Source organism: Saccopteryx bilineata, chromosome 7, assembly GCF_036850765.1.
Source record: "Saccopteryx bilineata isolate mSacBil1 chromosome 7, mSacBil1_pri_phased_curated, whole genome shotgun sequence".
Classification (NCBI taxonomy): Eukaryota; Metazoa; Chordata; class Mammalia; order Chiroptera; family Emballonuridae; genus Saccopteryx; species Saccopteryx bilineata.
In genome coordinates this window covers 58048649-58119047 of record NC_089496.1, presented here as the reverse complement: position 1 = coordinate 58119047, position 70399 = coordinate 58048649, and the positions used below count along the sequence as shown (strand labels likewise).

At 47.2% G+C, this 70399-nt stretch overlaps 3 protein-coding genes across 8 annotated transcripts; 1 reads left to right on the top strand and 2 right to left on the bottom strand.

Moving 5' to 3' along the window:
* Positions 1-16315: 16315 nt before the first annotated feature.
* Positions 16316-22149, bottom strand: MRPS24 (mitochondrial ribosomal protein S24). Its single transcript, XM_066238576.1, has 4 exons — positions 21998-22149; positions 21843-21911; positions 21648-21759; positions 16316-17860 (listed from the first exon to the last, which is right to left on the bottom strand). Exons 1-4 carry the CDS (start codon positions 22034-22036, stop codon positions 17577-17579), a joined length of 504 nt encoding a protein of 167 aa, XP_066094673.1. The 5' UTR covers positions 22037-22149; the 3' UTR covers positions 16316-17576.
* Positions 22150-26439: 4290 nt separating this feature from the next.
* URGCP (upregulator of cell proliferation) lies at positions 26440-66036 on the bottom strand. 4 transcript variants are annotated; one of them, XM_066238561.1, is made up of 7 exons: positions 65933-66036; positions 62910-63002; positions 34827-34853; positions 34441-34511; positions 32058-32108; positions 31648-31686; positions 26440-29653 (listed from the first exon to the last, which is right to left on the bottom strand). In XM_066238561.1, the coding sequence occupies exons 2-7, from the start codon at positions 62942-62944 to the stop codon at positions 27060-27062; spliced, it is 2817 nt and encodes a 938-aa protein (XP_066094658.1). In that variant the 5' UTR covers positions 62945-63002; positions 65933-66036; the 3' UTR covers positions 26440-27059. The 4 variants fall into 4 exon arrangements, with proteins under 4 accessions (XP_066094658.1, XP_066094660.1, XP_066094659.1 ...); XM_066238563.1 differs by lacking the exons at positions 62910-63002; positions 65933-66036 and adding an exon at positions 51708-51765; XM_066238562.1 differs by lacking the exons at positions 62910-63002; positions 65933-66036 and adding an exon at positions 46117-46243.
* UBE2D4 (ubiquitin conjugating enzyme E2 D4 (putative)) lies at positions 50990-69709 on the top strand. 3 transcript variants are annotated; one of them, XM_066238579.1, is made up of 7 exons: positions 50993-51606; positions 52736-52799; positions 56989-57020; positions 57124-57201; positions 64512-64617; positions 65974-66067; positions 66231-68257. In XM_066238579.1, the coding sequence occupies exons 1-7, from the start codon at positions 51583-51585 to the stop codon at positions 66247-66249; spliced, it is 417 nt and encodes a 138-aa protein (XP_066094676.1). In that variant the 5' UTR covers positions 50993-51582; the 3' UTR covers positions 66250-68257. The 3 variants fall into 3 exon arrangements, with proteins under 3 accessions (XP_066094677.1, XP_066094676.1, XP_066094674.1); XM_066238577.1 differs by lacking the exon at positions 66231-68257 and adding an exon at positions 69434-69709 and having other exon boundaries at positions 51012-51606; XM_066238580.1 differs by lacking the exons at positions 56989-57020; positions 66231-68257 and adding an exon at positions 69434-69709 and having other exon boundaries at positions 50990-51606.
* The last annotated feature ends 690 nt before the right edge of the window (positions 69710-70399 follow it).

Below are 70399 nucleotides of genomic sequence, written 5' to 3'. Positions count from 1 at the left end.
TTTGAGCTGGTTTACGGTAGACCATTCCTAATCAATCACAGCTTACCTGTCAACCACCGTCCTCCTGCCACGTACCTCCCCTTTCTGTCTTTACTTCGCCATCTTCTCAGGGAACACACGGACTGGACCCTTCCTCCCATAGGGGGTCCAGATGAAACACAGCCAGCGGTCCTCCTCCAACCAGGAGACAGTGTTCTTCTAAGGGAGCTCCAGCCTGGCTCCCTACAGCCCAGATGAACGGGACCCCATACGGTAATACTGACTACTCCTACTGCAGCCAAGCTCCTAGGGCAAACACCTTGGTATCATGTCTCTCACCTCAAACTTGCTCCCATACAGGATTGCTGGGAGTCAGAACCACTGGGCCTTACTCGTCTGCGGCTCACCAAAAAATTGGGCCATGCAGATCCTCCTGTTGCTCCTGTCCTTCCCACCAGGAACCTGCCACCAGAGTGAGCTGAAGCAGGGAGCAATGCTGTTCAGTAAGACTGGTCTGATAAAAGAAGCTTCAATCTAAACTGTCTGCAAGAAAAATTAAGGAAAAATCTCTCCTCTTACAACCTGCTTAACTCCTAATAGCAGCCACCTATTCTTACCTGGGCTGCCCCTATCCTACCTAAATCTTCTTCTAATTATCAGCATATAACTCATATTTGCCTCTCTTTTTTAAAAAAATTCTTACAGAACCGCACCAGCGAAGTTTCTCAACTCATGGCCAAACGGATGTTCCTCCTGACACCCCTCAAAACCACTACCTTCCAATCTCCCCCTCCCTACAATGCCCCTATTCAGCAGGAAGTAGCCAGATGAATAAGCGGCACCCCTTATTAACACAAAAAGATCGGAATGTAAGGTCAGTGGATAGAGGGATGGTCACGTGGGGAACCCAGGCCTGAGAACTTTGGCTAGGACCGCCCACAGCCAAGCACGCCAAAAGAAACTGTAAAGCCAGAAGACACGGCCAGGGCCACCATCACAGCAGCCTTCTGGCCCATGCAGGTTCGCATTGGATTCGGACAGTCGGTAAAAAAACAATGGAGCCAAAAACTGATGGGCCATAGTCTTTAATTCTAGCTTGCACCCGGTGGGCAAGTAAAAATACACACTGGGCTCCAAAACCTAGTCACATTCAGTGCTCACAAAGCCACTGACTTATCCGAGTTTCCTAGAATCAAGGGTTTCTAGCTCACCAGACTTATTCACCTCTGTTCCCCATCTCCTTCCTTATCCCAGATACAAACTCTACACAAACTGGCATCTCACTCAGCACTCCACCATCTTGGCTGCTTCTCCTGGCCTCCTCCACATGGCCTTACTCTGCTCGCTTTACAATCGAAACCACAGGCATTTTCCATGATGGTCACTGTGCAAGGAGTAGGATACATTGCATAAACAGAAATAGTACCAACTACAGCAATAGGATTAACAGATCAAAAACTATGGACGAAATGAGAGAGCTGTCAGTGGCACCAAGAGAGGCAAATCCTTTCCCTCTGGCAGAATACAGGCCAGAGTTTTGTCTGCAGACAGCACCGTAGCTGGCACCAGAGGCCGCCCTGAACGGGCATACCAAACCTTATTGGCCAATACACCAGCATCTGCTAGTTCTATGTGTAGTAAAATAGGAGAACTCATTATTGGCCATAAAGAAATTACAAAGGTGCCCTTCAAAATGCTGTCCCCTTGAGCACTCAAGGGATAATACACTTCTACCTTAGGTGGCCAGGTGCTGGTTGCCCAAGGAGTTAACTGGAGGTCCACCTCTAACCCCTTTCCCCATGGTGTCAACAAGGCCACCCATCTCAGATGGGGGGCCTGTACAGTCCAGGGCCAAGTCCATTGAAGCCGTTGTCCTTTAAGAAGGGTTGTTGGAGCAGGCAAGAGCACGTTGCCCTGCTGTCCGAAACCTGGCTTGAGTAAAATGTCCTTGGTGCGTATCTGCAACTGAATAGGCAGCTGTCCGATGCAGGAGGGCCTCTACTGGAGCTGGGCTTCCATCTTCTGGAGACTGCGGATTGCAACTCCAGCCCAATTCTCCTCATCCTCCAATGAGGAACTGAAAACACCAGCTCCCGTTGCCGGGCTCGAGTCCCGGGCTGCCGCAGCCTTCTGCTCCGCAGACCTTGCAGCTCCGGACCTGGCCTCAGCCTCAGCCTCAGCCTCCTGCCGCTGCTGGCTCTCCGCAACATCCAGGGCAAGCTGCAACTCACGAACCTCTGAATCCTCCTCCAGCGTTTGCTCCATTTCCAGGCGAATCTCGAACACCTGGTTGGCCTCCTCCTCCAACATTTCCTCCAGCTCCAGGGTCAGCATTGGTTTCTCCTGCGTTTGCTCCAGCTCCTTCCACTGCTCGGTTTGCAGGTCCCAGGCAGCCTCTTCCACAGAGCTCTCAGTTTCCTCACGCATGGCTGTAAAAGTCAGCTAGCCATGGGGAACCCTAACACTAGCCAGTCCTCTACTCCACCACTCAAAGGCTCCTTGCCGATCTGTATCGAATCCTGCCACAGACTACGCCAAATGTAAAGCCAGGAGGCACGGCCAGGGCCACCACTATCAAAGCAGCCCGGCCCAGGCAGGTTTGCATTGGATTCGGACAGTCGGTAAAGAAATGGCGGAGTCAGAGAATGGGGGGCCATCCTATTTATTGGTGTCTCACCAAGACAGGCAAACCACAAAAGAAGACAAGGGAAAAGCAGAAAACCAGCTCTTCCCATGAAGGGCAAGGGATCAGGGAAGCCCCTGCAATTGTGATAGCAGGAACTGTGTGTCCAAGCTCCTGGTCTGTCCCACTTTATAGTGTAGAAAACCAAAATCCCTTAATCCAATATACAAACAAGGAAGTCTCCGATACAAAGTCACTTATCCAAGGCACAACTGGATTCCTCATGAGAGTGCACCACCCAGATCATACAATCAGTCAAGGGTGTGGGGAAAAGCCCAGTCCCAAAACCAAACCCCAGGCTACAACGACCTGGCCTGCTTATAGCCTGTCCCCCACATCCAATATAAGTCACAAGCGAGCAAACATATATATTATATCCACAAACCTATTTGACCAACAGAAACTTCCTAGGACTCCTTGGAAAAAAGCGACTGACTTGTCAGCTGGTGAGATTTCTCTACGTCATATTAGCCCGACTTCCCTAGAGGGACCCACGCGGTCTCTCCGTGTGTGATTTTTCCTGACCTCCATCTTACAGGCCAGTGAATCTCGTCCAAGGAATGCTCTGTACTGAATAAAGCCTTTACTATTTCACACTTTGCGGCTCCAAGCCCTCTTCCTTCCTTCTCGGTGGAGAAAAATACCTTACACCTAGAATCAAAGGTTTCTAGCTCACCAGACTTATTCACCTCTGTTCCTCATCTCCTTCCTTCTCCCTGCACAAACTCTGTACAAACTGTCTTCACTTAGCACTCCACCATCTTGGCTGCTTTTCCTGGCCTCCTCCACGTGGCCTCTCTCTGCTCTAATGTTAATCTCAGGAACTAAGAGAGCAAGCTCCCATTCTGCCTCCATTTTATAGTGTAGAAATCAAAACCTTTAATCTAATATACAAAATAGGGAAGTTTCTAATACAAAGTCACTTATCTGAGGCATGATGGGATTGTACCACCCCACATCAAAAAGGGTGGGAAAGGCTTAGTCCTAAAACTAAGCCCCAGGCTACAAGGATCCTGCCTGCCCACAGCCCACCCCCAACACACATTAATATCACCTGGGTGACAGGCTGCCTTGTAGGCAGCGCCAACTTTAACAAAGTGAGCATAATATATTTTATCTGCCCAACATCCCTCTCGAGGCGGAAGCTCCTGTTGAAGGCGAGGCTGGAGCTCCTTTCCACGAACTGATCCCACTACCGGGAGGTGTCCAGCCCTCACCTTCCTCACTGCGCCCTGTCAGCCACGCCCCGCAAGATTTGTCCCACCCCTCCCGGTCCCCACCCCGCCCCACACGTGGTCCCCAAAACATAAGCGTGTAAAGAGATTCAAAGTAAAAGATGGGAAAAGACACATTGGTGCAAAAGTAGATTGACAGTTTTTTGGTTACATGCACCCAGATTGTAGCAGAGGAAAAAACTTTCTGGTGACTCTTACCTAGCTGTTATTTTCAAGATGCACACGAGGTGGCAGCAGAGAAGAGCGTTCCCTGCCGGTGTGCACCCGAGTGTGCACAGGGTTCTGCTCAGACAGCGTACAGAGTCAGGTCACATCAGCTCTGCCCACTCTGAGTGTGGCCAGGGGTCTTCCCTGAGGGAGTATGGAGTCCTGACATATCAGATCTCACCCAGTGATTGTGCGTAGGGGACCTACCTGAGAGAGTACGGATCCTGACACATCAGCTCTGAGTCCTCCCTCATATAGACAAGTACCCTCATATTAGACTTCGAGATCTTTTCACGTCAGCTCTGGGTCCATTTACTGTGAAACGTGGACCCACCAGCGAGAGCATGGGGTCCCTGGATGTCATCTCTGGTCAATGCGACTGCATGGATGAGGCCAGGCTCAGAGGTTAGGGCTCTGATGTCAGCCCTGAGTCCTGTGAGAGTCTGGAGGGGGTCTTACTTGACACAGCAGGGGTCCTCTCACATCAAAACTGGATCAATATGTTATCACATCTTTGGTTCTTAGGATTGAGATTGTTTAGTAATCAAACACCTGTTTAAAACAATATCAAACAGATACACTTTAAGAACATTGTATCTTTGCTTTGCAGACAGGAAGTTTTTTGTAATATCTGGTGCTAGACAACACACAAAAAAAATTTGTCCTTTTGACCAAGTAATGTAGAACCAAACTCGCTTCTACATCTGCCTACTTTTCATATTTACATTCATTTACTTAATTTTTTCCAGCATTATTCATCTTGACTGTGTATAAAAACTTCCTCTCTTTAAATTTCTCTTCACAAACCTTTTACTACCTTCCTTTTAACATTCATCTTTTATCCTATTTTCACCCTCTATCTCATTCTGAAACTACAAGCCTCAATCTAGGACAAAATTAATTCCCTCTCTCAAAACAATTCTCATATCCCATACATTTTTATTCATTTACAACATACCTTGTTCTTCTTTTATGTACAGTTCTTTGTTATTTTTTTCAATAATATATATTAAAAGTCTTAGCTTTTTTAAAAAGATTTTTAAAAAATTTATTCATTATAAAGAGGGGAGAGAGAGTGAGAGGAGAGAGAGAGAGAAGGGGGAGGAGCAGGAAGCATCAACTCCCATATGTGCCATGACCAGGCAAGCCCAGGGTTTTAAACCAGCAACCTCAGCATTTCCAGGTTGATGCTTTATCCACTGCGCCACCACAGGTCAGGCTTAAAATTCTTAGCTTTTAAAACAACTTATTTTCTAATGAAAACTGTGACTAAGGAATTGTGAGTTGTTGGTTATGCCAGTCTTCTTTACATTTATGTTTATAAACAAATAGAGATATATTTATTGAATACTTCTATCACAATTTAAACTTTTTTAAAACTTTATTGATTTTTAGAGAGAGATGGAGACAGAAAGAGAGATAAATAGGGGAGAGAAGTAGAAAGCATCAACTTGTAGTTGCTTCCTCTAGGTGCCTGGACTCGGCACGCTGAGAATTTCCAACCTGCGACCTCAGCATTCCAGGCTGATGCTTTATCCACTGTGCCACCCCAACCTAGGTGCAATTTTTTTCCTCTTAATTGAGAAGTGGGGAGGCAGAGAGACAGACTCACATGTGCCCCCACCAGGATCTACCCTGCAAGCCCCTGGGGGGTGCTCTGCCCATCTGGGGCTGTTGCTTGTCAACCTAGCTATTTTAGCACCTGAGGCTAGGCCATGTAGCCATCCTCAGCACCTGGGGCCAACTTGTTCCAACCAAGCCATGACTGTGGGAGGGGAAGGGAGGGGAGGAGAGAGACAGAGAGATAGAGAGAAAGAACACACAGGGAAAAAAAGGGAGGGGTGAAGAAGCAGATGGAAAAAAAAAAAGAAGCAGATGGTCACTTCTCCTGTGTGCCCTGACCAGGAATTGAACCTAAAACTTCCACAGGCCAGGCCAACACGCTACCGCTGAGCCATCCAACCAGGACCCAGAATAAAGTCTCTATTATTTGCACAGTGTTGAGACTCTCTATCAGGCTCATTTTCTCTCCTGCCTCATTTCCCATCCTACCACCCTACTCAGTCACAGAAAACGTCTGTGTCAGCATCACCCTCTCAGGCTGGCAGAGAGGTGAAGGCTTTGACAGACAGAGGCGCCAGCACCAAGACTAAAACTTGAATGCGAGAAACTGAATAAAATATAGACTTTAGTTAACAATGATATATCAATATTTGTTTATTACTTGTAACAATTCTGTAAAAAAAAAATAGAAATAAGGAGAAATTAAGAGTTAAATGTAAAACGCCTGTTGCATCAAACTGGAAAACTAAAGGAGTGGGTGATTTCCTAGTAAAAATACACATTAATAAAATCGACTCTACAATATGGAAATCACAAACAGGCACTTCTTCACCTGATGTTTTTCCTCACTGTTCTGAGTGTCCCGGGGAAGGAATGAGACAGAGTTCATAGGCAGCTCTCCTGAGATCCAGCCCCACCCAGTGTCTTCATCTCCCCCAGCTGACCCCCACCCGGTGAGGACATTCTGAGGAGGGAGTCTCAGGGATTACTGATTCCAGTGTGTCACCTAAAGCCATTTAATTCCAAAAGAAAGGACATACCTACTGAAGTAAAATAAATTAATAATACATTAACAGAAGGATTAAAGGAACAGTTGCAAGAGGCAAGTTTAAGAGTGGATTTGGTTGTAAACAGATCAAAGGAGAAAAAGAATATAGCAAAAGAGAAATACAGTTTTAAAGAATAAAATGGCGATAAACAATTACATATCAATAATAACCTTAAAAGTAAATGGATTAAATGATCCGATCAAAAAACATAGGGTAGCTGCATGAATAAAAAAACAGGACCCGGCCTGACCTGTGGTGGCGCAGTGGATAAAGCGTCGACCTGGAAATGCTGAAGTTGCCAGTTCAAAACCCTGGGCTTGCCTGGGCAAGGCACATATGGGAGTTGATGCTTCCAGCTCCTCCCCCCTTCTCTCTGTTTCTCTCTCTCCTTCTCTCTCTCCTCTCTAAAGATGAATAAATAAATAAATAATTTAAAAAAAAAGAAAAGAAAACAGGACCCATAGATATGCTGTCTACAAGAGACACACCTTAAAACAAAAGATACACATAGACTGAAGATAAAAGGATGGAAAAAATATTTCACGCAAATGGAAATGAAAAAAAAAAAGCTGGGGTAGCAATACTTATATCAGACAAAATGGACTTTAAAACAAAGACTATAGCCTGACCTGTGGTGATGCAGTGGATAAAGTGTCAACCTGGAAACGCTGAGGTTGCCGGTTCAAAACCCTGGGCTTGCCTGGTCAAGGCACATATGGGAGTTGATGCTTTCTGCTCCTTCCCCAATAATGCATTGTGCAGACCCAATTACTTGGAAATCAGATAATCCTGTATGGGTAGACCAATGGCCCCTTTCTCAGGAGAAACTTAGGGCAGCTGCTCAATTGGTACAAGAGCAGCTACAGCTGGGGCACATTGAACCATATAATAGCCCATGGGATACACTTCCATATATATATTTTTCTGAAGCTAGAAACGGGAGAGACAGTCAGACAGACTCCTGCATGTGCCCAACTGGGATCCACCCGGCATGCCCACCAGGGGGTGCCGGGGTCCAGCCCCGGGGGGGATCCAGGGGTCCCACAGGAGGAGACGGCGTCAGCGAAAATGGAGTGAGAGAGCCGAATTCTTTTCTTTCTCTTTATTCTCTAGTTAGCATTTTCTGCCAGGCATCTCTACCAAATGCTGGTACAGCTCCTTTTTTATACACACACACCAAGTTACAATTACATGGTATTAATCATTGCTTTTGTTTCACTATGTTTACATGTTTCCAGATAACAGTTAATTTATATCTATAAACTACAAATCAGGTGGCAAATCATTCAAAGTACAATTAAAAAATAACTTGAATAGCGATAACATCGGTGAAAGCTTTTAAAGGATTAGTACTAACTAATAACTCAACTTTACTGTTGTTGTGAGTCAAGGGGCAGAGAGAGATTAACAGACAAAATCATTAGGGAGTAGCAAAGGACCACCGCTTGCTCAGGCAAATGGCCTTGAGTTTATGCAGTGTCCTGACTTTTCTCACAAGATAACAAAAGGCTTGCCCATTAAGAAATTGACATAACATTAAGAGTAACTTTTACTTAAAGATATATAGAATGCACTCGCAAGATAGCTTAGTAGCAACATAATTTCAGAAGACATTAATTGCTATTGCTTCTATGGAAGCAATAGCAATTAATTCAGTTTCTCATTAACTGAAGAAAGAATTTTTGGGAAAATATATAAATTTCATGAGAGTGTCTCACTGAGAAAGCCCAGCAACTGCCTTCAGTCATAAAACAATTCTCTTAGCAAAACATTCTTTTCTTACTGACTGCATTCCCATCCCAAGCCATGCAACAGGCCATTCCATTACTCCTTTCCTAAGATTCTATTGTCTAGTCAAATTTTATTTATTTACTATATTCACACACTAGTAAATTCTAACTATATTCTTCTTAGAGTGTATCACTATCTGCAGATCAAATAAGCAAGAAGAAAGGAAAGTTTCTCTACTCTATCACCTGAAAAGGCTAGGGAGGAAAAATGATGAATTAAGTGAAGGCCGAAAGGTGCTTTGTGCACAGCCACTGCCTTCTACCCATTCACAAGTCACAATCTTTTCTTTCTAACATGATTAAGAAGAAATTCTCCTACAAACTTAACCCTTTACGAGGGATATCATAGCCAGCCTCTTATGTCTATGAGCCCAATTCAAGGGGCTTACAGGCTTTTCTGTGGAACTCACACCCTCTGTCTCATTTCCAAAGAAATCACTACGAATCTACAGGGAAAGCATGGTACTATTATCCCTGTGCCACAAATAATAGCACACACCCAGAAAAAGGGGGGATATAAGGCCAGATTAATTCAAAAGATTAAAAGGGGAGGTATCGTTGTGCCTTTCCTTGCGGTGACTTTGTCAACCCGCAGCTGTTGGTCTTTACTGCGGTGACTCTATCTTCTTTTGCTGTGACTTTGTCAACCAGCAGTTGTGGATCTTCTTCTGCTGTGACCTAGTTAGCCAGCATTAGTGGATCGGCTCCCGACAAGGGGGCGATGCTCTGCCCCTCCGGGGGTTGCTCTGTTGCAACCAGAGCCACTCTAGCGCCTGGGGCAGTGGCCAAGGAGCCATCCCCAGTGCCCGGGCCATCTTTGCTCCAATGGAGCCTCGCTGTGGGAGGGGAAGAGAAAGACAGAGAGGAAGGAGAGGGGGAGGGGTGGAGAAGCTGACGGGCACTTCTCTTGTGTGCCCTCGCTGGGAATCGAACCCGGGACCTCTGCACGCCAGGCCTACACTCTACCACTGAGCAAACCGGCCAGGGCCACTTCCATATTTTAATCTTGTCGCCTCCTTGATTATCAAGGGGCATAGGCGACCCTTACAGCTTATAGGTTTTGAGCCTCAAAATTATTGATCATTTGTCAACAACAATGGCTCTGGGAAACTTCCACTAAATGGCAAATCGCTTTTGCAAATCAATGGACAACTTTATACTGAAACAGTCAACTTAAAATCAGCTCAAAGACTAGAATTATATGCCATTATCATGGCTTTTCAGCATTTGCCATATTCCTCCTTTAATCTATATACAGACAGCAAATATTTACTTATGGTTGTTTCCACTATAAAGACTGCTGTCTTAGGGACAACTGTTGATGAAGTATTTCAGCAGTTCCTCCTTCATGAAAGACTTGTATGTCAACATAGAGCTCCATGTTTTATAGGACATACTCGAGCTCACTCCATGCTCCCTGGAGCTTTAGCACAAGGGAATGCCCTTGTTGATCAAGCTACCCAAAAGAAAATTATTCGGAGCAACTATGACAGATCGAGCAATTCAGTCTCATACTATTCATCACCAGAACGCTGCAGCCCTGTGTAAACAGTTTCAACTTTCTCAGGGAGCAGCATGGCAGATTGGGAAATCCTGTCCAAGGGGTCCTATACTACAATATGTCCCTTCATTTGGAATTAACCCTCAAGGACTCCTACCAGGACAACTTTGGCAAATGGATGTTACTCATATACCTTCATTTGGCAAACAGTCCTATGTCCACGTTACAGTGGATACTTATTCTGGATTTATAGTAACCTCTGCCAGAACAGAAGAGGCTGCTAAGCATGTTATAGCTCATTGTCTGTATGCATTTTTCTATTATTGGATTTCCTAAACTGGTTAAACTGACAATGCTCCTGCATATGTAGCAAAAGCATTTACTGTATTTTGTCAAACCTTTCAATTTATGGGTATTTCTTACAATCTTTAAAGTCAAGGTATTATTAAAGTGTACCCAGCAAATGTTTTAAGGTCAATTTAAAAAAATTTTTAAAGGGGGGAGTCATATCCTGGAACTCCTATGGGTCTACCATATCATGCTTTTTACTTAAAAAAATATTTTTTTTCTGAAGCTGGAAACGGGGAGAGACAGTCAGACAGACTCCCACATGCGCCTGACCGGGATCCACCCGGCACGCCCACCAGGGGGCGATGCTCTGCCCACCAGGGGCGATGCTCTGCCCCTCCGGAGGGTTGCTCTGTTGCGACCAGAGCCACTCTAGCGCCTGGGGCAGAGGCCAAGGAGCCATCCCCAGTGCCCGGGCCATCTTTGCTCCAATGGAGCCTCGGCTGCGGGAGGGGAAGAGAGAGACAGAGAGGAAGGAGGGGGAGGGGTGGAGAGGCAGATGAGCGCCTCTCCTGTGTGCCCTGGCCGGGAATCGAACCCCGGACTTCCGCACGCCAGGCCGACGCTCTACCACTGCGCCAACCGGCCAGGGCCTTACTTAAAATTTTTAAATTTCTTTTGAATGCTGATGAACAGGAGACGCCAAATCTTTTTCTCCTGCAGATTTCTACCTTCTTTTATTTGATCCAGCTAATAACACTGTCTTGTGTTTTTCCAAATAGCTCTAGATATATGGAAAAGGTTTATATAGGCGGATGGGGATCCTCAAACCCCTCAGTGAGATCTTCTGAGCATGGCTTTTAAAGTACCAAGAGGCAGAAAAAGCCCAATAGAGATCAGGTGAACTACCAGCTTTTAGGATATGCCCTTAAAGGCTCCAGCGCCCCAAAGGGGTCTCATAGGATTTCATCTGGGTCCTGCTTCAATAGTGGAAAGAAAGATCATTGAGCTAAAGCCTGCCAGGCTTACATGCTTTGCTGTGAGGAAAAAGAGACACTGGAAGGTAGGCTTCCCCCTCAGTCCTCTAAGGGAGGGTTCAGTCTCTTCCAGCCCTGCTCCAGCTACCTATGACCTAAGCTTGCCCAGAATGCTGGGGTTTGCCACTGAAGGCTGAAGGTGCCCAGGGCCATTAGCCCCATCTACAACACTGTGGACGAGCCTAGGGTATTTCTTCCAAGAAGCAGGTAAACTGATCTCATTTGCACAAGGGCCACTTAACTATGTCTGGCCTAAATAGTCAGGTTTTTTATTCTTCCCTCGAAGATCTCTGTTGTGGGTGTTGATAGTCCTATTTTCTGCTGCTTTGTTTAATATATAGTGTTTTCTTTATTCCTCCTACCTCAATGCCCCACTCATATTTCAGGCTGGGACCTACTCCTAATTTAGAGCTCTCTTTCCCCCTTTTGCCAACTTCTATTATGAATTTACCTTTGCCACCCAGCTTAGTGTATCCCAAGGTTCTCTTTACCACACCACAGTTGCAGAGCTCCAGGGAAAAGCACCCGGGTCTCATCTCTCCAGGAAGAGAAGAACAGAAGCTCGATCTCCACACATGCTGCAGATTCCTTTTCCAGTCTACCTGAATCATTACCAGCTAGAAGCAGTGGTCATTGGGACTTGGACATGAGCTGCAAAGTATAGAATTGTGACAACAATTCCAGTGCCATGCGGACTTTTCCTGGATGTGGACTTTTCCTGGACTCCAGCTCCTTGTGACAGCTCCTAATGGACTGAACTTGGGTTGGGTTGCATTTGCAGGGATTTGGCATGGTGTTGGGGCCAACTTGGACTTGGTGAACATGTTAAGGACACTACTCTTTTATGGATTCTTGCTGTATTGGCCAAGAGTTTGCTTAAAGGCTTTAATCACTGTTAAAAAGAAATAGAACACTGGATAAAGAAGATGTGGCACATATATACTATGGTATACTACTCAGCCATAAGAAATTATGAAATCGGATCATTTATAACAAAATGGTGGGATCTTGATAACATTATATGGCGTAAAATAAGTAAATCAGAAAAAAACAAGAACTGCATGATTTCATACATTGGTGGGACATATAAACAAGACTAAGAGACATGGACAAGAGTGTGGTGGTTATGGGGGCGAGGTGGAGAGAAAGAGGGAGAGGGTTAGGGGGAGGGGCACAAAGAAAACTAGATAGAAGGTGACGGAGGACAATCTGACTTTGGGTGATGGGTATGCAACATAATTGAATGACAAGATAACCTGGACATGTTTTCTTTGAATATATGTACCCTGATTTATTGATGTCACCCCATTAAAATTAATAAAAATTTAATTATAAATAAAAAAGAGTGGGTTTGGACCTGGCAGGTCCAGGTTCTCACACTCTCACAGTATGACCTGGTCCCTCTGCAGCCTTTGCTGAGTGCTGAGACCCAGGGTGACAGGGCCTCCAGCTGCTCAGGCTGTCACCCGTTCACCAGCCATTCTAGCGAGGAGTGTTTCCACTTCTCTTCGGTTCCAAGAAAACTCAGTTTCAGCCTGACCTGTGGTGGCGCAGTGGATAAAGCATCGACCTGTAAATGCTGAGGTCGCTGGTTCAAAACCGTGGGCTTGCCTGGTCAAGGCACATATGGGAGTTGATGCTTCCAGCTCCTCCCCCCTTCTCTCTCTCTCTCTCTTTCTCTCTCCTCTCTCTCCCTTTCTGTCTCTCTCTCTCCCTGTCTCTGTCCTCTCTAAAAATGAATAAATAAAATAAAAATTAAAAAAAAAAAAAAAAAAGAAAACTCAGTTTCATACACCTTTGGCCTGGCTTGAATCGCACTCTAATTGTTGAATGCTTGAGAGCACCCAGAGGATGAAAGGTTTAATTGGCTAAACATGGGGTGAGTCCTCAGGAACGGTCTGGACTGGAAGCAGAGGATGTGAGTTCCCAGCGGGAAGCTGACGAGCTAAACTTGGGCATGAGAACAGACACTGGAGGAGGAACCAGCAGATCTGACATCACTAAATCCTAAACCTGAAACGTACAAGTCAATATATATCACCCTAAACCAAAACCTTAAAACCTAAGCCCTAATCCGTCTTTCATCCTAACCCTAAGCCTAAAGCCTAAACACAGACCATAAACCTAAGCCTAAACTTTAACCTAAATCATAAACCCTAAACATAAAATTTAAATTTAAACCTTACAACCATAAACCATGAACTATAACTATCATTACAAATTCTATCCATGACACTAAATAATAACCATAAGCCACAAACTATGAACTATAGCCATAAACCGTAAACTGTAATAAACTAAACCATAAAGACAAGCTGTAAACCATAATCTCTACATCATACCGAAAACATAAAAATAGCCATAAACCATCAACATAATCCGTAATTACCATACAATATAAACCATACACATCACCATAAGTAACCACAAACCATAAACTACCTATAACCTATAACCTTAACCCCTACTCCAGCCCCAGCCCTGTAAACAATGGACATGAAACCCTACCCAATCAAAACAGAAATACCACAAAAACAGAATACAGACATCTATGCGTTATATAGATGTAAAATCCTCCACATATGCATAGCCACACGAAGGAAAGCAATAGCACATTAAAATTATTATGCACCACAAGCAACTGTCTCTATACCAGAAATAGAGGTTGAGAGGTTTTTCAATGCACTGAAACCAAGCCATGAAAATATGCTTACATCATGGTGTTTACTAAAATTAGAAGAATGCAAAAATTGCAAATAGATATGTGTTGGTGTGATTACAACATGCAAGTCAAGTTGACATGCCCTGGCTGGAAAACTCCGTTTCTTAGAGCATCGTCCCAAAGTGCAGAGGTTGACAGTTTGATCCTAGGTCAGGGCACACACCAGAACAGATAGATGTTCCTCTCTCTCTCTCTCCCCTTTCCTCTTAGCTAAAATCAATTTAAAAACAAACAAGGTGACGTGGAACTTGGGGGGCAGTCAGGACTGGCCCAGGATTCTGATGAATCCTGTGACATCATATAGGGGCCAGGTTTCCATGGTAACTCCCCAAACCTAAACATACTTCTTGAGAGCAGGTGAACATAGTTATGTAGGAGAAAAATGATCTTACTCATGGGCTTAAAGTCCTACTTACAGGTCTAAGCATCTTATTAAATGGAGCTACCCAGGGCCAGGGCCAGGGCCGGGATCAAACACGGAGCCTGCTACACAGTAGGTGCTCAATGAACTGCTAAGCTAATGCAACTGCTCCCATGTGGAGGCTGTGAGAAGTCTGACGTGTGTCATTGCCCTTTATAAAGTAACCACTGCAAATGCCAACCCGCCAACAAGGCTTAAGTTGATTAATTATAGAATTTCTGATTTATTTTAAAAGGCAGAACAAAATAATGACATTTTATTTTATTCATTTCAGAAGGGAGGGGGGAATGAGAGAGAGAAGGGGGAAGGAGCAGGAAGCATTAACTCCCATATGTGTCTTGACCAGGCAAGCCAGGGATTTCAAACCGGCGACTTTAGGGTTCCATGTCGACACTTTATCCACTGCGCCACAGGTTGGACCAAAAAGAATGCCTTTGTACAGAACGTACAAAATGTGTCATATTCTTCATTTTACAGATTGACCTCTGTGCAATGCAGCCATTTAATGAACAGCTAGCATTTATGGTACCTCAACTCTTAGCAGGTAACAACTGGAAATACTATTCTAGACATACATATTTATTCATATACTAGATCATAGGTCATAGATCTAACCATATCCCTAGATGCAACCAAAGACACATATGAGTTTCCAATTTATTTCTACATTATGATCAGGTGGAGAGGTAGGAAAAGAAGAGAAAAACCTCAAACCACTGTCCTTTATTCTTAGACACTGTGGTCCTCAACCATAAGGGACATATTCAGCTGAAATAATGACATAAAGTACATGACAATGAAAGAGTAACTTGAACTGATTTAACCAGAAATACCCAATTAGGTTGTTTCCCCCGGGGAAAGCACGTAAGGCAGGTGTCTTCAGGTCAGGCGTGCATCTGGAACAGAGCAGGTATCCAAGAGCATCAATCAGGTGCAGGGTGGAGGGGAAAAAGGGGCTGGTCTCTCAGCAGCCTGAAGCGAACCCCCAAGACATCAGAGACCACAACCACTAGCCTGGAATAAACCCCTCAATCCCTAGATACAGCTCTCAAGACAGAGCTAGGCTGCCTGCACCCTCCAGGGCCAGGAGAAGCTCCGTGGTTGTGCTGATGCCTCCCTGCCCCTCCCCTCAGGCCCAGCATCTGATTCCCACAGCCTCAGCTTCCGTCTGGAGTTACTTCCCGCCCACAGAGCTCTGTCCATACAGCGATGCTGGGAGGTCTGGTGCTCACACCCGGGAGAAACCAACAGGAAGGTTCCATAGAGGCATCATGCAGCTCCCCACATTGAAAATGCTCACTTCAGAGAAAAGGGAACCTTTCATACACAGTAAGAATGTAAATTCGTGCAGCTTATGGCAAACAATACAAAGAGTCCTTAAAAAATTAAAAGTAGAACTACCATATCATCTAGCAATTCCTCTTCTGGGTATTTAGAAAAAAAAGAGAGAGAAAAAAAAGAAAGAAATCCAGACCTGAAGCACAAATAAACACTATCATGTCCGCTGCAACATTAGTCAGAGTAGCTAAGACCTGGAAACAATGAAGTGTCCACCAGTGGAAGGCTACATTAACATGTGGTACATACACACAACGGAGTATTACTCGGCTATGATAAAGGACATCCTGCCATTTGGGTCATGGATGAACCTGGAGAACACTATACTAAGTGAAATAAGCCAGACTCAGAATGACAAATACTGTATGATCCCATGAATCAACAGTTAAATTAGAGCAGGGTGGAATGGTGGTTACTAGGGACTGGGGGAAGGGGAAATGAGATGTTGTTCTAGGGTTAAAGTTTTAGTTATGCAAGATAAATAAGTACAAGAGATCTAGGGTACTATAGCTAACACTTTATTACCTACTTGCAATTTGCTAAGAGAGGACATCGTAAGTGGCAGCCTTCCTGGGACCCCTGAAAACCCACAAGGAAACTGTATCCAAGTTCTCTCATCCAAAGAATAAAAACAGACTAAGAAGCCAGACTACAGCAGCTCTGAAAGTGAACCTGGTGGACTCTGAAGGAATGTGTTTCCCCATTTCCACTCCCCCCTTTCCCACACCTTTCTGTCCTTTGTAGGCTATAGTGACACAAAAAAAGAGGAATTGCTGTAAGGTACTAGAAAGCTGAAAATTGATATTGATATTCTGGGAGGAAAGGTCAGGCTTTCCTATCAGCCTTTCCTGTCCCGTCCCTCCTTTAGAGAGGGGAGGAAGAAGAATGTAGATCAGTGGTGGTCAACCTGGTCCCTATCGCCCACTAGGGGGTGCTCCAGCTTTCATGGCAGGCAGTAGCGGAGCAACCAAAGTATAAATAAAAAGATAGATTTAACTATAGTAAGTTGTTTTATAAAGATTTATACTGCCAAACTTAGCGAAAATCCAACATAAAGTACTTGGTAAGTAGTTATTATTATATGCTTTAACTTGCTGTAACTCTGCTTTATAAATTTTATAAAGTTACTTTCCTACTTTATCAATCACCATTACTGTGGAACCGGTGGGCGGTTAGAAAATTTTACTACTAACAGAGATACATAAGTGGGCGGTAGATATAAAAAGATTGACTACCCCTAATGTAGAAGTTTCTAGCTTGCAAGAATAATGGGTCATTCAGTTTCAATTCTAAAATAAAGGTTAACCAAGAAACTTCTCTTTCAATAGGAGGCAGAATTTACATACCACCTGGCATTAATTGTAGTTCCTCCCCCTTCCTGAAATCTTGAGGGTAAAATACCTCTAGGCTGGTGAGGGAAGATAAACCCTGAAAGATTTGTAAACATCTTTGATTGTGTTACCTTGAAAGTCTTAATGTTTCTGTGTATCCCCTAAACAAATGTAGCTTGTACCATGATGTCATGCTCTCCCCAGCTCGTGTGTGATCAAGGGTATATAAGCAGCCCCTGAACTATTTTGGGGACTGCATGATTTGGGTCTGATGCCCCATGTCAGCCATATGCAGCGGGCATATTTAATAAATCTCCTCCTCTAATAAAACTCTTGAAAATTCATCTGGAGTGGGTGTTTCTATATGAACTCGATGAAATGAGGTACAGTGCCTTTCAGAATCTGGGGTGCGGTACTTTATAACAGAATGTCCTAGATATACTTATACACAACTTTTGAGGGCACAGTTTGGAGGTGCAGGCGCACAGGACACTTGTAGAAGTGGGACAGCAGGGTCTCGCTGTAGCCCACAAGGAAATAGAACTTGTGCGCAGGCAGCTGCCTCAGGACCAGAGCACAGATCTCCACTTGGTTAGCCCGGCGCTTCAGGACAAGCTGGTCAGCCAGGCAGCCGGGGAAGGTACCCAGCATAAACTTGCGAAGAAAAACATCTTCCACCATTCGCTCTGCAGCATGGTCCTCACCATCAAGGTTACCTGTAAAGAGAAGGGCACCACAGACTCAACCAAATCTCTTGAATTAACACACAATAGCACAGGGTACCCATTCCACCCCCAACTCTGCCACTTTTCTTCTGCAAGTGGAATAAGAACACTTTAAAGTTCAAAATCCATTATTTCAATAAACTCACAAACTAGGTACTATCACTATCCTCACTTTACAAAAGGAAACAGTGAGGTCTTCCTTAGCCAGGACACAAAACTCAGATGATCCCTCTGTCCACTCCCTTTTCCACAGTCTTTCTTTCTTTTTAAAATGATTTTATTTATTAATTTTTTAGACACAGGGGAGGGAGACAGAGAGAAGAGAGAGAGGGAGAAATAGAAAGAGAAAGGGGGAGAGAGGATAAAAATGTGGGGGAGGAGCAAGAAGCATCAACTGATGTGTCCCTTGACCAGGCAAGCAGCATTTTGAACAAATAACCTCAGAATTCCAGTTTGACGCTTTATCCGCTGTACCACCACAGGTCAGGCTGTCACTTTTTGCTAACTGTCTTAAAGCACTTTTCATCCCACAGGCCACAGAGGAGGCCATCATCTCCTTCTGAAGTTTGGGACAAGAGCTCTCACCAGCCAGGGCCATCACCTTCACCCAGTGAATTCTCAGTGTGGACCCTGCAAGCCCTCCCTTCTCACAATATCCACAGAGTTTCCACGTCCACCTCCAAGTCTCAGAACAAGACCCCAGAAAGGGTCGGGGAACAAGAATCTTTAAATAATTCTCTAGATAGATACATCTCAAACATCCAAACTGAAAACCTTCACACTGAACAAAATACAGTTGATTATCATTAATTTACTGTAGTTCTATTCTGTAAACTCACTGTAGACAATGAACTATCAAACACTCAACCATAGCTCCTGGAGAAATGCAAGGGTAGGCTCCGCAAGCCTTTAGCTACAATATACAATATTTTTGTCAATAGATCAATATATCACACAACCTTGTTTCATATCAGGTCTACCGGAAAGTTCTGTTTCTATCACAAGTTTTGACACATAAGCACGTTTATTTGGCGCATGTGTGCCTCTATTTTTATCACTTAATGTATACATACTGACATAGCAAATTAACTATTGAATAAAACAAAGTTGGCTCACATTAGTCTTATGTGTGAAGCGATAGTGTACCCATGGCTACTGATAAAGTTCATTTACGCCACTATAATTTTTACGAATTTCAACAAGGAAGAAATGCTACAGAAGCATGTAGAAATTTATTGAGGCCCTGGCCGGTTGGCTCAGTGGTAGTGTCAGCCTGGCGTGCAGGAGTCCCGGGTTCGATTCCCAGCCAGGGCACACAGGAGAAGCGCCCATCTGCTTCTCCACCCTTCCCCCTCTCCTTCTTCTCTGTCTCTCTCTTCCCCTCCTGCAGCCAAGGCTCCATTGGAGCAAAGTTGGCCCAGGCACTGAGGATGGCTCTATGGCCGCTGCCTCAGGAGCTAGAATGGCTCTGGATGCAACAGAGCAATGCCCAGGATGGGCAGAGTATCGCCCCCTGATGGGCATGCCGGGTGGATCCTGGTCGGGCACATGCGGGAGTCTGTCTGACTGCCTCCCCGTTTCCAACTTCAGAAAAATACAAAAAAAAAAAAAAAAAAGAAAAAAAAATTTATTGAAAGTGTTTGGTGAGGTACAGTTTCTGATAGGACATGCAGAAGATGGTTCGAAAAATTCGAAACAGGTGATTTCGACCTTTCTGATAAGCCACGTTCTGGGCGACCATCTTTGATCGATGATGATGTTGTTAGACCATGTTGAAGCAAGATCCTTTTCTGACAACATCGGAGATCGCAGAAAGGCTTAATTCAGCTCAGCAAACCATTTCGGACCATATTCGGAAGAAAGGATTGGTGTGGAAATATTCAAGATGGGTGCCACATGAATGAAGTCAGAATAATTTGGATGATCGAGTCGTCATATGCACATCTCTGCTTGCTCAGAACAAAATCGAGCCCTTCTTGAACCGGATGATAACTGGGGATGAAAAGTGGATTACCTACGAAAACAGTAAGGAAAAGGGCATATAGTGAACCCGGAAAACCTAGCCCTTCCACTTCTAAACCAAATTTGACTCTGAATAAGAGAATGTTGTGTACATGGTGGGACGTTCAAGGACCAACACATTATGAGCCTTTAAAACCAAACGAAAAGCTCAATTCGGAGAAGTATTGTCAGCAACTGGATAATTTAAAGACAGCAGTCCAAGAAAAGAGGCCGGAGATGTTCAAGAGGAAGAACATCATACTGCATCATGATAATGCCAGGCCACATGCTGCTTTGGGGACTTGTCAAAAAATTGCAGAACTAGGCTGGGAAATTGTCACATCCACCATATTCCCCGGACTTAGCACCCTCCGACTATCACTTGTTTTTGTCCTTACAAAATATTTTGAAGGGCAAAAAATTCAAAAATGAAGAAGATATCAAACAAGCACTGGTTCAATTTTTCGCATCAAAAGATAAAACCTTTTTCAAAAATGGGATATACAAATTGCCCTCACGCTGGCAAGAAATCATTAATAATAATGGCAATTATATTATTTAATAAAGTTTATTGATGGTAAGAAAAATTTGTATTTTGTTGTATTCCAAAAACGGACAGAACTTTCCGGTAGACCAGGGGTCCCTAAACTACGGCCGCGGGCCGCATGCAGCCCCCTGAGGCCATTTATCCGGCCCCCCCCCCCCGCTGCACTTCCGGAAGGGGCACCTCTTTCATTGGTGGTCAGTGAGAGGAGCATAGTTCCCATTGAAATACTGGTCAGTTTGTTGATTTAAATTTACTTGTTCTTTATTTTAAATATTGTATTTGTTCCCGTTTTGTTCTTTTACTTTAAAATAAGATATGTGCAGTGTGCATAGGGATTTGTTCATAGTTTTTTTTTATAGTCTGGCCCTCCAACGGTCTGAGGGACAGTGAATTGGCCCCCTGTGTAAAAAGTTTGGGGACCCCTGCGGTAGACCATATATATTTCTACTTAAAGACACCTTTTTTATTATGTGGGCTAATTAATACTAAACTCTCCCAACAGCACCATGACTCATGCCTGAAGTAAGCTAATCTAACACGCACATTTCCTCTGTCAAGTATGTCACAGCCTCCCTGGGCTCAGGAACACCAGACAACCACTCAGCATCACCGCTATTTAAGGCAGCGGAGTCAACAACAAAAAGCATAAAACTGTGAATACATGGAACCTGCAACTCAAAAGGACACATGGGTACTGTAGGAAAGCTGAAACTAGCACAGACTGGAAGGAGACTTGACTTGGGGTGGTTAACACACAATACAACATACACACCATCATTATACAATTGTAAACCTGAAACCAACATAATTTTACAAACCAATATCACCTCAATAAATTCAATACAAATTTAAGAAACTTTGGACAAATACACTGAAACAAAAACAAAAATTAAAAAAAGGGCACTGCCAAGAGTAGAAAAATTCACAGAAAATAAAGAAAAGCCAGTGCTGCAGAGGAAAGCTGCTGTATTTACAACACACTGTCCCGCGTGTCCAAGTCGATTCTACAGGGTTTCACTCTTCACTGCCTCTGAGCCACCGGGCGCCTCATTCAATCACAAGTGATTGACAGCAAAGCAACAACACTTCCTGCCTCCTCTACAAGTGAGTGGATCACTGAGTGGAGTAAAACCTCGAACGCGGCTCACTCCTCCTGTACCAGTCACAGCCGAGAACTCGTCGGTGGCGCCGGGGTCGCATCGCCAGCCTCTGGCACCGTCGTCCCCTCACCTGTGTGCAGCGACAGCCAGCCCTTGCGGTGCGCGATGTGGTGAGGCGCGTGCGCCTCCTCGTACGTCACCGGCTTGTCCCCTTTGCTCACTCGGACCCGGGCCGCCCGATTCTAGGAGGACAGAGAGGCCGTCAGTCCGCACGCCCGACCCAGGCGGCGACCCGGCCCCGGCCCCCCGGCCCCGGGCGGCTCACCTTGGCGCACACCGCGGAGACGTGAAGGGCGCGCCAGGCACACGGCAGCTCTTGGCTCCAGGACAGCACCTGCGTGTGTGGAGGGGGAATCGTAACACGAAACCTGGGGCAGCTATGACCCGCCGAGCCCACCTCCCGCCGCCGAGCCCGCTCACCCGCTGTCCGAGCCTCCAGCTACCCATGGGCGCCGCCATTTTGGCTGAGCGCAGTGCGTGACGCTCCACCGCGCCGCGGGGGCAAAGGTCAGCGCACCGTGGACGAGATCGAATCGGAGCCAGCGCAGCTGCGACTCTGCGGTGGGGGGCGGGGCACGACGGCGAATTGGGGCCGGGGCCGGGCGGACCCACGCTCTGGTGCTCATTTCTGCACCTCTTCGCCCGGCCACCGCTGGAACCGCGGTTCCGGGCGGAATGAGCGTGAGTTTCGCCGGAAGAGCTTGTCCCGGTGTCCTGAGGACAGCAATGTGCCCCTCGCCGCACTCCGGGGCCTCCCCTTGGAGCGTTTTCTCAGTTTTTACACATTCAGCTACTTATGTTGTCTCCAAATATTTTTTCTACAATGTCGATATTAAATCCCTAACGATACAGGGAAACAAGCTCACAAAAACTGTCAAGATGCCATTTAAGAAAAAAAGATCGTCTACTTATGATGATGTGCAATTTCTTTTGGTTTGTAATTTTTTCTCCTTGTAGTCTCTGTATTCTCTTTAATGAACATATCTAGTATTTCTTCCGTATTTCTCATAACTTACTTTGCTTTTTAGGCCGTATTTAATTTACTTTTAAAACTTTCTATTACAGTTTACTTTCAGTAGTTTTTTCAAATAATTGTCTTTAAAGCAAACTCCTGAATTTATCCACAGTGAAGAACAAACACGTTTTGGTTAAAACTTCACCCAATTTTTCAACGAGGCGCTATGCAAAAGGGAGGGGTTTCACTCTGCCCTGGGCGGGTCAGAACCTCAGGGACACCACGGGGCCTTGATGCTCAGACCAGGGCACTAACACTGTCATTGGTCTCCCACTGACGACTACAGTGAGGGGGAAAGTACCAACACTGGATGTCTTATTTCAGAATTCAACACTGTAATGAGGAAAAAAAACCTCAAAACACAAAATTTAGGCTCCAGGTTATGGAGTTGTGCCCTGGTGGGACAATCTGTACACTTGAGCCTCAGTTACACTTTCTATAAAATGATTTTGTTGCTGATACCATGTCATAGAATTGTCAGAAGTAGTTGTCGTTGGTTCTGTTAGGCTGATCATGTGAAATCGCCAACACTTGGCCTTCTTAAATCTACATCATCCACCCTGATGTTGCAGCGGCTGTGGTTTCCAAGGGAGGAAGGACAACACTAGCATCTATGTGGAGGGCAAATGCACGCACCGGTGGAGGGCGAGTTGCCCAACATCGCACTGGGAGAGGAAAAGGGACCAAGAAGCACTGGGAGAGGAAAAGGGACCAAGAAACTCATCTTGGCTTCAGTCTGTACATTCTGCATGATCAAGATTTCTTTGACCACTTGAAGATGGGTCCTCAAAAAAACCGTTAATAGAAGGACAGTGTCTTTAACTTTACTAGAAATGTTTTATTTCTAAGTTATTAACTGTGGCCTCCAGCTGTTCTGCATACTGGGTAAGGGGGCGGAACAGGGGTGAGATGTTCTCCAATCACAGTAGTTTCCAACTGTGAGAACTGCCACCTCTTCCTGAAGGAGCCTTTTAGACTGATAGTATTTCATTATAGTTTTATAATTTTATTTTAGATGTCCCCATATTTCATTCTCCACACCCACTATCCATTGTTGAGGCACAGAATGGAGTAGGTTCAGTGGGCTAGGTCCCAAGCTAGTATTACTGACTTTAGCTTTGGGGTGCTGAGATAATCATCTCCCGACTCCTGATAGACCCAATTACAAACATCCTGTGCCACACTGGGACCTGTGGGAAGAAGCCACAAGTCCAGGACTTGGAGTAGATGGATATGGAAATTGGCTTCACATGTACCAGCAACACTTCACTTCCTGACTCTGACACGGCACTAGATCTGGACACAAAAGAGGGCTGATACTGCATTACACAGGGAACAGGGAGCCTGGATGGGGAGGGCAGAAAAGCTAAGGTAAAGACCATAACAGGAGCACTTACAGGGGTCTGACACCCTCGGGTGGAAGAATGAAAGTGAGGCTGACATCAGAGACTGTCCTAAGGGAGAAGTGCCTGCTGGAGAGGGCCAAGGACAGGCAGGAGGCTGGGGCATACAGCAGCATGAGGGAGCTGAGGGGTGAGAGGTGGAAAGTCACCACAACCAGGATCAAGGACTTCTTGGCTCATTTCTGCAGCCCTGACTTGTCAGTGCTTTTAACACTGAATTCTGAACTAGTTTTACTGATGTCTTAGGAACTCATGATAGGTTTATAACCAAAATTATATGTTTACTAGTGATACAGAGAAAAAGAATTTTTCTTCCCTGGGCTAACTCACATCTGAGGAGCTAGGAAGAGCTACAACAATATCAGACTTACATTCGCACAGATTTCTTTCTTTTTTTTCGGTGACAGAGACAGAGTCAGAGAGAGAGACAGGCAGGAAGGGAGAGAGATGAGAAACATCAATTCTTCCTTGTGGCTCCTTAGTTCATTGATTGATTTATCATATGTGCCTTGATCAGGGGGGCTACAGCAGACCAAGTGACCCCTTGCTCGAGCCAGCGACCTTGGGATCAAGCTGGTGAGCCTTGCTCAAACCAGATGAGCCCGTGCTCAAGCTGGCAACCTCGGGGTCTCAAACCTGGGTCCTCTGCGTCCCAGTCCGACGCTCTATCCATTGCACCACTGCCCAGTCAGGCTCGCACAGATTTCTAACACCAACCCTGCTAGGTCCTGTGTCTCAGTAAAACTAAGATATTACAGACATTGCTTAATACACCATTAAGAGAAGTGTATCCTTTTGAAAATCTGTTGAAAGCTATAAACCTTTTCCACAGAAGGAACAGCACACACTTAATTTTCAGGAATTCAATGATTGAACCTTAACTTTACACAATAGGTAGACCCCAAATAAAGAACCCTCGGTTAGTAGGGAACCAGTTGAGCTTCCCTGTTTCAGATTTCAGGAATAGCTAAAATAAGTTTTCAAAGGAACCGATTGCCCTGGACAGTTGGCTCAGCTCAGCGGTAGAGCATCGGCCCAGCGTGTGGAAGTCCCGGGTTTGATTCCCAGTCAGGGCACACAGGAGAAGCGCCCATCTGCTTTTCCACCCTTTCCCATCTCCTTTCTCTCTTTCTCTTCCCCTAATGCAGCCAAGGCTCCATTAGAGCAAAGCTGTCTCGAGCGCCATGGCATCCACCTCAGGTGCTAGAATGGCTCCAGCCCCAAAGGAGCAACACCCCAGATGGGCAAGGCATTGCTCCCTGGTGGATCTAATGCCGGTGGATCCCAGTTGGGCGCATGCGGGAGTCTGACTGCCTCCCTGCTTCTAACCTCAGAAAAAAATTTTAAAAAATAAATAAATAAAATAAAGATAAAATAAAATAAACTGATTGATATTCAACAATCCTAAGACAGGTCTCCAGTGCCTGAACTTGGGGCCCAGAAATATTCTGGTGGATTTCCCACTGTGTTGGAGAAGCACCAGGGTAGCTTCCATGGCCCTGGATGGAGAAAATAACAGGTTTGTGGTTTTCAAGGTGAACCAACATCTTAAAATTTGTTTTACTTAATGATACAGGAAGAGATAAGCTTGCAGTGCTTGAGGATTACAAATTCTTTTTAAGTTTCAGAAGGGAAAACATTTCCCCAAATTTATTAGCAGAAGACCAGGTTTCCAGAGTGCCAGTATGGCGCACGGCGTGTTCTGCACGTCCAGAGGCTTGCAGAACCCAAGGGGCAATGCCCCAGACAACAAGGAAGCCGCAGGTGTCCTCACACTTCAGAAAAGGGGCCAAGGAGCCTGCATTCAAGGACAGGTTCCAGGACACAGGGCTCACTTTCCAAGTCTGGCAAAAGCAATGAAAGGGACACAGAGAGCTCCTGATGACCACTTTGAGGTCAAGTTTTCCTGTAACCACAAAGCAGAGAGGCCCCAAGGCCTCAGCTGAGATTCACAGAGCTAATGACACAGCTGGAACTGGGTTCTGAGGCTCAGTGAGGTCACCTTGGTGAGGGCTAGTGCAGGTCAGGACTTCAGCTGGAGAAAAGACAGGGAAGGGCCTCAAATTCTGGCTCGAATGGCAGCAGGGGGGCCCATGTCAGGAGCAGTGCAGGGAAGGGCTGGCACCGAGGGCCTAGGGGGTGAGCCTGCTGCCCTGGGAGTGTGGGACGTAGAGAGGCAGCACTGAGGGCAGCGGCTCCCTCTCGGCTCACTGCCCACACAGGTCTGCTGCTCTGGGCCCGTCCTCACCTACAGAATGGGACAGTGATGGAGGCACTTTGGAGCTACTACAAGGACAGTTAGCTCAGTTTCCCAGTAACAGCCTGAAGAATGGGTCTTCTTTCAGGGCCTAGCATGCACCCTTCCCTCAGAAGACACTGGTCCTCTTGGAGGAAACATGAATATTAGGGCCAGAGAGGAACCACCTGTTACTCTCATTTGTGCATTCATTTGTTTCACAAACATTTATTAAAGCGCCCACAGTGTACCAGGCCCTGGGGTGACAGGGAACACACAGCCCCTGCTCTCAAGGAGCTCACCGTCTGGGGAGGGGCATATGTGTGACCAGGTAAGTCACGATGCACATGGTCGTGCCGTGGGAGGTGTACACAACGTGCTGTGGGGTGTAGGACACAGAAGAGCGAGCAGGGTGGGGTTGGGGCGGGCTTCACGGTCAGTCAATAAATAGACTTGCCCACGTGGGCATTCACTGAACGAGCTGCATCAACCCACTGATGCTGGGCTTGCCAGGAAGGCCTGTCTGCTTCCTAGGGCCCCTTCCCTACCCCTCTTCTGGAGACCCGTGTGCCCAACTGCAGTGATAGAGGGTACCCCTCTGCTCCAGAAACAGATGAAAGAGACCCCACTGCAGGGGTCACCCACGGAGCTGAGACAGAGCTCTTGTCTGCACCTGACCCCAGGGCTGCTACACCCCCAACAGCCTCTCTCCCCACTGCTCAGGAAATGCCAGGCCCTGTCTTTTGCCTTTCTACCTTCTCACATAGGCAGGGCACCAGCCCTCTCAGATGCCAACCCCAGGTGGACACCCCTCAGACCAGCTGCAACTCACAGCTGGCTCACCAGCTCGATGAGCTGCTGAACGTTCTTGTTGGGGTTGGACAGGCCGTTCCTGATGTTCTCCAGCAGGCACCTCTTCAACTCAAAAATGGCTTCACTGTACCCCAAGCTCACGGCAGCCATGGGAGGCACTCCATTCCAAAGGCCAGGGATGTGCCATACGTGCTGCTTCTCTGGGTCACAAAAGGCCAGGTATGCTAGCGTCCGGAGGCCCTCTCCCTGTTTGTCCACCTGGGCGGCAGCTCTGCTCACATCAGCAGGGTGCTCCAGCAGTGGCCTCCTCTCCCGAGGCTTCGGGCCGGGGACAGACATGTCGTGAAGGTTCTGGTACACAAACTGGTAGTTAGGCACGTGCCCCATTTTCTCCAGCCTCAGAAAAGCATGCACCACAGCAGGTGGAATGTCCCTTGTTTCAGCTAAACTGACCACAATGACGTTGCTCAGCCCCATAATCAGAGTGGCCAGGGAGACCTCCAGCTCAAAGCGCTCCCCAGCCGTGGCTGGGGCGCCTCCTATTAAACCCCCTGAGTCTATCACCAGGATGTGGTCACAGCCCAGGTCCTGGCTGAAGGACTCAGCCACTGTAACAAGTTGCATAAAGGCCCCCCGAGGCCCACGACCCCTCCCTGTGGCAAACCGAAGCCCAAACATGGTATTGAGGAGAGTGGACTTCCCTGTAGCAGGCACGCCCAACGCCGACACCACCACCAGCCGTGACCTTCTCTCCAGGTGCGCATGTAGCTCCTTCAAGAGCCCCGTGACCCAGCGCAGAGGGGCGCTCAGCGTGTTCCCATCGATCAGCTCCAGGGGCAGCCCCTGGACCAGCAGTTCCAAGGCCAAGCCTGGGAAGTGGGCAAAGCGCCTCTGGCCTGCTGGCAGCTTCCCTGCCTCCACAAGGCAGCTCTCTGCCTCATAAAACTGCCCCATCTCCCGCAGGAAGTGCTCCACCCCCAGGGGTTCCGGCCAGAGCGGCTCACTGAGGTCCCCAGCCCCAACCTGCTTCAGTCTCAGGGTCAGAACTGCCTCTGGAGACTGTCTCGGCCTTGGTTGGGCCACCCAGGCCAGCCCCCACTCCATCCACCTCAGGAAATACTGCCTCTCGCCTAAGGAGGGGCAGCTGATGCCCGCGATGAACTCCTGCATGCCCCCTGCAGGGTCGTGGCTGCTCTGCTGTGTGCGAAGTTCCAGCAGCCGGTGGCTCAGCTCTGCCCGGTGCTTGTCCGGAGGGTCCACCGCCCACTGCACCTGGCACAGCTCCTTCTCCACCCGGGCTGCCTTTCTCCACGGCTCCCCCTGCAGTCTCAGCTCGTCCCGCCGGTAGGCGTCTGAGTCTTTGATGTTCCTGGTGATCCGCTCCATCCGGTCCTTCGCCCGCTGACACTCCTCACAGTCCTCGTCGACCTTCAGCCCCAGCTTGCGGGCTGCGTGGGCCATGTCCTCCACCGACACCCTCCTGCAGGGGGACCGGGCCACGTGCGCCACAATGGAGCGGACCCTGCGCGTGAAACGCACCCCGTCTGTGCTGCTGACCTTCACAAGCACATGTGAGTGGTCCATTTTCAGCACGGGGATCAGCCTGTTCAGGAACCGCAGGTTGGAGTTGCGTTTCCCACGGTAGGGACTCAGGATGAAGTAGTACTTGGTGGCTGACCCCTTCATAGAGGACAGCAGTTTGTACTCCTTCTTACTGATGTTGTCGGTCAGGATGAACACGGCCGAGGAGACTTCTGTCAAGAGCTTAAACTGCAGCCAGTGAGACCCAATGTCGCCTCTGAGGTTCAGAAAGGCCACGGGCTCAGGGAAGAGGTCCAGGTCCTCCCTGCCACTGGGTAGGAACCAGGAAATCTCCACCAGCCCATCTGCAATCTCACGAGGGCTGGTGCCCAGGCTCATATCCCGATGCCAGAAGCAGTCTCGCTGCCTGTGGCCCAGGCTGAGCACGGCATTGAGCAGCTGGGACTTGGAGTTGCTGCTGACCTCCATGCGCACGAAGGCGAAGGCGGGCGCCCGGGGCAAGACCATGCTGTCCTCCCTGAGGCTGCCCACGCCCCTTGGGGGCTGTGACCACCATGTCCGCACGATACCCCGCATGGCCCACAGCAGGAAGGTGTGGGCATGGTTCTCCGAGTCGGGCAGAATGAGCGGGAGCGCGAACTGGCAGAGAGACATCCTCAGCATGATTTCTTGCTGCAGGAAACTGTCAGAGGAAAGCAGCAGGGCACAGAGGAGGTCCAAGGGATTCACGGGCGTGTCAGGGGTGGGCAGCTCCGAGAAGGAGTAGATGTCCGCGGAGATGTCATCAGCGGTGTCCCAGTAGATGACCTCCTCCTCCATCTGGCTCTCCTTCTCCACAGGCCGGGTGTCTGGGAGCACATCCAGCACCATGGTGGTGTTCCTGGCCTCGGCATTGAGGGCCTGCAGCTTCCGGAGGAAGTTCCAGGGCAAGTCTTTGGGAGCCTGCGGAGCCCAGTTCCTCATACTGTCACTGCTGATCTGCAGGGCGTCCTGGAGGCTGAGTTTCTGGACCTGGTGTGTCTCTAGCCCCAGAAGCAACAGCATTTCCTGCAGTCGGCTCCTCTCCACTGTAGAGGGAAATGAAGACATAAGTGCTCACCAGGCAGGGCAGGGGCCAGGGCAGAAGCAGAGAGGGAACACCAGCATGAGGGTGGGGTGGCCTCCTTCAGAGAGCAGAATGCAGGATCCCTGGGCCACCTGAGACCAAGACACACATAAATCACACCGCCCAGGTCTGAACACAGGCAGGCACGTGGACATCAGAGAAGGACAGGACACCAGGGGCCTCAGACAGAAGTCTGTGTATCTGTTTCTCCTGCAGCCTATGGGCTCCAGCACTGAGCCCAAATTAACTGGCTGGAGTGAGTGCACCCCGAGGTGCGGGCAGCCCGTTCTCCCCACCCCCGCATGCATCTGTGCTTCTCCCTGCACTGGGTCTGGCAGTGGGTCCCCTCACTGTAACCGGTCTGCCACAGGTGACACCATCACTGATTCACTATGATTTTCTTGTTCCTGTTCTTTCCTCTTTACAAAATATTTAAACAAAACAGGGAATTATTATTAGAGTGCTGCAAACCATAGCTAAACTATTTTGCAAGTCTGAAGCCAATAATACGGATCTAAATTTTTATTGTATTCAAGTCTCTGTTAGAGATGATCATAATTCTGCTCTTATTTGTTCTCACCTTACATCACCCATTCTGATCCGGCCTCTTACAAACACTGCATGCTCACAACAGCCATGCCAAAGGTTTCGGCCACTTCCCTGCCTTGGACATGGCCTCTTACCAATTTTCATATTACATGTAACTAGTACACTTTTAATGATAATAAGTCAACAAAATGAACACAATTCCTGCTGCTCTCCTGGATTCTCTCCGCTCCTTTCTCCAAAGAGGAAGCGACCCCTGTGACGCTACCCTAGGTGCTCCTGGGAACTATGGGGGCAGTTTCCTCAGAAGCACAGGACGGTTTAGGTCCAGGCCCAGGTAACCAGTAGCAGTCAGAGCACTGGGGCACATCTGTCTCACTTCCCCGCAGGGTCCACCAGCTGCCTACTGTCTGCATGGACTCAGCAGGTTCTCGGGCGTGTGGCTGCAGCACGACCAGGAGCTGGTGAACTTGCTGCAGGAACAGCACTTGTAGGGAGAGACACTGAAGAAGAAACTCTCCATACGTGTTACTCAGGTTTCTCAGTCTTGACAAAATGAAACCAGGGATATTTTCTTCCGAGATCAGACGAGATCGGGTGTATTCAGGGTGGTATGGCCATAGACCAGGGATATTTTCTTATCAGACAGGGAACAACTGTCTCTACAGTATTTCTGAAGCAGCACCATAGTTAAGTGCCGCAGGGAAAAGCCAGAGCAGAAAAGCCTGTTACATACACACTCATGCCCAGTGCATGACTCTCCACAGGCCTGTATATGAAACCAGCACACCGTAAGTGGTTCCCAAACCAGGCTGTGCTTTAGAATCACTTTGAAAAGGACTTGTTAAAAGTAACACCCAGAGATGCCAACTCCGTTACTCTATACTATAATAGCTTCCAGGGGTTTGCTTTTTCTGGCAATATTATTAATATGTAAGTTGATATAAAGAGTTAGTGGCTCTGGCCAGTTGGCTCAGTGGTCAAGTATCGGCCCGGCATGTGGAAATCCCAGGTTCGATTCCCAATCAGAGCACACAAGAGAGGCGTCCATCTGCTTCTCCATCCCCTCCCTCTCACCTCTCTCTCTCTTCTCCAACCCACTTACAGACATGGCTAGATTAGAGCAAGTTGGCCCCTCCACCTCAGGCACAAAAAAATGGCTTCAGTTGCCCCAGATGGACAGAGCACTGCCCCCTAGGGGGTCTGCTGGGTGGATCCCTGTCAGGGCGCATGCGGGAGTCTGTCTCTGCCTCCTCTCATCTCACTAAAATTAAAAAAAAAAAAAAAAGTTAGTGGACTAGACGTGATTTTGATGCAGCCAGGTGTGGGGACCACCAGCATGGATGCTGTCTTTCTTCAACAGGACAGGAAGTTGTAGCAGCGAGAAGAAACAAGACAGAAAACACATACCTGTTGGAAAGTCACTGTCCTGAGCCTCATTCGGACCATCTACAAAAGCAAAGGAAAACAAGTGTCAATCAAGCCAGATGCCTGGGACTCACACCAGTTTAAGCTGAACTCAGAATCCTCTCTGCTACTTATTGAGACAGAGTACTCCCAATTTTTCAAAATATACAACTACAGTTATTTTTAAAATTTTATTTAATGATTTACTGAGAGAGAGGAAGAGAAAGAGAGACAGAAACATTGATCAGTTCCTGTATGTGCCCCGACCAAGGATGGAACCTGCAACCCTTGTGCATCAGGACGATGTTCCAACCAACAGACCTATCAGCCATGACACACCAATTCGTTTTCACTGTGCCTGTTCCCTCTCTCTTTCCCCACCCCAATCCAACACCAAGCCCTGTGGTCTCCACCTCCATACTGAAGCTCGCAGTCATCTCCTTCCATTTCTCTCCATTCCAGATCTGGAAGAAAAACATACACACGGCCTCAGCAGCAAGTTAGAACTATCATCTGTCCCAGCAATTCCACCTTTGGTAGATTCCTCCAAAAGATTGACTACAAGGTCTATATGAGATATCTGCATACCCACGTTCACATCGTTATTCACCACAGCTAAAACACAGAAACAACCTGAATGTCCACCAGCAAACAAACAGACAGATAAAATGTGGTCTGTACGTTTAATGGCATGTTATTCAGCCTCTAAATGGAACAAGGTTCTACAAAATGCTGCAGCACAGACAAACCCTGTGCTGAGAGAAATAAGCCAGTCACCGGAAGACAAACATGGTACGAGTCCATGTACAGGACGTACCCAGAGAAGTCAAATCATAAACACAGAAAGTATAATGGTGAGTGCCACGGGCTGAGGGAGAGGAGAATGGACGTTATAATTGAATAGGATAAAATTTCTACTGACAAGATGAGTCAAGTTGTGGGACGGACGGTGTTGATGGCTGCACAACAAAGTGAATGTATTTCATCACTAAACTGAATACTTAGAAATGGTTAAGATAGTAAACATTATTTTATGGTATTTTAACAAAAAGGGAAAAAACTCTGGGGAAGAAGAACATTTTATAGTGAGTAATTCTGTGCCATTTAGTAAAGTCACAAAGTTGTGCGGTACCTGCTTCTTATCCATCTAGTCACAAAGTTGTGCAGTCCCTACTTCTTACCCATCTAGCTCCACAACATTTCCATCACTGGAAAGTAAACTGTGTTCCCATTAAGCAGCTTGTTTCACCTCTCCTCCCCGCCCCTGCAGCAACCCCCATCCCCAGTTCCCAGCAGCTGCCACATTTTACACACCTACCAACCATGCACAAATTTCTCCACATCCTGGCCAACACTTCTCTTGTTTTTTGGTAGTAAGCATTATATAGGGTGTGAAATAGTATCTCATTGAATAAATATTTAATAAAACGTAGCAAAAAGGGCCTGACGAGGCAGTGGCGCAGTGGATAGAGCAACAGACTGGGATGCAGAAGGACCCAGGTTCGAGACCCCAAGGTCGCCAGCTTGAGCGTGGGCTCATCTGACTTGAGCAAAAAGCTCACCAGCTTGGACCCAAGGTAGCTGGCTCGAGCGAGGGGTTACTCAGTCTGCTGAAGGCCCACGGTCAAGGCACATATGAGAAAGCAATCAATGAACAACTAAGGTGTCACAACAAAAAACTGATGATTGATGCTTTTCATCTCTCTCCGTTCCTGTCTGTCTGTCCCTATCCCTCTCTCTGACTCTCTCTCTGTCCCTGTAAAAAAAATAAAAACAACCCATAGCAAAAAGTGATTAACACAAACTTATTTGTGTATTTTGTGGGGTTATTTTTGTATAACACTATTAATATCCAATAGAACACATTCATTTGGTGAAGCACTAGGTTAATGAAATTCACTTTGAAAATGAATCAATAAAAGAAAGATATCTGGAGTGTAGCCAAACCTTCAAGCTGAAGTCTAGAGGAGCTGCTACAGCCCCACCCCACAATCTCCATAGGAACAGAAACCGCTTCTGGGGACCATGACCAAAAAGACCAGAAGCCCCAGTCTAATCAGGACAGTTTCACTTTATACCTGTTGTCCCAACAAGACATGCCTTTCCCTCTCAGAAGTGCTTAGAGCTTAGGAACTACTCAGTCACCCTGGACACATCTTGGGTAAGCAGACATAACATGTTCAAACGGAGTGTGTCCAGGTGAGTAGTGCGATCATCACCTGTTTTAAAACTGAATCCCACTTTGAATATTAAGGGAAGTTTAAAAGACACCTAGCCCCTTGGTTGGCACTGCGGCTCACGAGCCACATGCGGCTCCTTGGCCCCTTGAGTGTGGCTCTTCCACAAAATACCACGTGCAGATGGTACCTCGATAAGGAATGTACCTACCTATATAGTTTAAGTTTATAAAATTTGGCTCTCAAAAGAAATTTCAATTATTGTACTGTTGATATTTGGCTTTGCTGACTAATGAGTTTGCCGACCACTGACCTAACCTGACCTGTGGTGGCACAGTGGATAAAGCGTCGATCTGGAATGCTGAGATCACTGGCTTGAAACCCCTGGCTTGCCTGGTCAAGGCACATATGGGAGTTAATGCTTACTTCCTGAACCCCCCCAAATGAATAATAAAAAAAGACACCTAGACGGGATATTCTTGTAAAAGGAAAATCAAAGCCTTATGTGGATTTACTCTCAAGGTCCATGTTCCCCAGGCCAGGCTGAGGCTGGAATCCAGAACCCCAAGGGGATAGAAGAAAGGTATCTGCTTTGCTGCGAGCCCAAGTCCAACTTTACCTGCAATGGCCACAGCTGCTTGTCTCTCAGATGCTTTTATTTCAGGGGCCACTTCTCCCAAATCTGATTGTCTGTAATAATTTCAGAAGAACGTTACAATTAAAACAATGAAATAACACTTTTTTTCCTTTCCAGTTGGCTGCAATCAAAATCTCTTGGATGAGCCTATGAAAACTACCAATCCTGACCACACCCCAAATCCTCAAAACAAGAATCTCAGAGGTCCTGAGTCTGGACCGGGACACCACTGCTTCTGAAAGTGCCCTTGGTGGTTCTGATGTGCAGCCACATTGAGAAAGCATCAGTCTAGAAGAACCAGCAATCCCAGACACTATGAGCCAGAGCATAAACACAGCCCACTCAGAAAAACATAAAAGTATACATACCCTCTGACCAGTAATTCCACTTCTACCCTAAGGAAATAATTAAAATTAAGATTTAGTTACAAAGATGTTGGTGCGAGTTTTATATAGCATAGCAAAAAACTGGACACTTTTTAAAATCAAATCCAATAACAGGGAATTCAGGTACAGTCTTATTCTACAACCATTACAGAACAGTCTACGTGGATCTTGCTTTGTAGCCAAAAGCATGCCGATAGGACGTTGTGGAATGGTGTTAGTGGGGAAGTCAGGTTAGAGTGTGCACAGTGTGAGGACGATTTGATAAAACTGACCCTATTTATCTACAGGTCGACACAGAGGGTGTTCATCAGAAGTAGACAATGTGGGCAGGGAGGGATGGTCCTGAATTCTTCTAAGTACGTTTGATAAGTACGGTCCACTTTAGAATCAACTATTTTAAGGTATGTCATAGGAACGAGTAAATGTGCAAGCTGGTCAGGAGCCAAGGTGCCACCCTGCAGCAAGGACACACAGATAAGGAGTGGAGGAAGCCGGACAAAGCACTCACAGTGCTGCACTGGGACTGGAGGTCCAAGTGTGAACTCGTGATCTCTGCACACATGTTCATGTCCACGTGTGCATGCGTGTTTGTGTATGCATGGATGGATTTCCAGGCTGCTCCACTGAAAGGGCCGGAGTAGCAATGAGCACACCAAGCACCCTTTAATATTACCCCACACTAAAACACACCGGTCTCTGTGGAGAAATGCCTGATGCCAGGCCTGGTCAGGGAAAGAACTGGATGAGGCTAAGCATCTGACTTCAGAAAATACAAACTCCTTAAAAAAGTGCTGGGGCATGTCAGAGCACACAGCAACCAGCCCGAAGGGATTCCCACTGTCATGTGTGGGACACTTTGAGCATGAACATAATTAAATACAACATTTAATTAAAAGCTATTGAAAAACAGGAATGAATGAGTGTATACACCAGGCAGATGAACAAACGGGGTGGGAGGACAGGGGCAGAGGGTTCTCGCCCTAAGGAGCGCTGCTGTGGGGCTGTGGCCGCCGGCAGAGCACTGCATGCCACCACCACCATCAGGAAACGCCCAGCAGTCCTGGATAGAAATGCTGACGGGAAACAAGGTCTTCACCAAGTCTTAAAATGTTTCCTCATGGATCGCTTACCATGAGGTTTCAGTAACGCAGAATAGAACCCAGCAATTACACTTCACTGGGTGCTCAAACCAGTGACAATGGGTGCCCCTACTGTGGTCCCCTGTGGAAGGACCCAGCATTACCTGAGCTGAATTCTGGCTAAGAATGTAGAACCTGGATCTAATCGTGTGGACAAATCCAAAATGAAATTTCATGCTAGACAGGGAGAAAACTGTATTTTCCAATAGTATGAAGGTCACAATAGACAACCAAGAAATAACTGAAGAACGGTTCCAGATTAAGGGTGCTGAAGGGACAAGAAAACAAAACACAATGCCTAACCCTAGACTGGATTTTGAAGTTAAGGAACAAATTATATGGTCTACTGACCAAATTGAAACCTGTGTGTTGTCAGTGTTGAATTTACTGATTTTGACAACTATACTGTGCTTATGCAAAAATATCTCTATTCTTAGGAAAGAGACACTGAAGGATTCTTAGGAAAGAGACACTTAAGAAAAATTTACATCCATTTGTATTTATATGTGTGCATGTGTGTGTACACAGACAGACAGTAAGAGAGAGAGATAAATGAGAACAGTAAAAAATGTCAAGAATAAGACACTCTGGATAAGGGGAATTTTTATACTTGTCATTTATCTCTAAGCAGAAAATATCTCTAAATAAAAAGTTTAAAACATTAATAGTGGTTAGTTTATTTCTGTGTAGTGTATCAGTTTATGTGGTCTTATTTTAATTTGTTTAAATAAAAGCATGTTCTTATTTAATAAAACCACAAGGCCTGTGAAATGATGCTATGAGTGGGGGGTCGGGGCCAAGATACAACACGCATGCCCACTGGAGACCTGATGACCTGGTGCCCCTGGGAACCAGTGCCCCCTCGGAGAATAGCAATGCAGCTCCACCTAATTCACCAGCAAAACAGACGCTTAGTGTTCATCCAGTCCAGGCTCCCAGAGGAAGTTTCAGGACCTATGCTTGTTATTCCAGCATGTTCCTGGGGTCTCACCCTCTGCCCCTCTGAGAAGAGTGACAGTAACCACAGTGGGCACTGTGCTCATGGCAGCTTCAGCCCTTCACAGCCAGAGCACCGAGTAACTGAATTCACCTGAACCCACTGCAGATAAAAATGGGAGTTGACATAGTCTTCTCTTCACTCTCTGCAGAGAACATATACAGGTACTACTTTTGTAAAAGGATAAAAAGCAACCTCACCAAAAGAAAACAATTGAACCAGTTAAATATAGTTCCCCAAAGAGAAAGAAACTGGCCTGGCGGCCCCAGGCCCACAGGAGACAGAGGACATTTACACCCCAAGGCAGGATACTCTCCAGCTACCTCCCAGAGCTCCCAGGACTGAGCTGAACTTCAACCCTCTCTTTCCCACACAAGAAAGCAGGGGAACAAGTGACATTATCACAGGGATAACTCCGAGTTTGTGCCAATCTATAAGAATAAAAATAGGTCCTGGCTGGTTGGCTCAGTGGTAGAGCGTCGGCCTGGAGTGCAGGAGTCCCGGGTTCAATTCCCGGCCAGGGCACACAGGAGAAGCGCCCATCTGCTTCTCCACCCCTCCCCCTCTCCTTTCTCTCTGTCTCTCTCTTCCCCTCCCGCAGCCAAGGCTCCATTGGAGCAAAGTTGGCCCGGGCACTGAGGACAGCTCTGTGGCCTCTGCCTCAGGCGCTAGAATGGCTCTGATTGTGGCAGAGCAACGCCCCAGATGGGCAGAGCATCGCCCCCTGGTGGGCATGCCAGGTGGATCCCAGTCGGGCGCATGCAGGAGTCTGACTGCCTCCCCGTATCCAACTTCAGAAAAAATACAAAAAAAAAAAAAAAAAAAAAGAATAAACATAAAATTCTGCACCTCACTCTTGTGGACAGTCACACCTGATGGAGTCCCTGTGCTGGATCTGGGAGGACCATCCCTACAGGAGAGCACAGCAACAAAACCTCAGCTCTGTCCACTGCTTTTAACAAATAACTCTGCTTTTAAATCACAAGGTTGAAACCACAACCTCCACTGGGATATTTGGAGACTGGGGTCTTCAGGGGGATTGTTAGTGTCAAATGAGGTCATAAGGGGCCATGATCTGATGGGATTGGTATTCTATCAGAGGAGGAGCAATCCTGGGGGTTCTTCTCTGCCTGCAGACTCAGAAGAAGGTATGCACCTACAAACCAGTAATGGGGCCTCAGGAGAAGCTGAATTGACCTGCACCGTAATCTGGGACTTCTAGGCTCCAGAACCGAGAAATAAACGTCTGTTGTTAAGTTCCCCAGTCGGGGTACACTGTTGGTCGCAGCAACCTGAGATTACCAATGAACACTCCAAACTACCCCGCAGGTGGCAACGAGGCTCAAGCAGGTCAGGCCAGCAAGCACAGAGCCAGGTCCAAAACACAGTGCTCTGTTCCCTTCTGGCTCATTATATTTAGGCTCAGGCAGACTTTAGGTAACTTACATTACAACTAGCAATGATGAAAAGCACACAAACAGGCCATCTGCCAGCTCTAATTCCAGCCATCTTCCAAGCACACAGCCTTGAGCTGTGCAGAGCCTCCTCGGGCCTGTCCACGGGGCAACCAGACCAACACACAAAATCCACAACACTTCCAATGGCCCCAGATATGAGCAAGGGGGTTTTCAGCACACCAGTGTTTGAAAATTACTAATACCATTAATATCTTTTCTGATTCCTACCATACAACAAACACAAAATACAAAAAAATCACAAAGAAAGGTCTTTGCTCTTTTGAAAACTACTCAATATATTACCAAGTCTCCTTTTAATCTAGTCATGCTGCTGTAGATCATTCCAGTAAATGATACACAGGACTACATTCTACATGCCCGTTTTACCCCCTTATCGGGGGCTACTTAGCTTTCAATCTCCTCCTAGTGTTCTCAAGATCCAGGGCATAGAAGTCACAGGACAGCTCAGCTCGGATGCTAGCTGGGGGCCATGGCACAAAGGACCAACACAGGTTCCTGGTCTCTGTGCTGCCTAGGCCTGCTGCCTCAGAGCTTGGTAATCCCTTTCAGAGCTGGCACATCTCCCCACAGACTTCTCTCCAGGACCAGGAATGATCTGACCACTAACCAAGGGTCCAGTGTGTCTAGCAATTCTTTCTAAGTCAGTAGGTAAACACCCTGGTTTGCACAGGGCTTCCTCCGAGTCTGGCAGGTAGAACAGAGACCCTGACACCTCTCAGCCATCTACCTCACTGGCTGTCTCCCCTAGGAATTACATCTGGAGATCCTGACTCAGGAGAACCCCCAACTCTGAAAACGGAGATGCCTGCTACCACTTGGAGCTGGGCACAGCTTGGATAGTGACCCTTCGTGCCCAGAATAGTGTCCAACCCTTGTGGACTGGGCTAATTCCTATGAAACCTGGCTCCTTGACTGACGGTGACAATAAAAAAAGGTGGCACAGAAAACAACCCAAATAGGAGAAATACCAGGTAAGTAAACGTGCCACTGTTCACTGCAGTGTGGTCAGCAATATATTGTCAATTGCTTTCAATAAGGTTTTGACTCGCCCAACCTGTGGTGGCGCAGTGGATGAAGCAGACCTGGAATGCTGAGGTGGTGGGTTCATAATCCCAGGCTTCCTCAGTGAAGGCACAACCGAGAAGCAATTACTATGAGTTGATGCTTCCTGCTCCTACTTCCCCTTTCTCTCTCTCTCTCCTCTCTCTAAAATCAATAAATTTTAAAAGAAATCTTTAAAAAATAAGATTTGGCCCTGGCCAGTTGGCTCAGCAGTACAGTATTGGCCCGGTGTGTGGAAGTCCTGGGTTTGATTCCCGGTCAGGGCACACCTGCTTCTCCATCTGCTTCTCCACCCCTCCCCCTCTTGCTTCTCGCTTCTCTCTCTCTCTCCCCCCCTCTCTCTTCCCCTCCTGTAGCCATGGCTGGATTGGAGTGAGTTGGCCCCAGGCGCTGAGGATGGCTCCATCACATCACCTCTGGCACTGAAATAGCTCAGTTGCTGAACAACTGAGCAGCAGCCCCAGAAGCGGCTTGACGGTGGATCCCGGTCGGGTGCATGCAGGAATCTGTCTCTCTTCCTCCCCATTTCTCACTTAAAAAAAAAAAGATTCTGACTCAATTTTTTTTCTATTTGATGCCAACAGCTTTCAAGAACTGCCACTTCCCCCTCCAGCTCCACATCTGGGCACCAAAACAAAAAACCTAAACATAGTTACTATGCCCACAAAGCCTCACTAAATCAGTAAAATCTTTTCAAATCCTCCTGGTGTATGCTATGGGTTTAACTGTAACTCCCCAAAAGATATGTTTAAGTCCTAACCCCAGTACTGTGTTGGAAATAGGTCTTCGCAAATGTAATTAGTTCAATTAAGATGAGGTCCCACTGGGAGAGGGTGGGCCCCTAATGCAATGGCTGGTGTCCTCATAAGAGGAAAATCCAGGTACACGGGAAGAAAGATGTCTGACAGTGGAAGCCAAGACTGCAGGCATGCAGCTGCAATCCAAGGAACGAGGCCTGACGGTGGCCAACAGATGCTCAGTGAGAGGCATGGAACAGACTTCCTCAGACCTTCCAAAAGAAACTAACCTGCCAACACCTTAGTTTTGGATGCCTGGCATCCAGATTGTTACAAAATAGATTTGTTTGCTTTAAGCTCCCCAGCGTGTGGTGCTGTCAGAGCACCCAGCAAACCAGCCCAGTGCGCGTGGCTCCTGACAGTGGCATTAGCTGCTGCCTCTGTCCTGCATGGGTCCTCTCCTAGTATGTCTGTTTCTTGTAAGGCCACCAGACATTGGATTAAGGCCCAGTCTTACCCAAGGCAACCTCATTTTAACTAACCACATCTGCCAAGAGCATACTTCCAAAATAGGGTCACATTCACGGGTACCAGGGGTTAGGACTTCAACATGTTTTGGGGTGGGGCACAACTCAACCCACAACATCCACAACTAGGGGTTATCCCACCTCTGCAAGGTGACCAAACCACACATTTTGAAAGCTGTCATGCAGAAATAGAGACTGAGGAAAGGTCCCATCAAGCAGAATGTGGGGACAAACAGATGTCAGATACCACGGAACAGGAGCAGATAAGCACTGTGCGGCCTAGCATTGAGTCCCCAAGCACAGAGGTTGCCGGTTCGATCCTCTGTCAGGGCAAATTGATGTTCCTGTCTTTCTCTAACTCTCTCCCTTTCTCTCTCTCTTTCAAATCAATACAATAAACATTTAAAAATAATAATAAAGTTTTAAATAGAGGGTGCACTGGAAGATGTGAAATGTGATGAATGGTGTGGACAAATAGCTACAGGGTGCTCAGGGTGGCCCTCCCAAAACAGGGTACATGCCCATACAAGCTTGGTAGGAGGTGAGGACATCATCCATGCAGCTCTCCAGGGAGAGAGGTCCTGGCAGAGGTGCAGGCCAAGCTGCAGCCAAGGCCCCCGTGAGGGTGGCACAGAGTGAGCAGGAGGGAGGCAGTAGGAGACGTCAGACAAGATGGAGCCAGGTCATAAGAAAATACTGGCTCTGACTCTGGAGGATACTCTGAGTCCGAGGCAACATGCCTCCTGTCTTATGTTGACAACAGACAAGAGATGATGAAGATCAGACCTGAGATGCCAGCACCTGAGGTGACAACACAGGGTCGGGCTCCAAAGTCTCCGTGAAGGATTTCAACAGACTGGCCAGAGTGTGCGAGAAAGACAAGAGTCCAGGAAACTCCATGTGCTCAGGCTCACAAGGGCTGCCACTGTCTCAGGTGGGACGGGTCTGGGTGAGCAGGGCAGGGGATCATGAGCAGGATGGTGCTGGGTGCCAGCCTGGAGCACATGGTGGACCCTGTGCAGATGCTATGCAGGTACAAGGCTAGAAGGCGCTCGCTGGGCCTGGGAAGTCAGCCCTCCACTGTGTACAGTACAAGCCACCATCAACTTCTTCCCTAAGGACATACACACTACCCACAACAAAGGCAGAATCGACTTGCTACCTATCCATCACGACAGAAATATACTCGTGCGCTGGGAGAGATGTGGGAAACCCAAGATCAGCTGGAAAACAACTGCAAACAGCGAGATCAGTGAGCTGGGGACACCCAGCTGCTTCCCTGTGTACAAACAGCACTTTAGAAATTTGGAAGGGAAACTACCACTTGTAGTACCAACAAGAGGAAATACATGTTATAAACGTGCAATCTCTGTGAAAAGACTCCCTAAATACTAAAGAAGATAAGACTTGAACAAATAAAAAGACAGGCTGTTTGGGGGAAAAAGAGGCTTAATATAGTTTTTATAGTCAACTCTCTCTCACTTACCCCAAACCCAATTTTAGGTTAAAAAACAGGTAAGCCGATTTTAGGGGGAAAGATTTGCATAATACTCAAGAAAAGTACTACTAAAAAGAATAGTAATGAAAGAGGACAGGCCCTGCCAGAGAGTGGAACTCTGTCCAGGCAGCACTACATTAGGCTGCAGTACTGCTTTGTGAACACAGTCCAATAAAAGGAGAGCCCAGAACCGGCCCAAATACAGCTGAGTATCTGGTGATTATTCAGTTACAACAACCTGGAAAAATAAAGGTAATCCGTAATATTTCTTTTCATCAAAGTGAACACCACCAAATGGGGCTAAAATTCAAATTAGAAAATGAAACAAAAACTGCACTAAAAGAAAATATTAAAGACTTAAAAAACAATCTTAGAGTAGAACAAGTCAAAAGGCAAATGACAGACGAAAAGTATTTGTGACACAAATGACAAAAGGCTCACTTTCTCAATGTACAAAAACCTACAAATCCATGAGAAAGTAGCCTGACCTGTGGTGGTGCAGTGGATAAAGCGTTGACCTGGAAAACTGAGGTCGCAGGTCCAAAACCCTGGGCTTGCCGGGTCAAGGCACATATGGGAGTTGCTTCCTGCTCCTCCCCTCCTTCTCTCTCTCTCTCTCTTTCTCTCTTCCCTCTCTAAAATAAATAGATATAATCTTAAAAAAAAAAAAAAAGAATCCATGAGAAAGAGCCAAGGACATCTTCATAATGCATTTTGGGGTTAAAATAAGAACACAAAACCCCACTGTGCCTGCCACCCTAGGGAACACAGTCTCAGTAAGGAACAGGGTGCAAAGGATCTCATTTAAATCCCTTCTGTACCTTTGGTAATGTGTACCAGGTGCATGTATTACTTCTTTTTAAAAATAAGGCAACTGATAATTTAATAACAAGCTGCAATGTAGAGAATCTACACCAGAACTACTCATCTGAACTGAAAGAGGAAAGGCCTTCTTGGGAAGCACAACCTCGAGGTAGGAATCCTTCTTTAAAGTTATTTTTATTTGTATTTATTTATTCATTTTAGAGAAGAGAGAGAGAGAGAAAGAGAGAGAGAGAAAGAGAAGGGGGGAGGAGCAGGAAGCATCAACTCCCATATGTGCCTTGACCGGGCAAGCCGAGTTTTGAACCAGCAACCACAGCATTCCAAGTCCAGGAATCCTTCTTTAAAAGAGCCACTTGCCTGACCAGGCGGTGGCGCAGTGGACAGAGCGTCGAACTGGGACACGAAAGACCCAGGTTCGAGACCCTGAGGTCGCCAGGCTTGAGTGCAGAGCCCCAAGGTCACTGGCTCAAGCAAAAGGTTACTCAGTCTGCTGAAGGCCCGCGGTCAAGGCACATATGAGAAAGCAATCAATGAACAACTAAGGTGTTGCAATGTGCAACAAAAAACTAATGATTGATGCTTCTCATCTCTCCGTTCCTGTCTATCCCTCTCTCTGACTCTCTGTCTCTGTAAAGAAAAAAAAAAAAAGTGCCACTCTAACTTATTTCATTTTTAGACACCTTTTGTAAAACCCGAAGGGGTGACCACTCAGCTAATACAGCTTCTTACGCAGATGAACAGCAAGAACACACCCTTACTTTGGCTTCACGCAGAGCGCGCAGGGGCGCTGTGTGTGCTGTGGTCAGAACAAAATACAGATCCCAGGTTTTGTTTGTGCTTCAGTAACCAAATTTAAACTAACCATCCTTCCTGGGGTTATTTTATATCAAGTTTTAATTTAAACGACTTAGCTGAGCCTCAGTTTCCTTACTTGTATAATGGGGATAAAACAGGACTTACTGATAGGATTATTGTGAAGATTCAGTAACTTAATATGTGCAAAAGCACTTATAACCTGGCTTGACAACACACACACTTCTTGGAAAGATGATTTGGAGGATCCTCCATGAACAGCCCAGCAGAAATTACAGCACCTTTCCTATCCCTGTCCTGAATTTCTACACTGATCCCCCATGGCACCAAGTCCACTAGGCAGTGTCTGCTGGTCAGCTGACTGAAACGGGCAAGAAGAACTCAAGATGCCAGGTCTCCCTGGCTGCACTCTGATGTACCAGCAAGACCTACAGAGCAGACACATCTGGAGGTGTGGACTGACCCCAAATCTGTACATAGTTGTAAGGCCAGGGGCCGCCGCCATCTTGGCCATTCACATGCAGCTTCTTGTTGAATTCGGGCACACGGTAAAGAAACAGCAGAGTCGGAGGATGGTGGACCTTTCTGTTTATTGGTGTCTCACCAAGAGAGGCAAGCCACATGAAAAGCCAAAGGAAAAGCTGAGAACCTGCTTTTCCCATGGAAGGCAAGGGATCAGGGAGGGGAGAAAGAAAAAATCCTGCACCTCTCGGTGGTGGGGGCAGAATCTCTCTTCCAGTAAACATTAGCAAGACAATGGCCCCTCCCAACCAAGAAGGGAACCTGCAACCTCAAAGACCACTATATCTGGCGTTGCCCAGCCCCCAATGAAAACTATAAGTGAGCAAACATATACATCATATATACAAACTTATTTGACCAACAATAGTGTAAGTACACAGTTCTCTCTATAACATGACAAAGTATAGTAAAGATTTGTGACCTGAGTTTTGCATTGGGAACCCCTCAGAAAATTAGATTTGTACCAACTTCAGACTCATGGGGGTCACTCACAAATAGTTGGAACTGCAAACAGCATGTCTGCACTAACACTACCTTCTGCAGGGGCAGTTTCAGACCTACTGACTCAAAGAAGGGCATACCAGCCCAGCAATAAGTACACTTCTGATCCCATGTCTAGAAGTTAGTGGACTTGGACACCAAATGCACCATCACTTTTTAAAAGGCCTCTTGGCTTCCCCACACAAGCTCAGTCATCTGTGTGCTGCCCCACCCTTACCACTAGATGCAGTGGGACCTTGACCCCCTGGGTGAATCAGCCAGGCCTTCTGAGGGATGGGCCCTTGTTTACTCTAGTTATGAGCTCAAAGTACTGGGTACTTCTGACCACTGCTCCACAAAACCTAGAAAGATACGGGGAGATGGGAAATGCCATGACAGATGCAGTCGGACCCGCCTTGACCCTCCACTGTACCCAGCCAGCACACCCCACAGAAAGTTCTGGCCTCCCGATCTCCACCCCGCAGGCCCCACACCTGTAAAGGCCCGTTGTGAAGTGGAATGATGTACAACTTGAACTATACCACAACTAATAAGTCTAAGACCCTCTGAAAGGTGACAACAGTCAGATGATGAATTTTACTAACTATGGCAATGACCTTGAGTCTTATTTTCCTCCTCTGTGAAGGAGTTGGGCTGTCATTCTCAGCTTTCATGACTAGTTAAATTACCAAAATAAAAAGTAATCATAATGAATTAATGAGGTTTTCTTTTGCAAGTATGATTTTTTTTTTAATTGCAAACTCTGTCACCATCGTTTCCTAGAAGAGAGAACATTTTAACACGGAGACAGCAGAAGGGACATGAGGTCAGAACAGGGGCGGCCGCCCCACAGGCCCGCGGCGGCACCCGGAGCCCAGCAGGCAACGGGCGCGCGTGCGGGGTCTCCCCGTCCCCGCTCCTGCCACTTGGGGCTTCCCGGCAGCTGCCCTGCAGCAGGACAAACGGACCAACGAACCAACGAAGACGACGGGCCCCTGGGGGAGCGCTCCCCTCCCCCTCCGGGCCCCGGTGGCCCGGCCGGGCGCGTCCGCCCAAGGTCGGCCAGAGGGGGCCGCGGGCCTGGCGGGCGCAGGGCCGGGGAGGGAACACCGCACCCCTTCCCCGCCACACCCGCACCCCTGCCCCGCCGAGCCCTGCGGAGCCCCGCCGGTCCGGCCTGAGCGCCGCACTCACCCCGGCGACGCCATGAACGCAGCGAGGTCTCGGCGCTGCGGCCGCCTCCGCTTCCTCCGCGCAGCGCGACTCGGGGAGGGGCCTCGCGCCGGCCACCCGCTGCCCGCGGGGCGCTCCGGGCGGCCGGGCTCTGGGAGGGGCGGGGAGAGGTGGGAGGTGGGGGCGGGGAGGTACAAATCCAAGAGGACCAGGTTTAGGAAGAATTTTGGGGAGAGGGCAACCACTGGAGCGAGGGAGGTCGGATAATTTTTTTAAATAAAATTTGTTGGATTTCAAGATATATTTTTAAGTAGTAATATAAGTTCACTGTCATTAAATATTCTTCGTCAACACGAGTTTTAGTAGGTATGTGGCATCTCACTGCATGGTGGGCCATCAGATACTTTAACCAACCCCTAGTGTTGAACATAAATATTGCTGCTAGCATTTCGTTATTATAAATGGTGTGGAAATAAATATCCTTGTATATTTGGCTGGGTGGCTCCGTTGGTTAGAGCATCGTCCCGTCCCCAAGTGCCAGGGTTGCGAGTTCCATCCCTGGTCAGGGCACATAGAATCAACCAATGAAAGCCTAAGTATGTGAAAGAGCAAACTAATGTTTCTTTCTCCCTTTCTCCCCCTCCCCCCAAATCAATAAATAAAAATTTAAAAGACATCCTTGGAGCTAAAACCTCCCATACATATCAGGATTATTTCCTTAGGCCAAGTTTCTAGGAGTTGAATTTCTAAGTCAGATGATATGAGTATTTTAAGATTTTTTCAGATACACATCTTTGTACACACATACACATATGCAAACACACAAATGCCAGTACACATACATACCTATGTATGTACCATATTGTTATAAAGTACTGTGCCTCATTTCTGCGGGTTCATGTAGAGATACCAAGTCCAATATGAATTTTGAGTTTTATTATGAAAAGCCAGCGGCATACAAGGAGCAATCCTCCTACCCAAATCATGCAGCCCTGATTACCTCTCAGAGGCTGCTTATATACTCTCTGACCACATACAGATGGGGGGAGGCATAGCATCATGACATACAGGTGGGGATTCACAAGACATATATTTCACAGATTCTTCCAGTGTCTCTCCCCTCCCTCCATTGCTTAGGGGCATGCTATTCGTAGGATTCAAAGATGGGGAGAAAGAGAGCAATATACAAATTCGATCTCCTAATGAAAGAGCAAGGAAGTTCTTCAAATACCTTACTACAATATAAGCATACACTTACATGTATGTACACACATACATATTGTTCTCCCAGAAGTCACCAACACTGATGACAGTGATACTTTCCCAAAACCCTCTATAAATGTCACATCTTTTATTCATCATGCCAATTTGATAGTTTAAAAACCAGTATTCCACAAAATGGTTGACTAGGAAGATCCAAACACTCATTTCTTCACAAAAACATGAATAGCCAGAAGCTTTCTGAACTAATTTTGTAGAGGCTTTCAAAATTAGTCAAAGTTTTATAGCAACGAAGTGAACACTCAAGCAAAAAAAAAAAGACATCTTTAAAACAGCAGGAAAGCTTTGTGGCACTTTTTACTTGCCATTGCCCCAACCCTTTCCCAGTGTGATAGGCAGTGGTCCTGGCCTAGAGCAGGGTGCATCCTGTCTGCTCTGCTCCCTCTAGTTCAAGGCAAGGGGATATGAGGACTGGGAAATGGAATGGGAAACAGGTATGCAGAAGCTCTGGTGGGGCAAGCCCTAATTAGAAGAGGTTGACCATTATGCTAAGTGGTGTCAACACAGGATCTTCCTGGATGGACAGACCCTCCACTTCTGAGAGTTCTGGTATTCTAGTTCCCACTGTCTCAGTTCTTTGGTTCCATGGGAGACAGCAACTTCGGTTGTGGTTGGAACTAGAAGGACATTTTTAAAAACAGCAAAATGGCAGTAAGTTCCTTCGTATCCGTAATTATTTTAAATGTAAATGGATTCAACTGTCCAATCAAAAGGCAGAGATTGGCCTGACCAGGCAGTGGAACAGTGGATAGTGTAGACCTGAAAACCTGAGGACCCAGGTTTGAAACCCTGAGGTCACTGGTTTGAGTGCAGAATCACAGGCGTGACCTCAGGTCCCTGGCTTGAGCCCAAGGTCACTGGCTTGAGAAAGGGGTCACTGGCTCAGCTTGAGTCCCCTAGTCAAGGAATGTAGGAAAAGCAATCAGTGAACAACTAAAAATGACACAATTACAAGTTGATGCTTCTTTCTCTCTCTCAAAAAAAATTCCTTTGCTCAGTTTTAAAGTTTGTCTTTTTTTGGGGGTGTGTGTGTAAGAATTCCTTATGTAGTCTGGACACTGAACCCTTATCAAACATGTAATTTGCAAATACTTGCTCCAATTCTGTAGGGTGTCTTTTTGCTTCCTTGATGGTTTTGTTTAAAGCACAAAAGTTTTTAATTTTTGCCCTGACCGGTTGGCTCAGTGGCAGAGCGTCGGCCTGGCGTGCGAGAGTCCCGGGTTCGATTCCCGGCCAGGGCACACAGGAGAAGCGCCCATCTGCTTCTCCATCCTTCCCCCTCTCCTTCCTCTCTGTCTCTCTCTTCCCCTCCCACAGCCAAGGCTCCATTGGAGCAAAGTTGGCCCGGGCACTGAGGACAGCTCAGGCGGTAGAATGGCTCTGATTGTGGCAGAGCATCGCCCCCTGGTGGGCATGCTGGGTGGATCCTGGTCGGGTGCATGCAGGAGTCTGACTGCCTCCGTTTCCAACTTCAGAAGAAAAAAAAAAAGTTTTTAATTTTTATTAAGTCTAATTTATAAACAACATTTTTTTAAATATTTGCAACACTTTTATACATTTAAAATTACTTCAAAAAATAAAACCAACAAAAATAAAAGCCTGCCTAACTAGGCAGTGGCGCAGTGGATAGAGCATCGGACTAGGACACGGACGACTCAGGTTCAAAATCATGAGGTCGCTGGCTTGAGCACGGGCTCACCAGCTTGATTGAATGCAGGGTTGCTGGCCTGAGCCCAAAGGTCTCTGGCTTGAGCCCAAGGTCACTGCCTTGAGCAAAGGGCCACTTGCTCTGCTGTAGCCCCCCCCCACAAGCACATATGAGAAAGCAATCAATGAACAACTACAATGCCTCAACAAAGAATTGATGCTTCTCATCTCTCTCCCTTCCTGTCTGTCCCTCTGTCTGACTTTCTCTATGTCAAAAAACAAAACAAAACAACCCTATGTATAAACCTTCATGTAAAAAGTTTAAAAACCGGCCCTGGCCGGTTGGCTCAGCGGTAGAGCGTCGGCCTAGCGTGCGGAGGACCCGGGTTCGATTCCCAGCCAGGGCACACAGGAGAAGCGCCCATTTGCTTCTGCACCCCTCCGCCGCGCCTTCCTCTCTGTCTCTCTCTTCCCCTCCCGCAGCCAAGGCTCCATTGGAGCAAAAGATGGCCCGGGCGCTGGGGATGGCTCTGTGGCCTCTGCCCCAGGCGCTAGAGTGGCTCTGGTCGCAATATGGCGACACCCAGGAGGGTCGCAACATGGCGACGCCCAGGATGGGCAGAGCGTCGCCCCCTGGTGGGCGTGCCGGGTGGATCCCGGTCGGGCGCATGCGGGAGTCTGTCTGACTGTCTCTCCCTGTTTCCAGCTTCAGAAAAATGAAAAAAAAAAAAAAAAAGTTTAAAAACCTAGCCCTGGCTGGATAGCTCAGTTGGTTCGTTAAGAGCATCATCTGGAAGTGCAGAGGTTGCTGGTTCGATCCTGGTCAGGGTACATACAGGAATGGATTGAAGTTCCTTTCTCTCTCTCTCTCTCACCTTCCTGTCTCTAAAATCAATAAAATATAACAATAAAAAAAAAAGTTGGCCCTGACTGGTTGGCGCAGTGGTAGAGCGTCAGCCTGGCGTGTGGATGTCCCAGGTTCGATCCCCGGTCAGGGCACACAGGAGAAGCACCCCTCTACTTCTCTAACCCTACCCCTCTCACATCTGTCTTTCTCGTTCTCTCTTCTCCTCCCTCCTGCAGCCATGGCTCAACTGGAGCGAGTTGTCACTGGGCTCTGAGGATGGTTCCATACCCTCCACCTCAGGGGCTAAAAAATAATGGCTCTGGACCCAACAGAGCAAGAGCCCCAGATGGGCAGAGCACCGCCTCCTAGTGGGCTTGCCGGATGGATCCTAGTCCGGGTGCATGTGGGAATCTGTCTCTGCCTCCCCCTCTCTCACTGAATAATAAGAGTTTAGAAAACTATGCATTAAAATACCAACAGGAAACATGAAATTTTAATTTGCTATTCAACACAAACTTGTTTCTTTTCCTTTTTCTGGATTATAAAAGTGATGCAAATTCTGAGGAAATTTTGGAAATTACCATCCATCCATAGATATCCATCATTGTAACTGAGGTTTATAGTCTAACAAAAATACATAAACCCTTATAGAAAAGCTCTATCAGAGCCATTGGGTGGGTGGGTGGGGGTGAGCTGGCTTTGCAAGGTGAGTGATGGCTCTGCATCAAGAGAAAGAGGGGGCTTCCCAAACAAGGTGGCCAGGAATAAAGGAATGCAATGCAGGCAGCGATGGAAACCGATGCCAATAAACCCGACAGGACAATACTGGATTTTGAAGGGCCTTATTCAGCCTAGGACGCATCATGTAGGATTCACATTTTAGAGACAGTTCATGAACTGTGTATAAGAGATGGTAGATGACTGAGAGAACGGAAGCCAGGGACCGGTTGAAGGCCCATGGCACTGTCAGTCCTGCATTTTATATTGCGTACACACATGCAGGCGACCGTGTGTCCTGTCTGTCCGGAGACAGCCTCAGATTACACCTGTGGTCCCTAGGATAATCATACTGCACCCGTTTCAGTTCAAAAGTGTCTAAGTTTGGAGGATAAATATCTATATACGCACAAGAGAACTTTCCCAATCTCTACACTGTGAAACGCACTGATTTTTTGTACTTTTATTTAATATTGGTTGCAACCCTTTAAACTTATTTCTGGCATACTAATTGTTCCCAATTCAGTTTCAAAAGTTCAGTCCTAGATGCCTGCAGGTCGTGGGAAAAGGGAAGGAGGCCGAGAAGGAAATTCGGACAGGCTCGGGTTCAGGCCGCACCAGAGTCGCCCGCAGCGGACTGAAGGCAGCGCCTGCAGCCCCCGCCTCGCCGGGTGCTGGCGCGTCTCCGGGGAGAGCTGCGACCACCTGACGTCACACAGGGCGGGGCGGGACACACACAGAAAGGGGGTCCACGCGGGGCCGGGAACCACTACCGACGGGCCGGCACGCGCCTCCCAGCACCGCGCGACCGCTGCTCAGCCCTCCCCGCCCTCCTCCCGAGCCCCTCGCCGTCCCGGGGCCGGGCCGCGGCGGGCGACAGACGGGTCCCACGCCGCTCCCCCAACGGCCACGCGCCTCGCGGCAAATCCGGCCCACAGTGCCCCGCGGCGCGCACGCGCAGGCGGCCGTTCCCGATCTCCAGCAGCGGGGAAAGGATGGCGCTGAGGCGGATCCAGAAGGTAAGGAGCCCTCCGGTCCTCAGACTCCTTGAGAGTCCGAAGCGTCGACTCGTGGGTGGGGTCGTCACGACCGCCGAACGGATGGTGACCGAGGTACTCACTAGCGCGGCGACAGCTGCAAGGAGGGACACTGAACCGGCGCAGGGACAGCTTCAAAGGGGCACGGCCAGGCGCGGGGGCGGGGCCGGCGGCGCGTAGGACTAGCTAACGCCCTGCGGGGCGGAGCCAGCGGCGCGTAGGACTAACTAGCGCCTTTGAGGGGCGGGGCCAACGGCACGTAGGACTAACTAGCGCCTTTGAGGGGCGGGCCCAACGGCGCGTAGGACTAGCTAGCGCCCTGCAGGGCGGGGCCAGCGGCGCGTAGGACTAACTAGCGCCTTTGAGAGGCGGGGCCAATGGCGCGTAGCACTAGCGTCCTGCGGGGCGGGGCCAGCGGCGCGTGTGGCTTGAGTCACTCGGGGCGGGGTTTGGGAGGGCGAGACTCATCGTCACATCAAGTTTAATAACTACTGCCCTAAAGTCTAGGCTTTGAGGCTCATGCTGGGCCAGGATAACTTGGGCATCGTAGCCAGAAGGTGGTATCTCCTGAAGGAATCCAGTTAGGGTGTAATTCCTGTTCCTGTGCACGTACGTGGAGTGGTTTGCCAGACTAACTCACGTGTCCTTCGTCTCCCACTTCAAGAGCCCTGAGACTCGCCACACACCCACTAGTGTGAGAAAGAGATTGAAATACAGGAGTCCTGTCCTTAATTGAGCACTTTCTCTGAGCTAAATTCTTCCATGTATTGATTCTGGAGCTCAGAGCTAAAACCCTGTTCTTTTCCGTCTGTGAGGGTGAAGTACACACAGAACTCCTTGCCCTGCCCCATCATCTCTGTGACCTTGGGTAAGCAGCTTTACATTTCAGTTTCCTGACTTACAAAATGGAAATGATAATACAGAGTTATCAGGTGTCTTCACAGCTCTGTGCCGACCTTCAGGTCTCTTGTTTTCATTAGCCAGGCCAACCCTTCTGAGGCCTAGGAACCTCTTCCCACCAGGAGATTGCATTTCTGGCCAAGAGGTGTTGAATGCAGAGAGCAGCATCCCCAGCTCACACCAACTCTGAGCCCCGCTTCTTGTGTTCTAGGAACTAACTGACCTGCAGAGGGACCCTCCTGCTCTGTGCTCTGCAGAAGCTGTGGGAGATGATTGTAAGTATCGTTCAGGCTTCAGATCATGGGAGCCTTCAGTCAACACTCCCAAATTATTAGCCCAGCAGTTTTTTAAGAAAACCTATTGTTTTCTCTAATTTGCTTATGAATTGCATTTTCTTTTCTTTTCTTTTTTAGAGAGAGAGAGGAAGGGAGAGTGATGAAGAGCATCAACTCCTAGTTGCAGCACTTTAGTTGTTCATTGATTGCTTCTCATATGTGCCTTGACCAGGGGGCTCCAGCCAAGCCAATGACCTTGTGCTCAAGCCAGTGACCTTAGGCTTCAAGCCGGTGAACATGGGATCATGTCAATGATCGCATGTTCAAGCCAGCAACCCCACATTCAAGCTAGAAAGCCTGTGCTTAAGCCGGCAACCTTGGGGTTTCAAACCTGGGTCCTCAGCATCCCAGGTCGATGCTCTATCCGCCGCACCACCACCAGTCAGGCTCATGAACTGCTTTTTCATTAAACACATTGAGTTCATAGTCTGGCTAGTCAAGATGGTGTCTGAAATCACCAGTTCCCTCCACTGTGACACAAGAAAGCCATCTTGTCCTGGAGCAAATTGGCTCCTGAAAAGTGCCTCTAACCAATGAAAACTTGACTTTTTGGTGTAAAGATGGTCATGAAACTAGTTGTGGAGACTTCCTGCTCTGCCAAGGGGAAGGCAGTACCTGTGCTCTTCTCCCACTTCTGCTCCTCCTTAGTGGAGCACCAGCCAGCCCTCTGCTCCTCTTTACAGCTGACCAGCCAAGATCATGCTGCCCAGCATGTGGGCTCCCCAAGTACGTTTTCTGCTCCCATATCACCTCCACTCACTCATCTTTACTGTGAGATGGTATGAAAGAGGGGTGGTACCCATCACAGACACCAAATAATTGAAAATAGGGACTTAAACAGAACTCACATGCCAGTATGCATTGCACCATTATTCTCAGTCACCCAAAGTCCCAAGTGCCCATCAACACATGACAGAGAAAGCAAGGTATGTCATATACATACAACAGCATATTATTTAGCCATAAAAAGGAAAGAATTCTATTAACATGGGTGAGCCTTGGAAACACACAATGTCCAACAAGCCATACACAAAAGGACTAACATGTGGCTCCATCTGTATGAAATACCTAGACTAGACAAATGCGGAGATAGAAAGTGGAGTAGAGGTTCCTAGGAACTGAGGGAGGTAGAGATGGTATGAAATTCCTGTTTGGAGTCATGAAAGACTTGTAGAATGGATAATGGCGGTGGCTGGACAACACGGATACACTTAATGCCACTGAATTGTTCACTTGAAATGGCTAGATGACATTTTATGTCACTTTTTTTTTTACTTTTTATTGTGTTAAAAGGCACGTAACAGAGTTTACCTTCTTAACCATCTTTAAGCACACAGTTCGGTGGTGTCAAATCCATTCACAGTTTTGCAGCCACCACCATCCATCTCTGTAACTCTTTATCTTGTCACCATACTTACATATATTTTACTGCAATAAAAAAAAAAGAATACCAGTAATTTCACAAAACTGGAAGAGGTGCTGTCCCATGCACATGCAGTGGGTTGAGGCTCAGAGCACCTGGGATGGGCGGACAGAGCGCTGAGAGTAGAGGTGTGTGCCAGTCTGATGAACAAGGTGGCTATGGTACCACTATTTGCTGGTTCTGCTTGTCACTTGACCCGTGTTTCCACAAGTCCCAAGTCTCCATAGCGTTTTTTCCCCTCTTACCTGTCACATTGCCAAACTTGGGTGCTGGTAAGATCAAGCTGTTCCTGAATTAGCCCAGCTTCCTAGCAGCACCCTTGGGCCTTGCCCTGCAGCGCGCATACTCACCTTCCTGGCAGCCTCATGCTGGAGGCAGTGTCTAGCCACCCCCTCCTTGCTCAGCATCTCCACAAATGAGGTGTGTGCAGCCTTGGACACCCCCTAACCTCTGGGCCTATTTCATACCTCCCTGTGGGCAAACAGCCTCTTTTCAGCTGTCCTTGCAGTTTCCTTTTCCTCTCTTATGTGGCCTTTTCTTCTGACCATGCCCTCAAGTCCTGCTCAGCCACCCACACAGCCCTCAGGGGTTCAAGCAAACAGGACCAGAGGCCCTATTCACCACAAGGAACCACTTTTATTATCTACTTCTCCCCATGGGTTCCCAGTCTCTAATATGTTAATTATCAAAAACATTTAATAAGGAATTCCATCCTGCAGTATTATTAGGGAAAGGTCTAGTCACCTTTCAACCACATCTAATAATTAGCCTGAGTTGGAATAAAAAGAGTCAAAAGACAGAGAAATGACACTTCTGTTGGCTCAGGCAGTCTTGTTGCAGCTAAAAGTATGGTTTTCTGTACCATTTCCTTGAAGTATTGGAACAGATCCTGGGCTGCCCTGACTGCCTAAAGGAGGTCTGGGAAACTTGCTCTGTGGTCCCTGCACTCACCTCTCCTCATGCCTTGGTGATTTACTATCCTGCTGTCAAGGGAGAGCCTGTGGGGTATTTGAACAGGTGGCAGGAACCTAGGACAGGTCTAAAACCTTGGACTAATTCCACAGCATTCTGGAGCCGTAAAACAGAACTCCCTAGAGAGTAACAGTTTCCTCAGGCGCTTTCAGCAGTCCACTTGGTGGATGGGTAGGCACTTTCCATAAAGATGAGTAATTGCCCTAGGAACTTAGAAGTGAGGCATTGGCCGCCAAGTCAGCCTTGCCAAGTACACTGGAGCTTCTCTAGGGCTGGGCAGGGCAGTGAAAGTAGCCTGAGGTGCCACAGAGGCAGCAGGCATGATAAGCAGCAAGAGAAGGGAAAGGAGAACAAGAGAGGCTTATCCTGGCCCTGTCACCACGCCCCCAGTGCATGGGCCCTGCCAGAGGCAGCGTGGGAGAGGACACCATGGAAGGTGGCCTCACTGAGGCCCCAGGGCTATGACCATTGGCTCCGGAAAGAGACCCTTTGCAGAGAGCTTCAGAAGGAACCCAGGGAAGAAGGAGGGAGTGTAAGAGGATTATAAAAAGCCATATGGAAAGTGCGTGAAGACTGCCTGACCAGGTGTTGGTACAGCAGTAGCTAAGAGGGTCAGACTGGGACGCAGAGGACCCAGGTTTGAAACCCTAAGGTCATAGGCTTGAGCGCGGGATCAAAGACTTGACCCCATGGTCGCTCGCTTGAGCCCAAAGGTCGCTGGCCTGAAGCCCAAGGTTGCTGGCTTGAGCAAGGGGTCACTCGCTCTGCTGTAGCTCCCCAGTCAAGGCACATATGAGAAAGCAATCAATGAACAACTAAGGAGCTGCAATGAAAAATTGATGCTTCTCATCTCTCTCCCTTCCTGTCTGTCTGTCCCTATCTGTCCCTCTCTCTGTCGTCCCCCCCCCCCAAAAAAAGAAGAGTGCTGAAGACTACCTGAGGCTTAAATCTGTGTTAAAAGAGTGAATTGCAGTTTACTGGCACCTCAGTAGTGAAGAATTTAATTGTCAAAAAAGATCTGGCCTGACCTGTGGTGGCGCAGTGGATAAAGCATCGACCTGAAAATGCTGAGGTCGCCGGTTTGAAATCCTGGGCTTGCCTGGTCAAGGCACATATGGGAGTTGATGCTTCCTGCTCCTCCCCCCCTTCTCTCTCTCTGTCTCTCCCTCTCCTCTCTAAAAATGAATAAATAAAAAAAATAAATTAATTAAAAAAAAAGATCTGGCCTTTATCCACAGCCTCTAGGAGGTGATTTCTGAGATGTCCAGCTTGATAGGGCTGTCCTTGCCTGCCCTAGGGTTTTACGTGATTTAAAGTGGGGATTGGTCACACCAGAGAGATAGCCATGTTATTTATCATGGTTGCTTTGGGTCATATTTAGAAGGACTGGACAGGCAGATCAGTCATGTGGGTGGTCCATTTATCATTTGTGCTCACTGATGAACCTCCCTGGTGGCCAGTACTCTGCATGTTGTTACATGTCAATGCCAGGATGGTGACACATTCTGACTCCTGCATTTGGCCCTGCTGGACTTGCCCTGAGCTCTTCCCTTGGCTGATGTTACTCAGCAGCCTTCTGGGTGATAAACTGCTAACTTTAAGCACAGACCTCCTGGGAGTCTGGGAGTCTTGGCATATTCTGGGGGGCCCGGGAGCTGTACTTGTGATAGGAGAGGCTCCTGGGGCAGAGCAGACTTGTGGGGTGTCTCTGACATTCCCCCTTTTATCTTGCAGGGTTCTGCTGGCAGGCCACCATTCTGGGCCCGGTAGGTAGTAGCTCCAGGTAGCAGCTGCTGAGCACCACCCCGTTCGCTGTTGCCCTTGATGCTTTTGTGCGACTAATGTGCCTTCTGTGTCCCATCCTTCTAGAATGATAGTCCTTACCAAGGAGGCATTTTCTTCCTGAACATCCACTTTCCTACAGATTATCCATTCAAACCCCCAAAGGTAAGGATGAATCTTTTTTTTTTTTTACAGAGACAGAGAGAGGGATAGACAGGGACAGACAGACAGGAACGGAGAGAGATGAGAAGCATCAATCATCAGCTTTTGCAACATCTTAGTTGTTCACTGATTGCTTTCGCATATGTGCTTTGACCGTGGGCCTTCAGCAGACCAAGTAACCCCTTGCTCAAGCTGGAGACCTTGAGTCCAAGCTGGTGAGCTTTGCTCAAGTCAGATGAGCCCGCGCTCAAGCTGATGCCCTCAGGGTCTCAAACCTGGGTCTTCCCCATCCCAGTCTGATGCTCTATCCACTGCGCCACTGCACCACTGCCTGGTCAGGCAGGATGAGTCTTTTGATTGAAGCAAAAGAGTGTGATGAAGGGGCCTTTCAAGTCACAAAGTTTCACATGGGGCTCCTCTCGCAGGCCCTCACCAATCTGCATGATCACAGCCCCCCCAGACTTTATGCCCTGGACTCCAGTCAGTTCCTGAGGTGAGGGGTTCCCTGAAGCCATGGTTTGGGTGGTGTTCTTTGTGGCGGAGCTCACTCTGCCCCCTGTGGAGCCCCTCTCCGTCTAAGCAGGGATCTCATTCCCTGCCCCAGGGACAACGGACAACGCCTGGAGTCTCTGTGGTTGTATAAAGGGGTGGGTCGGGGAGCGGAGTTGCTACTGGGTTTCTAGTGGGTGGAACCCAGGAAGGCCGCTCATACCATACAGAGCACAGGACCCATGAATGTCAGGGTCACAATGTACTAGGACCCTGCCAAGTCACCTCCATCCATACATACACCATCCTTGCAGTGGAGCCTTCAAGGGAGGACATTGACACTAACAGGAGGGAGAAGGCTGGATGGACCCGCTCCACCCTGAGCCCAGAGGGGCTGCTCACTACTCACCAGGCGTCAAATGTCTGAGGCAGAGCCAAACCCAGAGTCCTGCCCTCGTAAGGGAACGGTTCTGTCTGAGAAGCACAGAGCGTCAGGGTGGGTGGCCACATGAGAGGACAGGAGTCCAAGGAGTCGTGCTCTGAGATGGAGACTGAGTGGGGCGAAGGTGATGCTGGTGGCTGTATAGAGCTGGGGACAGAGGTGTACTCTGAGTGCTCCACAGTGAAGCCAATCGGATGGGCTGCAGGTCAGAGGTGGTCGCAGTGGTGTGTGTGGGTTCACATCAATCGTTTATATTCCCGATTGCAAAACTAGTAAACTGATTATTTTGAAATTAGAACATTGGGGAACCAGTGTCAGCCTCCTATAACCCTACCTGTAGAAAAGACCACCACTCACAGCCCAGTATACATTCCTCCAGGTTTTCTCTGTATACACCAGCATAGGATGGGGCAAAAGTAGGTTTACAGTTGTTCATATGGGAAATAACACATAATAAATAAAAATACAGGAATAAACTATTTCACATACTCAAAATGGTAAAGTTACTTTTGCCCCACCTGGTATATATTTTTATTCTTTTTTCTTTCTTTTTTTTTTTTTTTTTTTTTTTTTTTGTGGCAGAGACAGAGAGTCAGAGAGAGGGACAGATAGGGACAGACAGATAGGAAGGGAGAGAGATGAGAAACATCAATTCTTTGTTGTGGCTCCTTAGTTGTTCATTGATTGATTTCTCATATGTGCCTTGACCAGGGGGCTACAGCAGACCGAGTGACCCCCTGCTCAAGCTAGCGACCTTGGGCTCAAGCTGGTGAGCTCGGGGTCTCGAACCTTGGACCTCTGCATCCCAGTCCGACGCTCTATCCACTATGCCATCGCCTGGTCAGGCTTTATTCTTATTTTTAAGTGATATCAATTTTGGCTGTGAATGAGGAAACTGGAGCTTTTAGAGAACATATCATTTCCTGAAAACAGCATGGCTCATACTGGAGGGTGGGTCCTGAGCCCAGATGTGTCAGCCAATGTAAAATAATTTTTTTCAACTACAGTTGACATTCAGTACTGTATTAGTTTCAGATGTACAGCATGGTGGCTAGACATTTATATAATTTACAATGTATTCCCCCGATACCTCTAGTTCCCACCTGGCACCATACATAGTTATTACACTATTATTGACTACATTTCCTCTGCTGTACTTTATGTCCCTGTGACTATTTTGTGACTGCCAATACTTCTTAATCTGTTCACCTTTTCACCCAGCCCCCTAACACTCTCCCATCTGTCAATCTTCAGCCCTATCTCCATGTCTATGAGTCGGTTTTTGCTTTGTTTGTTCATTTAATTTGGTTTTGATTCTCTTTGAGTGAAATCATATGGCATTTAACTTTCTCTGTCTGATTTATTTCACTTAGCAAAAAATCTCCCCTCTGTCCACAGTAAGATTTCATTCTTTTTCATGGCCAAGTAATATTCCATTTAATATATGTCCATTTGTCTTTTGATTGGAACATTTAATCCATTTACTTTTATTTTATTTTATTTTAAAGATTTTATTTATTCATTATAGAGAGAGGAGAGAGAGAGAGAGAGAGAGAAGGGGGGAGGAGCAGAAAGCATCAACTCCCATATGTGCCTTGACCAGGCAAGCCCAGGGTTTTGAACCTGCAACCTAAGCGTTTCCAAGTTGACACTTTATCCACTGTCCCACCACAGGTCAGGCTAATCCATTTACTTTTAAAGTAATTATTCTTTTTTAAAAGATCCTTTATTGATTGATTGTAGAGAGAGGAGAGGGGTGGGGAGGAGCAGCAAGCATCAACTCAATAGTATTAATTGCTCCTTGTATGTGCCTTGACCCAGCAAGTCCAGGGTTTCAAACTGGCAACCTCACATTACAGGCTGCTTTATCTCCTGTGCCACCACTGGTCAGGTTACAGTAATTATCAACAGGCGTGTCGTTATGGCCATTTTCATTGCTTTCTGATTTCCTGTAGTTCTTATTCCTTTCTTATTCTCTTGCACTTTTCTCTTGTATGCTGATGACTTTCTATAGCGTTGTGTTTCAATTCCTTCCTATTTCTTGTATATCTCTTGTATATTTTTGGTTTGTGGTTACCATGTCTTTCATGTATACCAAGCTATGTTTATAGCTTGTTTGTGTTTGTGTACCCTTTGAGAGATTTTAGGAAAGTCTGTAGGCTGGCTGCTTGTGTGGGTTAGCCTCTAACAGATGTTTGGATTGAGCACATGTACTGGTTGGAGTGGGGTCTCAGGGAATCATCAGGGTTGGGTGAGAGCAGTGTTAGGTTAATGGAGACTTGGATTTGGTACTCAGGTGTACCTGCGGGCCATGTGAGGGAGGGCTCTACAAAAGAGCAATGCTGCACGCACTTGAGTCCTAGAGAGAGCTACCACTCTGGCTCTCACCTTGAAGCCAGACATTTCACTTTCTCCTGTATGTCCCCCGGCACTTTTCGAGTTGCTCTCCCTTCTCTGGAACTCAGAGTCAGTGTTAGTGACATGGGCCCTTTCAGAGGACTCCTGGGTCTACAGCAGTCCTCTGTCTCACCCAGATGGAGTCCTTGCCAAATTTCACAGCCAGCTGTGGGGACTCCTCTTCCTGACACTGGTACGTCAGCCTGAGGAGCTCTGTGGAGGAACTGGGACCCTCACTCCTGGAAGTACCTCTGCAGTCGAGATATCTCTTCTGAAGCTTATCTGTCACACGTGGGTGGTGGGCAGTCCATTTCGTGTCTTTGTCCTACAGTATCTGTAGTTTCTTCTTTATAGCCTTAGTTATAGGAGTTCTGTTCAGCTGTCTTGCGATGACTCTCAAGAGTGGTGGTGCTATAATTTAGGTGTGATTGTGATGTGGTCAGGGGAGGAGGTGAGCAGTTTACTTACTCCACCATCTTGATCAGAAGTCTTCTCAGAGTCAGCCTAATTTTTTATCTAAAACATTTTATTTCTTAAAAATGAACTGTTTCAGAGCAACCAATGAGTACACAACTAAATAGAACTAAGTGGAACAATGAATTGATGATTCTCTCTCTCAAATCAATGGAAAAATTTTTTTAAAAATGAACTTCAGCCCTGGCCGGTTGGCTCAGCGGTAGAGCGTCGGCCTAGCGTGCGGAGGACCCGGGTTCGATTCCCGGCCAGGGCACACAGGAGAAGCGCCCATTTGCTTCTCCACCCCTCCGCCGCGCTTTCCTCTCTGTCTCTCTCTTCCCCTCCTGCAGCCAAGGCTCCATTGGAGCAAAGATGGCCCAGGCGCTGGGTATGGCTCTGTGGCCTCTGCCCCAGGCGCTAGAGTGGCTCTGGTCGCAACATGGCAATGCCCAGGATGGGCAGAGCATCGCCCCCTGGTGGGCAGAGCGTCGCCCCATGGTGGGCGTGCCGGGTGGATCCCGGTCGGGCGCATGCGGGAGTCTGTCTGACTGTCTCTCCCTGTTTCCAGCTTCAGAAAAATGGAAAAAAAAAAAAAAAAAAGAAAAAAAATGAACTTCACAATAGATCTAAATATCACTTTCCCAAAAAACACCAGAAAGTACAGTGTAAAGCCATATGTCCCTCTTTTTGGGTTTGTGGTCTTTTCTCAGGACTGGACTAAGGTTATACATTTTGGCAAGATGTACATGGAAGTCCTGGGTCTGTATCAGGGCCCAACAGTTGAGGGTTCGTGGTGTCTCTCTGCCCCGAGTTTGGCCTTGAGGGCTGAATTTGAGTCACACCCTTGGCTCTGTTTGCACCTTCTGTCTGAGCTGTATAAAGAAGTCCCTCCATGCTCCCAAACCACAGCTCTGCCCAGGCACTACCACCAGAGGTCACATGGTGCCATTAAATACAATCTTTCATTTTGTGATACAGTGCAGCAATGCTTTGTACACATCTCACTGCGAAGGAAATTTTAAGTTGCATTGTTTAAATAAAACTTTGGATGCCTACAACCATATTGTTATCCTCCAACAAAGCATATTCTTTGTTTCAACAGGTAAGCACTGAAGAATTTTATTTACTTGTAACAAAAGCAAAATTTTGTATTAAAAAAAAAACCAATGAAGTTATAGATGCAAGAAGAGCAAAACTCTACTATACCAAAGACACTGTATTGCTTGATGTACTTAATGTTAGTATTTGAGGCAACGTTAAGTTTTTGCAAAAAATGCATTAATACTAGTTCTGTACAAATTTAAAATAATAAAACGAAAACATCTTTAAACCATACTTTCACAAACTGTTCTAAAGGCAGCAAATTTGTGCTCAGTTGTTTTTCCTTTGCTTTAATAAGCTACCAGTAATTCTCATTGTTCATGTACTGTTCATGGATCAAATCTAAGCATTCATACTTTCAAAAATGTGTGCAGTGAGTCCTTGGCCTACGGAGAGACTAGAGTTTATTTTCATATTGTATGATTGCCTGCAAGTAATCCCTTATTAATAGACTTACTGACAAATGCCAGATATTAAGGATCAGATTTAATTTTTTGGAATAAGCATGAACCTGTTTTTGAAAGCTTTCCATGGCTAGCATAAATCAGGTAACCCAAGGAACATGGGATGTGTCTGTTTGTATATTTAAAACCTTTTATTGCCTGACCTGTGGTGGCACAGTGGATAAAGCGTCGACCTGGAAATGCTGAGGTCGCTGGTTCGAAGCCCTGGGCTTGCCTGGTCAAGGCACATATGGGAGTTGATGCTTCCAGCTCCTCCCCCCTGTCTTTCTCTCCTCTGACTCTCTCTCCTCTCTAAAATGAATAAATAAAAAAATAAAAATAAAAATAAAAAACCTTTTATTTAGAATTAATCTTAGACTTACCCCTCACCCAGCTTTCCCAAAGTCAGCATCTTCATTACTATAGTAGTTATCCAACCCAGGACATCAGTGTTGGCCACAGTGCTCTGAAACAAACTGACAGCATTATACACATTACCAATTTGCAGTAATGTCCTGCCTGTATTCTAGGAGCCTGCACTACATTCCTTGTCTCCTTCACCTTTGCCCTCTGCCTCAGTTTCCCCCAGTCTTTTATGATATTGATGCTCATGAGTAGTATTCATCAGTTATGTTGCCATATGTCCCTCTTTTTGGGTTTGTGGTCTTTTCTCAGGACTGGACTAAGGTTATGCATTTTGGCAAGATGTACATTTCCTGGGTCTGTATCAGGGCCCAACAGTTGAGGGTTCGTGGTGTCTCTCTGCCCCGAGGTTGGCCTTGAGGACTGAATTTGAGTCACACCTTTGGCTCTGTTTGCACCTTCTGTCTGAGCTGTAAGAAGTCCCTCCAGGCTCCCAAACCACAGCTCTGCACGGGCACTACCACCAGAGGTCACATGGTGCCTCAGTATTTTAAATCATGGTTAAATGAAGGAAGCAATTTTAGAGGCCTTGCCAGCTTTGGGCAGGGGAGAAGGGTGTGCTAGGTGGGGGGACAGATGCTAAAATAACTCTGCATGATTTGGGCGCACCTCTTCTTCCAGGGCCTTGGATGAAAAAGCGTATCTCATGGTCTCTAATCCACCCCCTGCCCTTTCCTGCAGTCTTATCAAGTCTTAATTTTCCAGCTCATCTCTTTCAATCAACATGTCAACACCGGAGGGTCTTCCTTAAACAGTCTGGAACCCTATATGTCTGTTGTGTATTTTCAGGATCCCACTTGCCCAAGGACAGTGAAAATAGTGGCTGTTATGAAGACAAGGACGTAATGTTGTAATAATGTTGTAAATTGGGATTACTTTAACAAAGACGTAACATGAAATGGGACACTCAACAGTGGAAGTGTTTTTGTCTTTTAAAAATCTTCTACAGAGAAGATAAAAAAGATGATGTTTTTGCAGAAATTCTTTGACTCTGTTTCTTACCAGGGAATCTGGCAAGAACGCATGATCCTCTTTACCAGAGATATTGAAGAGTAAGGCCGATGCTAACTGTCTGAGACACTTTAGAAGTTTGACCCTTCCTAGGAAAATCATTTGGTAACAGATGATAAACCTCACATACATACAGCCTTCCTCCCCCCATATTCCAGACTAAGTCTTTAAAAACTATTTAATTATAACTTATGTCAGGTATGCCAAGAACTGTCAGTAATAATATAACGGGTGCCTGTCATGCATGGTCCGCCTGAGCCCCATCACTCAGGAAGCGTATACTACTGCTACTGCCCTTCTTGTTGCTCCTCAGAGCCTCCTGCTGTAGGGGAGGTGGTGTCAGTCCTCCATGTTCAGAATGGGTCAGGGGACTTCTCTTGGCTGCCCCACCTGTGTCCTGTTAGGGTTGGGGGTGGGGGGCCCAGCTCACCCTGGACTGTGTGAAGCCAGGTATAGGGCAGCAGCGGCCACTTCTGCCTCACTGAGTTCATTTTCCAGAAAGGCACTGTCTAGAGCATCCCTAAGTCTGACTGGAGGTCTCTTGTCTGCAGGTTGCTTTCATGACCAAAATTTACCACCCCAACATCAACAGCAACGGCTGCATCTGCCTCGACATCCTGCAGTCTCACTGGTCTCCATCTCTGACAGTGTCCAAAGGTAGCTGCATGTGTCAGGCTCTGACGTGCCTCACAAGCCCTGTCCCGAGCCTGTGCCTCTCACAGCAGCATTTCTGCCCCCACATCCCTGGGAGGAAACAGGCCCAGAGAGAACAGGCAGCTTCCCACAGCTCCTAGAGGAGGAATCGGGTGATGCTGTTCCTGCCCCGACTGTGTCCACACAGACTGGTTGCTATGAGGAGCTCCAGCCAGACTGTCACATGTGTGCAAGAAGAAAATATTGAGTCTGTGTACATGTTTCTCCAGAAATAAGGCAGATGTTACATTACTTTCTCTGTCCCCTCATTTATTTACTTATCCAACATGGGTCGTGAGCCAGCCCTGAAGGAAAGAGATGAAGGCCTGTCCCTGGGGCCTTGCAGTTAGTATGCCAAGCACAGGTCTCTGTATGCAGTTAGAGAAACCAGCCTAGCCCTGGCTGGTTTGCTCAGTGGGTAGAGTGTTGTGTTGGCCCGGCATATGGACATCCCAGTTTCAATCCCCAGTCAGGACACAAATGAGAAACGACCATCTGCTTCTCTTCCCCTCCTTCCCTCCCTTTTCTCTCTTCTCCTGCTGCAGCCAGTGGTTCAACTGCTTCAAGTGTCAGCTCCACTCATTGAGGATAGCTCAGTTGATCCAAGCAATGGACCCAGACAGTTGTTGGGTGGATCCTGGTCAGGGCACATGCAGCAGTCTATCTCACTATCTCCCCTCTGACTGGAAAAAAAATACATAAAATAAAGAAACCAGTCTAAACAGGGCTTCAGAAATGCAGATATTCCTTTGGAACTAAGAAGGGTTGAACCTGAATGTAACGATGTGAGTGTCTTGTCAGTGGAGTAGGTGGGATGGTGAAAAAATCACCCCAAGAGACCAGGGCCCCAGAGCCTAGAAACAAGCAGAGGGGAGTGTGAGGCAAAGCAGCAGCCAAAGGGAGGGGCAGGGCAGGAGGCACCAGCTGCTGGTGGGACAGGCGTTTGAAGACTGCATAGCGAGTCCAGAGGGAATGCTGCTCACCCCCACATAACTGAATGTTCAGAGTTCCCATTTCCTCGTTCCTAAGCAGGCCCCTGGGACCAAACACCAAAGGTATGTGGTAACCAAGGTTTCCCTAGACAGGAGACACACACCCTCAAGCAGCTGGGTCTGGGATTGCTTGGGGAAAAATTGCCTTTCAGCCAACAGATGAACAAAGTTATTCATTTCATGTCTATTGGGGCATCAAGTAGAATAATTCATATCTGATGGTGAAGGGAAGACACTTGCTGTCAGTAGAGAGCATGGGTTGGGGGGATCATTAGACCCAGGCAGACCTGGTAGCCTCATGCTGATCCAGCTTTTCTTCTCTTCCCAGTGCTCTTATCCATCTGTTCCCTGCTCTGCGACCCCAACTTTGACGATCCTCTGGTGCCAGAGATAGCCCACACCTACAAGACCAACAGAGAGAAGTATGCATCCTTTGGGTTCCTTGATCCCACCCTGACCTGGTGTCTACCGGCTAACCAGGTTCCCAGACATCTTCCTGTTCATGCCAGTGGGTGTGAAATGTGCGTCCCTTGGTTCAGACTCCTGGCTCTCTCATTAACATATCCTCTGGCTCTGTTTGACCAGGTGGTGTCACAGTGGATAGAGCATCAGCCTGGGATGCTGAGGACCCAGGTTTGAGACCCTGAGGTTGCCGGCTTGAGTGTGGGATCACAGACATGACCCCATGGTTGCTGGCATGAGTCCAAGGTTGCTGGCTTGAGCAAGGGGTCACTTGCTCTGCTGTAGCCCCCAGGTCAAGGCACATATAAGAAAGAAATCAATGAACAACTAAGGAGCTGCAAGGAAGAATTGATGCTTCTCATCTCTCTCCCTTCCTGTCTGTCTGTCCCTCTCCCTCCATCTCACTAAAAACAACAACAAAAAACATATCCTCTGGCTCTGAGAGGGAGAAGGAGATAAAAGCAGTAAAGCAGTTCACCCTCCTTGGTAGGTCATCAGCTATAGGACCTAAAATATTATCGCCAGCCTTGCCCTGAGGTCAACAAAATAAGTGGTCAGCCAAGAATGGACTCAGAAGAATCTGACAATATTCTGGATTAAATTTTAAAGTCTTTAGCATATCACAGGTGTCTTCTCAGGTATACCAGGGTAAGGCCAAGGTCAGTCAAGGCCAACCACAAAGGAACACTGCTGTGGTCAATTCCCTAATTGAGGCTCTGCAGTCAGCAGTGTTGCTAGTTCACTGACAGACCCTCACGGCCAACTCAGTTTTTTGTTTATTCATTTGTGTGAGTGTATGAGTTTTGACTCCACATATAAGTGAGATAACGCGGTATTTTTCTTTCATTCTTGACTTATTTCACTTAGCATAATACCCTCCAGGTCCATCTATGTTGTCACAATGGTAAGCTTTCATCATTGTTTATAGCCGAGTAATATTCTATTAGTTATACTATCCCCTTTTTACCCATTCATCTGATGGATACTTAGGCTGCTTCTATATCTTTGCTATTGTAAATAATGCTGCAGTGAACATGAGGCTACATATTATCTTTTTAAGTTAGTATTTTTATTTTCTTTGGATAAATACCCAGAAGTAGGACTGCTGGGTCATATGGCAGCACTGTATTTTTGAGGACCCTTCATACTGTTTTCTACAGAAGCTGCCCCAATCTGCACTGCCACCAACAGTGTGAGGGTCCCCTTTTCTCCACATCCTCGCCAATACTTGTCATTTGTCGATGACAAATGACATTCTGACAGCTGTGAGGTGATATCTCATTATGGTTGTAATTTGCATCTCCCTGATGACACTGAGCATCTTTTCATATGTCTATTGGCCATCTGTGTGTCCTCTTTGGAGAAGTGTCTATTCAGGTCCTCTGCCCATTTTTAATTGGATTTTGTTTGGTGTCGAGTTGTATGAGTTCCTTATTGAATGTAGTATTACTGAGTATCTTCTCCCATTCAGTAGTCTGTCTTTTAATTTCCTTTACTTTTTATTTTTTAAAAGATTTTACTTATGGATTTTAGAGAGAGAGATGGGGGGGCACCAACTTGTAGTAGTTGCCTCTCACATGTGCCTTGAGCAGGCAAGCCCAGGGCTTCAAACTGGTGACCTCAGTGTTCCAGGTCAACCAACACTCCATCCACCATGCCACCACAGGTCAGGCACTGACTATGTTTCTTCTGGGAGTTTTATAGTTTCAAGTCTAAAATTTAAGTCTTTAATCCATTTTGAGTTTGCTTTTGTATATGATGTAAAAAGGTAGTCAGTCTAGTTTCCTTTTATTTTTTTGTTTCCTTTTTTTTTTTAATGTATCTGTCCATTTTTGCCAGTACCACTTATTGAAGAGACCTAAAGGAAGAGAAATGTCTTTACCCGATTGTATATCCTTGCCTACTCAACTCTGTTTAGACTTTGGTTACCAGACCCAGAATTGTAGAATTCCAACCCATCAGGCCCGGCAGTCACATTCACTGTCGCCTGATGAATGTCTTGGATGATGAGCAGGTAGGGAAGGATTCAGTCCTGTGAAACCTCTGAGCACGGACAGTATGATGAGAAAGATCCAGGCATGGTGGTGGCCCTGGCATCAGAAGCCATGTCCTGTGAGCAGTGCTAGGTCACAGTGTATGGTGCGGGGGTGGGTGGGAGTGGGGGTGGTAATTGTTGGCTTTTAAAAAAACCTCTCCAGTGAGTCTTTTAGTTCATCAGTTTTCTCTTCTATCTGAAGAGATTAGAATGGATATGGTTTTTCCAACTTATATTAATCCAGAAAGCTTTATAGATGCCATTATTTCACTTGTTGAGTTTTCCAGAATGACAAAGTAATTTTTAATTTACTAACTGTATTTTAACACTTATTATAAGATACTTGAGATATGCCAGAAGTGGTTTTTCATTGTCCTCTGTGACTACCAATCTGTCTAACAATGTCATGGCACCAGATCTTCTCATTACAATAATGAGAATAAACACATGCTTACATAGCCCTTATGGGCACCAGGCCTGTCCCACGGCAGGCACTGACTCACACACTGGTGGACAGGCTCCAAAGCCTGTATCCTGGAGTCTGTATGCCGGGCAGCCTGGGGCTATTTCAAGCTAACCACTGTGTATCTTCCTGATCCTCATCATCCATGTTGTAGGGCGGGAGAGAGGAAGGGAGGAGGTTCACTGCATTACTGTCTTCTAAAGCACACAGTATGGAGAAGCATCAGGACTCACCAAGTTCGAGGTTTAGGGTCACAGATGACATGTCCTTGGTCCAGGCAGTCTTTTTTTTTTGCATTTTTCTGAAGCTGGAAACAGGGAGAGACAGTCAGACAGACTCCCGCATGCGCCCGACCGGGATCCACCCGGCACGCCCCCTATGGGGCGACGCTCTGCCCACCAGGGGGCGATGCTCTGCCCATCCTGGGCGTTACCATGTTGCGACCAGAGCCACTCTAGCGCCTGAGGCAGAGGCCACAGAGCCATCCCCAGCGCCCGGGCCATCTTTGCTCCAATGGAGCCTTGGCTGCGGGAGGGGAAGAGAGAGACAGAGAGGAAAGCGCAGTGGAGGGGTGGAGAAGCAAATGGGCGCTTCTCCTGTGTGCCCTGGCCGGGAATCGAACCCGGGTCCTCCGCATGCTAGGCCGACGCTCTACCGCTGAGCAAACCGGCCAGGGCCCAGGCAGTCTTTATGTTGCTCACTCATTAGTTCTCGATGTTTGACAAGAAGCAGTAGCATTCCCCTGCATTAGCTCTGTTCTCTACTCTGCACTGGAAGGAAGTGACCATTCTGAATGAGGGTGTCATCCCCTCTGCTTTTTTCTTCCAGGTACAACAGACTAGCGAGAGAGTGGACACAGAAATATGCTGTGTAAGTGCCTTGGAGGTTTCATGGGGGACACTGTCCAAGAGAAGCTAGCCAGGCAGAAAGGTCCTTCTGTGAAACTGAGCTCCTAGCTGAGCCATTCAAGAGCGTCATCTCTTCTATGAACAAAGGCTGGCGACACTTTCTCTCAAACTACAGCATGTTGGTGTCACTCTCAGCCACTGTGGCTCTGACATCATATCTTTGATGCCAAATTAATAGTCACTGTTATGATCTGCAGTCTTTCTGGCTACACTGGTCTCTTTGCTGATTTCTTGGGGTGAGGGGCGCAGTGTGCTGTACACCTCCACTCAGGGTGGCATCACTCACCATGTCACCACACAAGGGGCTTCAGCCTGACCTCTCACCTCCTGGAACTCAGTGCCAGCCCGGATGTCCAGGACAGAGGGGCTGGACAGGCTTTCCTCACATCTTGTCTGCCATAAACCATGTCGCAAGGAGTCTCAGTGCATCCCAGGATGCTCCTGGGAGTTGGGAACAGTGCTCATTTACAGTGCTATCTTCTCACACTGAGAAGCAGCAAACAGGATGTCAGGATAGAAAGCACAAAACACCCCAGGAGAGATGACTGTCTTTTCAGAGGCAAGACCTGGAGAGATCTCGGTTTTGATTTTCCATGTAAAGAGGTTTTCTTACCACCTACCTCCCCCACTCCAAGCATACACTTAAATCCAGTGTGAGCCACCCACAGACCAGAGCACAGGAATAGGGAGAGACTTTTGAATGTAAATAAAAATGTAATTCACTCATAACCCTAAACAATAACTGGCATTTAAATCGACTTTATTTTCCAGGCAGAACAGAAGGTATGGAAACTTTTTATTTTTTATTTTTAATTAAAAATTTTTCTTATTTATTGATTTTAGTGAGAGAGGAGGGAGGGATGGAGAAAGGGGTGGGGGGGGACAT

Excerpts from the sequence above, each read along its gene's own strand:
- MRPS24 (XM_066238576.1), bottom strand. The coding sequence starts at position 22,036 with ATGGCGGCGCCCATGGGTAGCTGGAGGCTCGGACAGCGG. Across the intron at positions 21,912-21,997 it reads GCTGGAGGCTCGGACAGCGG|GTGCTGTCCTGGAGCCAAGA; the intron begins GTGAGCGGGCTC and ends CCACACACGCAG. Across the intron at positions 21,760-21,842 it reads TCTCCGCGGTGTGCGCCAAG|AATCGGGCGGCCCGGGTCCG; the intron begins GTGAGCCGCCCG and ends CTGTCCTCCTAG.
- UBE2D4 (XM_066238577.1), top strand. The coding sequence starts at position 51,583 with ATGGCGCTGAGGCGGATCCAGAAG. Across the intron at positions 51,607-52,735 it reads CGCTGAGGCGGATCCAGAAG|GAACTAACTGACCTGCAGAG; the intron begins GTAAGGAGCCCT and ends CTTGTGTTCTAG. Across the intron at positions 66,068-69,433 it reads TACAAGACCAACAGAGAGAA|GTACAACAGACTAGCGAGAG; the intron begins GTATGCATCCTT and ends TTTTTCTTCCAG.
- URGCP (XM_066238561.1), bottom strand. The coding sequence starts at position 62,944 with ATGAAGATGCTGACTTTGGGAAAGCTGGGTGAGGG. Across the intron at positions 34,854-62,909 it reads TTGGGAAAGCTGGGTGAGGG|GGTAGAAGTGGAATTACTGG; the intron begins GTAAGTCTAAGA and ends TTATTTCCTTAG. Across the intron at positions 32,109-34,440 it reads AGCAGCTGTGGCCATTGCAG|ATCTGGAATGGAGAGAAATG; the intron begins GTAAAGTTGGAC and ends TTTTTCTTCCAG.